Source organism: Spea bombifrons, chromosome 3 (genome assembly GCF_027358695.1).
Source record: "Spea bombifrons isolate aSpeBom1 chromosome 3, aSpeBom1.2.pri, whole genome shotgun sequence".
NCBI lineage: Eukaryota > Metazoa > Chordata > Amphibia > Anura > Pelobatidae > Spea > Spea bombifrons.
Window position 1 is genome coordinate 111,145,065 of NC_071089.1, and position 72,089 is coordinate 111,217,153.

Below are 72,089 nucleotides of genomic sequence, written 5' to 3' on the forward strand. Positions count from 1 at the left end.
TTCTACCCGCTAGGCTCAATACCGGACCTACAGGCAGTCTACTAGCCGGCTGGATCGAGGAATGATGAGAGGTCCAATCGGCCGGTTACAGAGACCGGAGGGAGTTCAAATAAAAACAAAAAAAACAATACAACTTTCCAAATTTGATGATCTGTACCCAGTGGATTGGGTTTAAGGTCAGTTAGATATTAATCATTAATAATAAATGGCACCACTCTGCTTACACCAACTATATGATTAGTTATACTGGCGCTGCAAATAAAAAAAAGAGGTCCGGCCTCCTTGGCAAACACAGGCTATAAATGAATCCGTTTTCGGTAATCTATCTCACGCTCCTTTAAGCTTTTAGACAGCCTCACATTCCTCAAAGAAGACGCTGCCAAGACAGATGTGCTAAAACGGCCCAAACGAAGGCATTCGCAACCAGGTAAACGAGCCTGAGGTCACTGTTTACGTGGAAGTAGTAGTAGAACTGGTGAAAAGAGTAGGTGGGAAAGGTTGAATTGAGTGTGAAAGACACCATAACACAAGTCTTTGCTTGTAACATATTGTACCGCGAGTCCAAATCAAACAGCAGACCCTGCTGATGTCATCTGAATGTTGTTAGTGATATTCGGTACGGCTCTTTCCTCCCTTTAGACATCCAAGGTAAACATTTCAGTTTTTTGGATGCCCTTGCTGTATAAGCAAATCAATGGATTATGCACACTTCAGCGAAGGGCAAGCAAATGTCATCTATTATAGAAAAAGATTGGTTCTCGAATGCAAAGCATGGATATTAACAGACGTCGTCTCCAGGCTCCAAGAAGCAGAGGTTCTGACCTGAAGACGTACCTTGGTCTAAATTTAAGATCGACTTCCTCAAATACGATAGAATTATAGTCATCCCTTCTCTTAACCTTTTCTTTATTACATTTTTCTCTTTCCACTCATTTCTCTTTTCACTCCCTTCTCTGGTCTCGTCCCTCATCTTTGACTTCCTTATTTCTCTCTCACGCTTTCTTCTTTTTTCTCTTTCCCTTTATTCTTTTCTTCAGTTGCATCATCTTTCTTCTCTCGTTTGTTTTTTGACCCCCTTATGCCAACCCACGCAGACGTTATCCTTCATAATTAAGTGCTGTACAAATTTACGAACATCTAGTAAAGTATTACATTTTACTTTTTCATTAAGTTTTTTTTTCAATTAATTGTAGATATTTTTTGTAGCTGATTCTTGTTGCAATTTTTTGCGATATGTAGGGTAACTCTGATTGCTTTTTTGTTAATGTTTCTAATTCACTTTTAATATCACTCAATTGATTACATTTATATTTGACTAAAAAGCTCCATTAATTGCAACGAGTGTCCAATACCATATTCCATCTTTTCTGAAATTCAACATCTTCTATGAACGTAGGGATTTTGTTTGGACGGCCACGTAACGTTCCAAACTCACCAAGTCCCACCAAATTTCTTCGATACTTTTATTTTCCAGTTCTTTGAAAATTATTTGGGGGTCTGCATTATGCTATCCCCTCCCCCCACATTATTATCCAAAAAAAATCGTCCTGCCAATACGTTTTTGTTCAGCTCTACCCATTTTCATTTAGTTTACGGATTTCACCCATAATTGTTTCAGATAATTCCTACCGTAGGCTGAATAAGTTGGGGCGAGAAATGCGTTAAGCTTTTGCATAAATTCTCCCTTTAAGCTCCGGCACGTTAATAAATATACCTGTTAGCATCCAATTCCTGCGTGCTTGATATTACACCTGACCTTATTTTAAGCCAAGGCCAGCAACATGGCTAACAATTCCCACAGTGAAAAGGCAAATATACCGTATATATATATATTATAATAAACAATCCTTAATCTGTGTTATGAAACAGGGAATTATGGTTTAAGAAATAGATGGTTACGACAAAAAAAAAAATCTCCAGTTTTAAAGCATTTGAAAATTCCTTCATCATTAAGGGATTAAACGTATTAAAAAAAAAAAAAAAAAAAAAAAAAAAAACCCCGAGGACGCCCCCTTTGCCCCCATACTGTTTAGTAACGTTGTGTAAGATCGTTTCTGTCCAAATAGTTTATTAAGCACTTTTAGGGACCACTTAATTGGCACACGATGGCTGGCGCTGCTTCGCCCCATATGCTAAATGACATTAATAAAACCTTTTGCGCATATATTTTTGTTGAGAACACTTGCCATGTGGCAAAAGCAGGTATTAATATTTGCCACAGAACCTGATAAAACATCCTAAAGGTTTCTGAACCGTTTTGTTATTAGAAGCACAAAAAGCGAGAAGAATTAAAGAGAAGATCTCCTAAAGTTCACTCGCTTCACATACCAGAATGCAGTTAATATGTTGTCTAAGTGGAACAGCGCCATTAAAACTACCGTATCAAAAAGTCCTACCATACCATTAAAGCTAAAGCGCCGCCATTGGTTCGTATCCATTGTGCGCTGCAGCTTAAACATCCGAGGAATTTTTATTGAACGGCACAAACCACGGAATCCCATAAATCTCGAATGATCCAATTATTTTGCTTTCTTCCACCTTAGCTGTATATTTTGAATAGTCCTCGCAGATTTGCTTAATCAAACCCATTCACGTCAACTATTTTATTAAAGTGCAATAAATATCACGTTTCGTTTTAAGGAATGGCCCGAGTGCACTGCAATGACCTTCCAGAATAAAAACTATACATACTCTCTCATATATATTATATAGAATCTATGGCAAACGCACATTGAATTACAATATATTAGCGAATCACTGCACAGCTATAGAATAAATATGCGCACCATCTCCAGAAGGAACCGGCCTGCTTCTGTTCTTAGATCATACATGTAACATGTGATCATTACATGTTAAAGTGCCACTAGACTATTTTTTTTTTTACAAAAACCAAACATTTCCAAATAGGTCCTTTAACCTACGAGGAAGCAACTTTTTTTGTCGTCTTATCAAGCATTTAATTTTCAGAGCTCCAAGCAGCCAACCGGTGGTGAACATTGTTGGGACCATGTAGGAGGCATGGAGCTGCAGCTTCTACCTAAGGTAAGTACTCTTTGTTTTTAAAACTTCATTCAATAATGTATATACATTATTCTTTGGAATAGCTGCCGGAGACATTAAACTGTCCCTTTAACATCACAAGTGATGGTTACTACAAGGAAAACATCTTATTTTCTACTTTTTTTTTTTTTCTAATTAGGCAGATTAATTGACACGTCCAATTAATTGTATCCTTATTTCTCTATGGCCGGCATATTTTATTTTAAATAATTTCCAAAGTTTATTTAATAAGTCCAACCATAATTTCGCTGATATCCCAGAGTTTTCGAGCCACTAAATCATCCATTGCCTTTGGCAACAGCTCTTCCTCTTTGCAATCACCGAAGTACTTCCCAGATACTCCCTCTACTTCTGGAGATGATGCCAAATACACAGATGTCTGAGCCCCTTCCAAAGGGGATTTAAAGAACGCCCAGGACACCACATTAAACAGGGGCTTTATCACGAACGGAATATTAATGTATCTCCCTAGGTTAGTTCTGACAATTCCAGGATGGAGAACATTGACGGTGACTCCAGTTCCTTCCAAGCGCCGGGAAAGTTCTCTGGTGAACAAGATGTTGGCCAGTTTGCTGCGGCTATAGGCAAAGCTTTTGCTGTAACTCTTCTCGCTGCTTAGGTCGTCGAAGTTGATTTCGCCGTATTTATAAAGTTTGGAGGAGACGACGACAATCCGGCTCGGAGCGGAGTTTTTCAGAAGACCGATGAGAAGGTGGGTGAGGAGAAAATGCCCCAAGTGGTTGACACCGAACTGCATTTCGAATCCATCTTCTGTTTTCGTGTATGGACACTGAAAAACCCCCGCGTTATTGATGAGAACATCCAGTCGAGGCTCTTCCTTAAAAAGGTAAAAAAAAAAAAAACAAAAAAAAATATATAAATAAACCTTTAGACATAAAAACGACATTCCACAAAACAAAGATTCTGTACCATACATCATCCGGGAAAACACATCTTTAAGGCCAACTCTAGACAAGGAATGGGTATCAGTGGCTTTGGGATTTTCAGAGCAAAAAGAATATTTAACATTTTTTGTGTTGCCGCGAATGCATTTTAAAAGCAGTTCTAGGTTGTTTTTTGATGGCCTCAAATTTTTTGTTGATGGTGTCAATGGCCTCCCCCTTATAAACAACATGATTACCCCAGTTCATTATTATACATTTTAGCAATAATATAAGAAAGATGAAGCCTTCATAAAAATACCTGATAGAGGTCTAACCATTCCTCACGGGAATAGGAAATCACACGTTGGAGATTCTTTAGAGCGGAAAATCATCTAAAGATAACATGGCAGCCGCGGGGCAGGGCGCTAAAATACAGCTCTTCGTTTGCTACGGACATACATGCCGGATGGCTGTTTACTGGGAGTAGAGCAGGGTTGCCCTTGCTTCAGTCTATCAGCTCCACTTTGCTACATCTAAACGGTAAGAAGCGCTTGGAGCAGAGGACTTCACATAATGCTGACCATCGTGACTACGACCCTTACAAAGCCCATCTGCAATAAAGAGGGCAGAAGTCAAATATGACCGTTAATGGCGTCTCAGGTGCCGTTTCGAGAGGCAGCGGTATTTATTAAGCCTCATCATAGAGAGCAGTGCTGTTGAGACATGATGAACATCTGCTGTTGTCCGAGGAGATACACTAGAGGGTCACCCTAAAGAAGAAACATTTCAACTAGTTTTGTGATCTCTTAAAACTTAACTTTTAATTACATTTTGTTAAAATGTAAATAAAAATACAAAAATTACCTTCCCCAGATACATATGCCCTAAAACACTAGATACATACCGGCGAAAGGGAGAAACCAGCTGAATGTAGACCGTATTAGTGACTCCCTAGTAGCGATGTTCTAGATGCCCCATCTATCCTAAAAATCTATGTATTATTGCATAATTTTCACATTCATGATGGTCACATGTTCCAAAACACAAGACAACGAAACGTGGCCATTAAGGCCAGATATTGGACAAAAAAACAACCCAAAACCAACTGCTCTAAACCAGTTCTGCCCAGCATAAATCTAGCGCTAGCCGTGGCAGTCACACTACAGAAGGCGTCAACACACAAGGTCGTACCGCCACATTCCTGAACACCCACAGACGACACCGTTCAGTCTGCAAAGGGTTACACCGCCAGTCTACACCCCCGTATCACACCGCCAGTCTACACCCCCGTATCACACCGCCAGTCTACACCCCCGTATCACACCGCCAGTCTACACCCCCGTATCACACCGCCAGTCTACACCCCCGTATCACACCGCCAGTCTACACCCCCGTATCACACCGCCAGTCTACACTCCCGTATCACACCGCCTGTGATGGGGAGGGGCCAGTGCCTGAAGTGAGCAGGCCCAGCCACAGCACTCACCTTCAGAGCATCGCAAGGTGGCCTTGTTGGGAAGAATGCATTCTACGGGCAAGCCCTCACCCAGCGGCCCGAGGCAGGCCCTCACCCAACAGGACCCCAGGGACCCACCCTCACTCAGCAAGACCCCATTGCCTGGCCTTCACCTAACGGGGCCCGGCATTCACCCAACGGCCCCCATCCAGAGGGACCCCACGGACCCACCCTCACACAGCAAGACCCCATGGCCCGGCCTTCACCCAACGGGGCCCGGCCTTCACCCAACGGCCCCCATCCAGAGGGACCCCACAGACCCACACATAAAGACCCCATGGACCGGCCCTCACCCAACGGGGCCCAACCTCCACCCAACAGCCCCCATCCAGAGGGACCCCACAGACCCACCGCCACACATAAAGACCCCATGGACCGGCCCTCACCCAACGGGGCCCGACCTCCACCCAACAGCCCCCATCCAGAGGGACCCCACGGACCCACCCTCACACAGCAAGACCCCATAGGCCGGCCCTCACCCAACGGACCCCCACGGCAGGTCTTCATCCAGCTGGACCCCCACAGCCAGGCCCTAACCCAGCGGCCCCACCGAGGAAGGAATATGCGACGTTGTAGGCCTTACCTTCAGTATTTCCTGACAGAAGCGACTGACAGATCGCAGAGAGTTCAGATCCAGCTGCTTGATGACTATTTCCCCTTTGCCCTCAGTCTCCAGGCGCAGGTCCTGAGCCGCCTCCTCAGCCCGGCCTACGTCCCTGCATGCCAAGATCACCCTAGCCTGTTGCTTCAGCAGTTCCGCCGCAGTTGCTCGGCCTATGCCGCTATTGGCCCCCGTAATGATCACCGTCTTACCCCGCATCAGCCCGGAAGAAACAGCTCGCGCGCTGGAACTCATTAGCCGGCGAGTAACTAGGATCAGTCCGCCGCCTAAAGCGACAGCTGCGGCTACCATCCAGGCGGAGGTGTGAGCCGCCATCTTTGTTGTGGGAAGGGCGATGCTGTTGAATTTAAGACTCAAGAGACGCAAACGCCAGCAAGTGCTCGCGGACACGGGAGAAAACCCCCTCTGCGCATGCGCACGGGACATCGTGATACTTTGGGTGTCATAATATCTGTGAGGCTCTGACCGTTTAGTTAAATATAATGGTGGATTGAGCCCGTCCTGACCGAATCAAAGATGCCGCCTTTTGAAGTCCCACAACAAGGACGCGCGGTAGTTTGTCTAAAGGGATGCTGGGGCATTCGTGTGTATGTCGCGATAAGGGGGATATGTGTTAATGTCACGATAAAGGGGGAATACCTGTGATAACAAACATTTTCTGCATCTGGATAGTAAATTAGCATCTAGAGCAAGCTGTCTGTTATACAACAAAATAAATACAATTTGCATTATTATGTTGCCCCCGTTTATGTAAGTTGCAAATGTGACTGGCTTTACTGAACTAAAAATCTCTGTTACTCTTTTACTTTACTATGTGATTGGTAGATACGTGGAACAGACTCCCAGCGGAAGTGGTAGAGGTTAATACATTGAGGGAATTTAAACATACATGGGATAGGCTTCCCGAATCTAAGACGAGATGGGCGACTAGCCGGCCGGCTGAACGGGTCTGATCTGCCAGCATATTCTATGTTCCAGTGTAAGAGGGAAGGTCCTTTGGAACGCAAACTGTCCCAGGTGGACCGACACCCCAAAGAGACAGAACCCCAAGTATCCCCTGCGACTGGGCTCCTACCCAACCTGCTTACCCGGTTCCTGAGACATTGACGGTGGTACAGCATAACTGCAATCATTATATACTGAGGCAAACATTGACAGTGGCATAGGATAACTGTTATCATTATATATTGAGGCAAACATTGACAGGGGTACAGCATAACACATCACTATATATCACTAACACAGCATAACACATCACTATATATCACTAACACAGCATAACACATCACTATATATCACTAACACAGCATAACACATCACTATATATCACTAACACAGCATAACACATCACTATATATCACTAACACAGCATAACACATCACTATATATGGAGGCAAACATTGACAGTGGTACAGTGTAATCCCTATCACTATACATTGAGCCAGACATTGACAATAATGCAGCATAACCCCTATCACTATATACCAGGGTTGTCCAACCTGCGGGACTACATATCCCATACTCCTCTGCCAGTCCATTAGCTGAAAGAGCATTGTGGGAGATGTAGTCCTGCAGCAGCTGGAGGGACGCAGGTTGGACATCCCTGCTATATACTAAGCCAAACATTGATTTGGTGTAGGCCTACCACTTCAGTGTCTGGCTTAGTATATAGTAGGAATGCACCGAAGTGTTAACAGCAATCTCAATCCTATCATGCCCAAGCATACAAAAAATTCCAGCATGTACTGGCTGACTTAGCATGATAGGAGTCACCACCGCGTCAAAGCACCCCAATATTGGCGAGTCCTGTATCATTTCTCTACATTAGAAAATATTAGAATATCATATACCCCCCCCTAGATTTTTAGCTTGCGAGCCGAGCCTCTCTACCTAATGTATCGTCTTGTCAGACCCCTTTAATATATGTATTGTAATAAGCGCTGCGTAAACTGCTGGCGCTATATAAATAAAAGATTATAATAATGATATTAGAATATAAGGCGATATCACTTACAATGGAGCTGAATCAGTGGGACTGCACCACATTGTAACCCACATTTAAAGCTCTCTCTGATTAGTCAGGCCCTCGTGTGGCCGGTATATTGCGTGGGCGTGTGCTGAGTTTTGTCTATTTATTGGTCATTATTATTCTGGCAGCAACCTGAATATGTATGCCTTTTATGCTTATTAGGTTGTGCGCCTTACTTTCTGTACATTGTTGCTGTTTCTTTCCTGGACGAGCCTGGACTGGCCGGTTGGCCGCTGGCTGACGGAAACACGCGCTCACCCGATCTGCCATTGGCATAGAAAGGTAGCGCATGGCCGGGCATATCACGCCGCCGGCTGCACTTATTCATCCAGCGGCTGCTGCGTTATTGCCGGTCCGGCCCTGGACATCGGCGAGCCTTGTGTGTCATATGTAGAATTTATAGAATATAATGTATAAGATCAGGGGCGGAACTAGAAGCCACAGGGCCCCGGTGCGTAAAAATTGCCCCGGGCTATGAATGTTGTGAGCGTGTAATTAAATATAATGTCATTTGAAGACGTGGTAACATTTTGCAGACCGTAGCTTCATGGTAGCTTCATGGTTGGCCTTTACACGGCTCGTTGTCTATCACCCATTCACTAATTAGGTCCAAAATATACAAACGATATGATATATAGTGCTGGTACAACATACACCCTGGGGGTACTTTCTCGCGAGCATGAACACCATCCCATGAATCAAACCTTAATTCCTCTGCAGGGGTATTTTCCGAATTATTTGCCCTTATATGCCATTTTATTCTGGTTTGATGAATGCGATCATGGTCATTCCTTGTCCTAATAAAGTCTTTTAAAAAGCCCCAAAAGCACCGCTTCGAGGCTCTATCTTTTCTTCCAGAATTCATTGGGTGTTGTCAGTCTACCCCTCGGATAATTGAGGGGTTTTTCTTTTTCCGTCGGAGAAATCTAATCTATTACTCTGATGTAAAGTGTTGTATTTGGCCCTGTAACCATCTCACTACGATTGCTAATGCATTTAGCGATCTCCTCCACCGAGGCAAACCTGGACCAAGCGGTTCATACCTTATTTCGTCTTGGGAACTATGCTCGTAACAACCCAATTTGGATTCAAATTTGGAGATTCCATTAGCCGCTTGGAAGGCGGACAGATTATCTGGATGGGAGAACGGCTAGCTGGCTCTCATTGTATTTTATATTTCAGCGAAAGCGGAGACTAAACAACTTGGCCCATCCTGCATCATTGTATCAACGGCGTAAAAAAAAAAAGAAGAAGAAAATAATGAAATGCAACCTGACATTTCTGGTTCGGTGCCCAAATCAACACCTCTTCTTGACACGTCTTGGCATTGCTTCTGTTGAGAACTTCTTTGACAAATAACCCTGGAATGTGTATTTCTGTTTTCATCCATAGAACACCTGGAAACTCGAACAATTACCCTGCCCCTGTTGAACAGCGATCATGTAAGACCCTATTGATCAGAATCAAATGAAATGCCCAAAACAATAATAATAATAATAATAATTATAATGCTATGACAGTTTATTATTATTATTAATATTATTATTATTAATAATAATAGTGCTATGGCAGTTTATTATTATTATTAATAATAATAATCTGTCATATTATTATTATTAATTATATGACAGTTTGGGGTAAACTGTCAGAGAATTATTATTATTATTAATTATTATTATTATTATTATTAATTATATGACAGTTTGAGGTTTGGGGATATTATTATCAGATTTTATTTATTTAGCACCAACAATTTTCGTAGCCCTTCTTACAGTCCATACATTCAAAGGGTCCGACAAAACTAAAACTGACAGACTAAGACAATACTTAAGAAGACCCCAAGCTTCAAATCTAGAGGGGATGGGGTATAGAGACAAACATTTCTGTATAAGAATTGTATTAGTGGCAAAATAAAATATTAATACATTAATATTAATAAAATAATATATATATATATATATATATAACTATAACAATATGTTTTGAAAGCAGTCAGTATATGGAATAGTATTTTTTTTGACAAGGCAATAAAGACGTTACCCTGTACGTGTTTGGGTGTATTATTGTCTCTATCTCACAGAAGAAAAATTGTTCTTCTTGTTAAAAATCTGAATTCCTTATGTTTGATATGAAAACAAGAAGTCCCATCAGCAGACTGCATGGATTGCCAAGTAGTATAAGAGCATTTAACATGTTTCAGCATTTTTTAATTTTCTTTTTTTTTTAAATAAAACTTCTGACTCTCAAAAATGTTGAGTATGATTTTCTCACAGGTCGTGAATACGTTTAGTCTATTTTAAAGGCTTTTTTCGTAGATTACACACCGTAACTGGCCTGCATGGCGTTTGCTGATTCTTGATATACTCTCAGATGCGGCGCCAAAAAATATTCAGCCTTAACTGACGTCCAGAATATTTTTAATGCGTGTTTATGAGGTGGTTAATATTATTAAACAATATTTCGGATGCCTTACATTCTTTTCACCTTATTTAAAGGGGCAGTAATGACTTCTTATTTTTGAAACCTAGAAACCCAGCTCACTTTTCTCTCTCTGCATTCTCTTTATTTTAAATTTTTTTTTTCCAATTTACTCACAACACCATCATTATATTACATTCTATTTATTGATATTATAGATGGCGTAGCATTGTTACAATAGAAGACATTCAAATATTTAATTTCAAATGCCAACAACATTAACACGCATTAAAACATACTGGCACAGAAGGAGAAGAGCTTACAGTCACAGTCAGAGAAGACTTGTTGGGGTGAGGATGAGGACGATATATAGAGATCTTGGAGGTGGGCACGACAGAAGGCTTCTTTAGGATGCTGGTTGAGGGTATCAGGAGGGATGGTTGGATGCCTCTCGGAATAGGTGGGTTTTCTAGAGGGCTTGAAATTACAGTAAGAGGGAGAAAGTCTGAGATACGGAGAGGGTGGTAAGGACGCGAGAGCAGAGATATCCGTTGGGTGGATTTTGGAGTTGTCATCAGAGATATCAGAAATTGTGGACGGCGGGATAACCAGAAGCTCGGTCTGGGAGATATTGAGCGTCAGGTAATGGGACGCCATCCATGATACAATTCCAGAAACAGTCTGTGAGGCAAGAGGGTGAAAAATCAGGGGAGGAAATCTTGATTAGAGTACCATCCACATCTATGATTAAAAGACAAATATGGGCTGTTATAACCTTACTTACTTCCCAAGTGTCCTTTATTAGGGGATCAGTCCCTCTCTCTTTCCCGGACATCCCTCTTTTCAAGGGTCTCTGCATCTACAAAAGATTTTCTCATCTTGAAAAAGAACCTCCAGCTTCTCACCTCTTTACAGTTAATCTATCCTGCTGAAGGTACAATGACAGATGGATTTCTTTTATCATTCATGTAATTGCTTTTCCCATTTTTAGGTTATTACCAACACTGATTAGGAACTGGAAGACCACCGCCTCATAAATTCAGCAAGCATTTCACTGTACATGCGTCATTTCACTTGCAAGTACCTGCTACTAATCCTGCCAAGCTCTTACACACAATGTTAGCATTAACCGGCCAAATGAAATAAGGTTTTTGGCTTCGAGGTCGGTACCCGTCCGTTTCATTTCTGTTCTCATGGTTCTTGGGCACTGGCACAGTCCCTGTCTGGCTGGCACAGTAAGTAGACAATCAGCCAGCTCTGAAAGTATTTTTTTTATATCAAATGCTCTCTGTTGAGCATATACATTTTAACATTATTCCGACACGTGTCGTTTTTCCCTTTTCTAAATTTGTACCTTAAAGGTTTAACAAGATTAAATATTAAATCAATAAAAGATTAAAAATAAATTGATCTCATCACCATAGCCTTGGGACCAGCAAGATTTTTTTATTATGTTTATTTATCTGTATGTCAACGATTATTTATGTCTGTTTACTATAGAGTTATTCTTCTTTAAAGAAAGTAACATTTCCTGGTATTGATTGCTTAAATACGCATTGTTCTTCCTCTTTTCTTGACATGCACACCTTGAAAAGTCTACTACATGTACGCTACGTGTATAAAGTAGACGGATCTGTAACTGGGAAGTAAACCACAGATCTGGTAAATCTATTTAAGTCAACATGTGATGAATCCCATTATGTTAGGTTTTCCAACAAGATGCACATCTTTCAGATGACCTTTAACCAACTAGAATTCAATATTTAGGTGCTACTTCTACTTCTCCATCCAAGAGTTGCATTTACATCCCCATGTTTACTCTTGTACTCTTCGACATTGTTTTAATGGTTTACCTTTTACAGTAAGATCAAGTGCAGTATGTCAAAGAAAGGAAAATACTTGGTCCATCAGCCTTAAGATCGAGATACTCTGAAGCCCAAGGTGCTTCTGAGCCCCCAGGAAGGTCCATGAGCATGACCCTAGTACGGGTTTGTTGAGAGCAGTGAATATTCCACAGTGGAGCTGGATCCCCAAAGTTCTGTCTTTTAAGGGGGGAAGTGGACATGCCTTTTGGCCGCCATTTTCACTTGAAGGCTTCAGTGGTTCGAGCCTTTGGCCGGGGAATGAAGAAAGTGTATTGGCACCGGGGATTCCACCACATACCTATTGTACAGCGCTGCAGAATATAATGTCGCTATATAAAGCAATAAATAATAATAATGTTCTTCGGATAGAGCGACTGAACTTCAAGCTTCGGTAAAACAAAAATGATAAGACCGGTAAGGCCATTAATGTAGCATTTCATGCATAAGAGCTGTTCAGCCCTTTTGGTTTGCCCATTATGTTTTATTCTTATTTCTCAAGCATATCAGGACCATGGCCTTTCAGTATTTCCAGGGAACCCATATGCCTGGATCCATTTCTGATGGAGTTGTGTCACAGTTCTCCACCATCTTTTCCTTTGAATATAGAGGGACGTATCGCCAAATGCCCCCTCTGGGCAGCCAGTGATGTGAATACACTAGCTCTAATGTTTGAGCGCATTTCCCTTCCTACGTCTGCGGAGAATCATCAGATGAAGGTAACGGTGGCTGGTCCCTTGCTTTTTTTTTTTGGTCTGAAACCACCAGCATCCGCCAGTTTAGAGTAGTCCTTCATACACGGTGTCCCAGCCCAGCCTCGGGTGTAAGTTGCAATTTTCATGCGCCCGGTTAGGTACTCACACGGGAATTGTCTCCATCACAGCTTTTAGAATATGTAATATTTACTGTAACATCCCACAGTTTGTACTTTTTTCCCATTTTTTCTTAGATATTTACCTTCATTGATAACAGTAGCGGCCAGTGTGAAGTTCTTTTTTTTTTTGTAAATCAAAATTTTTATTGGTTTTCAAACATTTTATAACACAAAGTGAGAAGGGGAAACAGAAACCGAATGGGGAAGGGGAGGAAGACAAAAACAAAACCAAAATGGACAGCGCATGACTCAGGAGTACAGCACGAGACCCTGACGCAGCAGGGCGAAGTACAGTGACACAACCCAAACAGTAGAATCACGACAGGAATACGAGACCCCAACACCAGAAGCCCAAGGCCCCAGCTCAATTAAGGCAACAGAGATTGGGTGGAGGGATCCAAAAAGTACTGGGACCAGTAGAACCAGGTCCGCCTATGGCGCTCACCCTGTCTATCAGAGCGGGCCACCAGCTCCTCCAAAGCGCGCACTCTCTCCACCCTTAGGATCCATTCCCTAAACGAGGGCGGGGTGACAGAAGCCCAATGCAAGGGAATCAAGGCTTTAGCCTCATCCAGCAAATGGCGGAGCACAGACCTCTTATACACCTTAACAGGCGTGGTGGTATGATGGAGCAGATAACTGGCAGGCTGAAAAGGAGGTGGAGAGTCAGTGAAACGCGGGAGGACTGCCTGGATAGCTTCCCAGTAAGGAACAATAAGGGGGCATTCCCACCATATATGAAGAATCGACCCCACCGACAGTCCACACCTCCAACACAACTCCGAATGGTCAGGAAACATGCTATGCAGGCGAGAGGGGGTACGGTACCAGCGCGTAAGCAACTTGTAAGAAAGCTCCTGAGACCTGGTGCTAAGAGAGCAACCATGTGTTAAAGAGAAAATCTTCCCCCACTGTGCCGCTGTGAAGGACACCCCAAGATCCGATTCCCACCTCCCCACATAAGCCGGCAAAACCTCATCCCCCACCCTCAAGAGCAACTGATACAGCAGGGAAATCCCATGAGGAGGAAGAGCATCTTTCAAATGTAACGATTCGAAAGGCGTGGGGTCTCTGACAAGGTTGTGTTTCTGAGGAATAGACCCAACATAAGCCCTGAGTTGCAAATATTGCAGAGTCTGCAGCGCAGTCGGGTCAACACCCCCAACAATGGTCGACAGGGAACGGAGTCGCGTCCCTTGCATATAGGACCCCAACGTCGGCGCATCTCCCGGAGCCGATAGCAGAAAGGAACCCCCCGACATACCCGGGGGAAAGTCAGGGTTAAACCGCAGCGGCGTCTGCGGCGAGGGATAGGTGAGTAGCCCGGAACCACGGGACACAGAATGCAGAACCGCCAACGTAGCCAAAAGAAAGGGGTGACCCCCCGCCTGCCTCCGAGCTACAGCCGGCTCAAGCCACAAAAGCACCTGCAGCGGCACAGAGGCGGCATCTGCTTCCAGAGCTACCCACAGCTTATGGGCAGGGCGGTAGGTCCACTCCAGGGTACGCAACAGGTGGCAAGCAAAATAGTAGCTGCGAATGCAGGGAAGGCCCAAGCCCCCCACATCTTTAGGTTTCTGCAACAAGGCCAGAGCCAGCCTCGGAGCCCGTCCCGCCCAGATAAAGGAGAGGAACAGAGCCCTCAAGGAGGAAAAGAAGGCACGCGGCAAAGCTATCGGCAAGGCTTGGAGCAAATACAGCACCCTGGGGAGGATGTTCATTTTAAGAGTATTCACCCTGCCCACCCAGGAGACAAACAGGGAACCCCAGGACCGGAGATCTTTCCGGATCGCCTCAAGAAGAGGGGGAAAATTAAATTCATATAAGAGGGATACATCATCCGCCAACCAGACCCCCAAATGCCGCAGTTTACGCACACACCACCGGAATGGGAAGGAAGAAGCCAGAGCCTCCACTTCAGCTACAGGAAGGGAAATGTTCAAAATTTCAGATTTGGACAGGTTGATTTTCAAGTTAGAAAGACAGCCGTATCTCCTAAACTCATCCATCAGCACAGGTAAGGACACACGCGGGTTCACAAGGGAGAACAACATATCATCCGCAAAAGCCACCGTTTTATGGTGCACGCCCCCACCCACCACACCGGTAACGTCCGGATTAACCCGAACAGCCTCCAGAAGGGGCTCCAGAGAAAGGACAAAAAGCATAGGGGACAACGGGCAACCCTGCCTAGTACCGTTAGAGATAGAGAACCGGTCCGAGAGGGCCCCATTAATACGCAACCTAGCTGACGGGCAAGTATAGAGAGCGGACACCCAGCGCAGCATATGCGGGCCAAGGCCCACCGCCCCTAGCACCTCAAGCATGAAGGTCCAATCAAGCCGATCAAAGGCCTTCTCGGCATCCGTAGATAGCAAGACAGCCTTGGCGCCCGACCGCTTAATTAAATGGATCAAGTTGACCGCCCTCAGGGTCCCGTCCCTACACTCCCTACCAGGCACAAACCCCGACTGGTCCGGATGTATCAAACCAGGGAGAAAGCGCCCAACACGCATAGCGAGAACCTTGGAGAACAGCTTTAGGTCCACATTGAGAAGGGAAATAGGCCTATAATTCCCACAAAGCTCCGGATCCCGACCTTCCTTCGGAATCACAGAGATCGTAGCGGCCAAAGTGTGGGGGTGGAAGCCCGCACCATCCAGAATGGAGTTAAACACAGCTACCAACTGGGGGCCAAGGACAGAAAAGAAAACCTTGTAGTAACTTAAAGACAATCCATCCGGGCCCGGGCATTTCCCCGGCTTAGAGGACTTGAGCGCATAAGCCAATTCCTCACTGGAGATCGGAGCCTCCAGCAGCGCAGAGTCGGCCGGGGACAAACGGCGCGGCAAAAAACGCGACAAATACTGGCGAATAGCCAGTCTGTGGCCCTCAAGCGCCTCAGGGGCATCATGCGTGGGGGAATGATTATACAGGGCGGAATAGAAAGTAACAAATTCCTCGGCTATAGCCGACGGGAGATAACGCATGCGACCACCCGGGGAGCGAATTCTGGGGATGTAGGACAGCTGCCTCTTCCGACGTAAAGCGCGAGCCAAATACTTCCCAGGCTTATCCCCATGCTCATAAAAGATGGCCTTAAGCCTATCATAATGCCTCTGAGATTGACTATGAAGTATATCGGCGAGTTCCGCCCGAAGCACAAGCAAACGGTTAAAGTCACTGTCACGCAAAGTATCCTTATGAATTGCCTCCAAAGCTGCTATCTGCACAGAAAGATCACTAAGCTTCTGAGCAGAGGCCCTCTTCCTCGCAGCCCCCATCTGGATAAACCGGCCACGAGCCACGCACTTATGAGCCTCCCAAACCGTAGGAAGGGGCACATCAGGGGTAACGTTGGTCAGAAAATAGTCGCGAAGGGCCGCGGTCGTCGAGTCCCGCACCTCCACCTCAGACAGCAAGGACTCATTCAACCGCCACGAAGTCTGAGTGGGACGAGTCAACGGGGATGCAAGCGTCAACTTCAGAGGGGCATGGTCCGACCATGTAATGGAACCATAGCTGGCCTCCTTCAAAAGGGACAAATGGTAGTGAGTGAGGAAAAGACAGTCAATGCGGGAGTATCGTTTATGCGGGACAGAGTAAAAGCTAAAGTCTTTGTCAGTCGGGTGGAGGGCCCTCCAACAGTCAACCAACTGGTCAGCAGTAAGTAAAGCATGAATCCTCCGCAAAACCCCAGGCGGGGTCTGGGACGTCCCCGTAGAAGAGTCCAGTTTGGGGTGGAGAGCCACATTGAGGTCGCCCCCAAAAAGCAGTAAACCGTCCTGAAAGGAACGGAGTATCCGCAACGTCTTAGAGAGCCACGCATGTTGTTTCACATTAGGGACGTAAACATTAGCGAAGGTATAGGCCTTCCCGGCCACCCGGCCCTTGACAAAAATAAATCTACCGTCCGGATCAACAAGGTGCACAACATCAGTAAGCGGAAAGTGTCGTGAAAACAAGATCGCCACCCCCTTTGACTTAGACTGGGCGTTATTGCTAAGGAAAGCCACAGGATAATCCCGGGACATCAAACTAGGGTGGGACGTGCCCCGAAAATGAGTCTCCTGCACAAAGGCCACCGAGACACGGTGACGCTTCAGATCACGAAATAGAGCCGACCGTTTCTCCGGCACATTAAGGCCCTTAACATTGATTGACAGGATATTGAGATCAGCAGGCCGATAAGCCATGACGGTGTCCACAAAAGACAAGGGGGGAGGAGAGAAACACTAGGAGAGGGAGACGAGGAAAAGGGAAGGAAGCAGGTACAAACCGACCCACAAACGTACAGACAAACAAACAAGAAAAAGGGAAAAGAGAGGAGAACAAAACCCCCCCTTCCAAAAAAGTACCAAGGGCGTCAGCTGGAAAAGAAAACACAGTAGGACCAAAAATAACAGGACCACAGTGTACTACCAGCACGGCACGACGCCTACGGTCAGAGGCGGAGTAACGGCCGAAAAAGAAGCCGGACAAAACCAAACAAAACAAAACAACCGCAAAAGGAACAACAAACATGAGACCACCCATCGGTCCCCGGCCTGAAAGGTAGCGTGTCACAGCAACAGCCCCCCAAGGGGAAACGAGCGAGAGCAAGTGGAACCCCTAGGCAGAGAGAGGTAGATAGCGCGGCACGCCACCCCCCACAGAGACACCAAAGCAGAGGGCAAATGGCCTCGCCGACAGCACAGCGCAAAGAAAATAAAAACGAAAACTATAAACCCCCCGACCCCTCCCAAAAGTGCCGAACCCCCCACCAACAGAGGACCACCCCCCCGTTGAAAAAGAAGTGTTGCTCGTAAGGAGAAAAAAGCGAGCAATCACCGCTCGCAGCACTCCCCCATAGACAGCAGATCAGAGGGCAAGCGGCAGCATCGATACAGTAGCGCAACAAAAAAGAAAAAAGAAAACATAAACCCCTCCCCGACCCCACCCCCACCCAAAAGAGCCGAACCCCCCAACCAGGACGAGAGCACGCCGAGATGCACACAGAAGTGTCGCCCAAAGATAAAAAAGGAAGTGAGCAAGCGCAGAGCGCTGCACTCCCACAGAGATGGCATAACAGAGGTCAGAGGCAGAACCAAACTATCAGCGCAAAGAAAAATAATAAAAAGAAAAAAATAAATAAATAAATAAAAACATAACCCCCCCAACCCAAACCCCCACCCAAAAGAGCCGATTCCCTCCCCCTACCCCTACGAACCACGACTAGAGCCAGCAGATGGACACTCGAGGCAGAAGCCCCGGGCCCAGATCAGCAACAGATATAGGAGCATGCCGGCAGCGAATGTAACGTACACAATAAAAATACACACTCACAACCCCCCCCCCCCCAACGCACAGAAAAAAGTAAAAGAAAACAAACATAGTCCCCAAAAAGTAAATAAACGTGCGCGGCGATACGGCAAGAGGCTCCACACAAGGACAGAAGTGCCCAGGATCGGGATCAGGAGAGCGTCCACAAGTGCGGCATGAGGGCCCAAGAAGACCCAGCCAGAGTCACCAAACAGGTCCCGAGAAGGTAAGTCAGGAGCCCAAGACCAACATGGACGCCCGACCGCGGGCAAAACAGCAGGGACGCAGCTCCTGAAGTTATTCCTCCGGGTCCGTCGCCTCCGGAAGCTGCATAGACAGCCTGCCGCGACGGGTTACACGGCCCGGTGACCGCTCCCGCCGACGTGAAGTCCCTCCAAAATTAGCGGCACGATCTGCCGGAATGGCGGGCAAGTCCCAATCCGGAATCCGAAGAGCAGGCAGGCGGAGATCCCGGAGGAAAGCAGGCAACTCCCGGTGAAAGCGGAGCGAGAAAGTAGAACCTCCCGAGCGCACGTTAAGGCTAAAGGGGTAGCCCCAATAATACTGAACGCCACGGCTCCGGAGTTCGGCTGTAAGGGGTCGCAGCACTCTGCGATTCTGCAGGGTGATGTCGGACAGGTCCTGGAAGAGGGTGACCCTGGCGCCTTCGAAAGCCCAGGATCCCACCTCTCTCGCACGCCTCATAAGCTGCTCCTTCAACCGGTAGTCAGTCACGCAGCAGATAACATCCCTCGGGGGCGCCGACGGGGGACCCCTAGGCCTCAAAGCCCTGTGAGCCCGATCCAGAGAGAGCACAGTCTCAGGAGGCCTCCCCAAGAGGCCGTTGAACAAGCGGACCACAATACCCCTAACATCTTCAGGGGTGTCAGAAGTGACCTCCGGAAGGCCTCGGATCCTTATGTTGTGCCGTCGGCCCCTGTTATCGAGGTCCTCCAAACGCCTCCTGTAATCGGCCAGACAATAAGCATGATGGGCGGAGGATAGCTCCAGGGCAGATGTCCTCTGGGCCTGCTGAGCCGCTTCAGTCTCCCGGAGCGTGAGGCGACGGTCCACACCATCCAGATCTGCCCGAAGGCCCGCCACCGCGTCGGTCACGGTCTGCTTAAGCTCCGAAAGCAGCGTGCTAAAGTCCTCCCTCCACGGAGCAGAGGAGAAAAGCTGGCGAACATCCGCGGAACAGGTAGGTACACCGGCCTCTCCGGACACTGCATCTTCGCGCCTGTCCCCGGAATCGCGGGAACTCGAGGGCGACGCTGCCTCGTGGTCTTCAGGCGCCTGCGAGGCCAGCGCCGCTGGGGTACGAAAGTACTCCCTAAGGGTTGCCACCGACGACCCGGCACCCTCCCCAGGCACCGACGGGGCGGAGGACTGCCGTCTATTACGCACCATGAGTGCGATTGATAGCTAATAAAAGCTAATATTACCGGGGGACCGACGGAGCTCAGGTCTCAAGCAGCCATCTTCTCCAACGGTCGGCCACGCCCCCCGGCCAGTGTGAAGTTCTCTCCATCCTCCGCAACACACCTTTCTCTATCTAATTGTTCCCCCATCTATGCCTGGATTGCTATTACTTGTGATGAATTAATGTATGGCATTCGTTCCAGCACCGCATGAGTTTTAGACCTCTGTCTTTCCTTAGGATCTTTTCTCTATTTCCGGGTTTTGGATATCCGGCTTAGCTCTCAATCCCCAGTCTTCATTCCATTTGAAGAAAACCCCTGAGATTCCAAGCGCCTATGTAACTCTATAACTTTCTCTATGTTGGTCCAAAAACAGTCTAGCTATGTTTCCACATATTCACTAAGAGTCTTTGCCATTTACATGAAATCAGGAAAAAAAACCAATATTTATATAATAATTTTATTAAAGTAAGAAAACAGGATATGAAAATAAAAAACAGCTTTAAAATTGTGCTTGGACATTATGAGCAGATAATAATATTCAGCAGAAACCCAGATAGATCACAGATACTTTCTTTTTTTTCTGTAAACGCTTGTGATCTGTGATTTCGAAGTTGTAGTTCAGTGCAGCATTAAAATCTCAGCCTGTCTGGGCATCTTGTTACACCAGACGAAACCTTCCGTAGTATAACGCTTGATAGACTAGTCCAAGGGTGTCCAACCTGCGGCCCTCCAGCTGCTGCAGGACTACATCTCCCATAATGCTCTTTCAGCTAGGTGGCTGGCAGAGGAGTATGGGAGATGTAGTCCTGCAGCAGCTGGAGGGCCGCGGGTTGGACACCCTTGTCCCTTAGTAGTATATTTTCCAGGTATACGAGACAACATTTATTACGTATACTTAGCTAATGTTTTCTTGGAACCGCTATAATGACAAATAACAATCCTCCCCTAGAAAATATAGAATTATATATTTATAGAACAATAAAAAAACCAAAAACGGCCCCCAATATTCACTGACCCTCCTACTTCCAGAGCAGAAGGGAAAACCCCTCACAATGAACAGAAATATCACATATAAAAACTAAAGCTAATGAAATCAGGTATACTTATTCCAAAATGTCAGAGAATAATACATGATAAATCTCCAATTTATTACGGAATGTGGATCATTTATGTTAATTGTATTAATCTGTCTGCAAGATATCTTCTGGGCTGTTCTTCCAATATGATAAGGAATATACTGGTGAGTGTTTAATCAGGGGTTAAGCTTTTGTCTTGTAAAAAAAAAACCTAAGGCACTAACATCTAAGTAAAAATATGAAGTAAAATAATTAACCCTGGGAATTTAAAAAAAATTGTGTTCTTTTGAACCAAAATACCCGCATCCATAAAAATACAGATCTCCTAAATACAGCATCTATTTCCGCTTTGGTTTTAGAACACTTCGTGATAAGTAGGCAGCCCCTTTTATTTTTTCTCAGCCTCCTTTAAAGTTGATTTATGGTACTTCTGACCGACCCCGTAAGGCACGTGCGCTGCGATGGTGCCCAGTTCTTGAGCCCCCTCGATGTGGAACATCTGGTCGTCAAAGAAAAGGTGAGGCTTGATCTTCTCCAAGATGGGACCCTTTGGAGCACCTGCTAGAAACAGGGCTTCATCGACCTCCAAACCCCAGCTGCGCAAGGTCTTCAGGGCCCTGGCTCCTGAGCTAGCTGCACTCCGGGCTGTCACGAGGTAGGTCCTGATTGGGCAATTTAGACGTGCGCCCTTGGCATGGAATTTCCTCTGAAGTTTACCCAAGGATTCCAGAAAGCATTTCAACGGTCCCTGTAGACAATAAATATAATAGATGGTATTAGTTGCTAATATTAGATACATGTTTGATATATTTTCCATCCAACACCAAATGTAGCATTTATTTTGAGAATAATTCAATTAAAATCTAACTCTTTAGGACAAAGGAGGTAGTAGTACCTCCATGAAGACCATCCCTTAAGGATGATGGACGTACTATTACATCTTCAGCTTTTTCTCTTTGTTGTGTTGGGTTTTCACAAACATATAGTAACACGGGATGGATTTGACTTTATTGAGGCTATAGCCCTTAAATATCAAATTTACCAAAACATAAGAAAAAATCTCACAATTCAACTTGTAATATTTGCCTTTAAATGACAATCCTCGATGAAAAGTCTAGGCAAATAAGGCGTCTCTAAACCCAGACATGCAAAAGCTACAAATAATTTGCATTAACTGTCCATAATTTCTAAATCTGAAAATGTTTTTGTTTTCCATTTTTCATCCAGTTTAGTAGATTTTGCCTTACAAACAAAATATTTGCTATTCAAAAGTATGGGGTCACTTTCATGTAACGAGTTGCATAGGGTTTTCTAATGATCGAATTGCAAACACAACGTGCCATTGGAACACAGGAGTGATGGGAGTGATAAAGGAGTGATGGGAGTGATAAAGGAGTGATGGGAGTGATAGAAGGCCTCTGTACGCCTATGATGAGATTCCATTAAAAATCAGCCATTTCCAGCTACAATAGTCATTTACAACATTAACCCCGTCTGCGCTGGATTTCGGATCCATTTCATGTTACTGTAATGGACACTAATTTGCTTTTCTTTCAAAAACAAGCAACTTTCTAAATTACTCCAAACTACCCATCCCGACCTGTCCTAAAAAAAATAAACTATTTATGTGAGGACAATAAGCGAGAATCAGGGAAATTATAGTAGGAAAGCTCTTTACCATGTCATCAAGGATAAAATGCTTTATACGTATAGTGTTTATATTCACCGACGTAACCTCTTCGTATGTCGGCATTGTGCCTATAGCTCCAAATCATTTTAAACAATCTTTCTACCTTGTTTTGAAAGCACTTCTTAAGCTCTATGACGCCAGCGACATACGGCGTGAACGTGCTAAATAAAACCAGGCGGCTGCCAAAACCTACGTGGATTAATAATTCTGACACTAAATATCACTTTTCCATTTGTGCGCATGTGCCAAAAGCTTGTGTTCCCGTGTCGTTCATTTGCAGACATAATAAAACATATATTTTTTTGCCTGTGCAAATTGATGAACGCAGGATATTATTATTTAATGTATTCATATTTATTTATATTAATATAATTATTTTTTAATCCCATTATATGTGATCTATATATTTGCTGGCTGCTTGGCTAGCACAGTGTATAGAATAAGAAAACTGCTCATGACGTGTCGTCGTGCCATTTACAATTAGTAGCGGCTCCTTAAAGACAACAAAAACTGACTTGCATCGTTAACCCCTTCATGACAAAGGGGCTCACAATGCATTGTTTTTAATGGGCTTAAGGACAACCCATTGTCCTTAAAGGGTTAAAGAATAAAATTTGACCTATTCATTGATGGAGCTGATTTCAAAGTAGAGCCACTTCTTCATACTGAGGTGGTCCTAACGGCCCCCGGATATCTATGTGATTTCACATGTCAAGAGGATTTGGTATTTTGAAGATGCTAAGGTTTTTAGGGGAATCTTTAAGGGAACAACCACCTAAATGCAGCAACCAATCGCAATGCATTTAGACAACACTGGCCTAGAATACCGTACCTGTGCCAGAGGCTTGTTCTCAAATTTCTTCTCGTGTTCAAAAAACGAGTCTAGTCCCTTTTCTTTTACAATCTGCTCCGATTCATCGGAAAACAAAACAGCATCCCCGTCGAACGCTACTCTCAGCTGCTTCTCCGACAGGACCAGATCCTTCTTGGCAATAAACATGGTGGCGGCTGCAATACCTGCAAAAAGATAATCCATTCTGCAAAGTTAAGAGAGCCGCGTAATTAGAAAACGCTTACAGAGATTTATAAGGGGGCGATCGCGAGAACGGAACGATGGAAAGTATTAACGGCAGAAAGGCTCACAACCGAAGGACGACGATGTATGATGGAATAAAAGGATAGAAAAGATGCAAAGATAAAAAGAAAAGAAAATGGTGGTTTCAGAGGAAGGGAAATAAGTATGGAAGCACAAAATAAGTGCAATGGAAATATAAAGGAGGTAAGAGACATCCAAGACACTTTTAACCTCCCAGCAGAAAGAAAACAATTGGACACAACAGGTCTACAGTTCCCATGATGCCACATTTGGTAAGTTAATAAAGTACGCCAATGCGGGCGTCTACTTTGGTAACCTAGAAGAACGCATAAAATCTTCTCTCTGATGGATTATTTCAATAATTTACTTAAAATTAAATTCTGTCTCCATATTCTACTGCAGACTTCACATTATTATTATATTTTATTTATATAGCGCCAACCATTTACGCAGCGCTTAATACATATTTTCTAGGGGGTACGACAAGACTAAGACGGACTAAGACGATAAATACACAAATGGATGGATATGGGCGTAAATGTTCTACAGGAAGAAATGGCAGCGCATGGAATTAAAAATGTGTGTATTTAAAATAATAATGAGGCAAGACGCAAAGCACCGCTAAAGCCTTTGGTTAACGGAGCATCAAAGACGTGTCTTACCTTCTGCAATGGCTTCCTGGACCTTCTCCGAGTCTGCCGACAGGTACAGATTGGTCAAGTAGGCCTTGAGGTATCCAATTGGACTTTTACCGCCCGTCATGCAGAAACGCTCGATATTCAGATCTAAGCATGAAATGGTGGTTTGATTAAACGTATTTTGACACATTTCAGTTTAAGCCGAGTCATTCAGCGCGGTAACATTTTGGCAGTGATTTAACCATTTAGGTTGGTGCTTCGTGAATACATCGGGAATAACTGGGGACCATCCTGAAATGTAAGCGCGTTGGTACTTCTTGTGCAATACAGAGGGACTCATTGATTCAGTTAAGGTAAGAAGTAACAAATCTCCTTGGCTTAACCATGGATTATGCGCGATCATCCCTGGTCAGATACTTTTAACCAGAAGGGCTGAGTTGGCCCTCAACGTTGAGGTGAAATTCTCTTTGGTTACTTTAATTCATCCTTCGCATAACCCACGTGTTATTCGAACAGAACCGATCCTGCACCAAATTTGTAACACATGCAGCTCTTCGTGGCTTACTTTAAGAATGGATCCCCTGCCGCCATTAAAACAAAGAACAAGGATCAGATGTGCAGTAAAACTTTACTATATGTTGTTTTAAAGCACTATGCGCTGGGCGTTCTCATGGAAAAAGACCTGTTTTTTCTACCTTTAAATAGAACCAGAAACGTTTGGAATCGGAATGCCGAACGGCTTGACATACTGTAGGTGTCATGATGAAAGTCTTCTGCAAGACCACCCTGGGTCAGACGAGTTTCCTGATCCCCTCCTCCCCCAGCTCTATCTGCTGACCTTAAATTTGGGAGCGATCTCTTCACAGCTGGCCCTACCATGATATGATTTTTTTTTTTTTTGTTCTCCTTTTATCTTCTAACGTATCCCACCGGCAAAAGGAAAGAGGGGGCGACAGCGGCCATTACTCATAGGCTGAGAAGTCTACGCCTAATCCCCCTGTTAGACAACTTTATCATAAAAAAAAAAGACTTCAAATGGGGGCTTATGAAACGAGTGGGAAGCGTGTAAGAAAGAGGCTTGTCTTTCAGCTGTGATTTGTAACTTGACATGTTAAGCCCGCCGCCATGGGCTCATGCCTTTGTTGAAAGCTTGCGTTGTCACCCATGGCCTGACATAAGCAAACAAACAGATCTACATTCAAAGGAGCTGCCTGAGAGCCAGCGCAGAACGCCCTTCACCATAGCAGCACCAAAAAAAAGCATAAAGCGTGCTGTTTATTTGACTTACCATAGTGATTGATGCTGTTTATAAGCCTGACCCCAACCTGGGCATGGTTGTTGGTCATCAGGACGATATCAAAGAGCTCCTCGCTATCGGGATAGAGAGCCCGTAGCTGCTTATTAACCTCTTCTACAGCCTGCGGGGGGAAATGAAAAGACAAAAAAATACGATGAACGCTGCTTCCTTACAACGTAGCAAAAGCAAAGGACGTCCATGTGGTTCTTTCAGTTTCTCGGTTGAAGATTTAACGGTTATTTTTTTATGTTTTAAGATATTTTAGATGTTGAGATCCTCACCGAGATTCCGACCGACTGTTTAAACCGCTTTCTAATCGGATGGAGTCTTTTTTTTCCGTGCAAACAGCTAATTTTTTTGATATACGGCTACGCTACGAATGTCATTTTACGGCATACAGTCTTAAATGGAGAGCGCTGGCTTATTTGGGTCTTAATTGGTGCAGCTTTCAACCTCTACGGATTATTTTTGGATATTTTTTGAATTTTCTAAATTTTGTTTAATTTGTTCAAACGTTGTGCTTCCGTTACATGAATATATAAAGCTTTCGGTAAAGTTTAATATAATTTAGATTTCAGAAATAAAGCACACTCTTCTATAGCGTCCCGCTACACCACCAAATAACACAATGTTTAATTTATAGTCTAGATTTTTGGTAACACTTAACCCTTTACGCTTACGAAGCTGTCAGTAGAATTCTATATGGAAGAGAAAATATAGGCTTTCTGAAGCTACTTTGGACATAGTTTAAAGGTCGATAGCACTATGCGTTTTATATTGTCCATTTTTTTCCCCAAGGACTTGGCGGTCAGCAACACATACAAATTTGATCTGCCCTTGAAATTTTGCTGATATGGCAACCATACATAGTAGGTGAAGCTGAGAGTCCCTGTGACTCATCCCTCCCTGACCTTTACCTCCCATACCCCCGGGCACTTGCTAAATGCTATAGCTAACTTTGCCCGTACCTGTCCTGAAAGGCGTGGAACGCGTAGTCCACATTTTAAAAACAAACAGTACATATGATCAGAATTATTAGTTTACGTAAAAAAAAATCGAAACATACCTGCTGACGGTGCTGGAGACCTACCCTTGGGAATTACACGTACTTTGCATTTTTAAAGGGGGTGTATTATGGTTTATGGTTATTCTGGGGTGTATTCTGGCTTTTTTTCCTAAATTAATATTCAAATTTTGGGGGGCACAAATACGGTAATTTAAATGACTAACTTTTAGTCAACACAAAAGTACAGTTTTCTGCGCACCAACGCCAGCTAACACAAAAGTGATACATTTAGAAAAAGAAAGGAAAATAAAAAATGCAGTTATTTTGAGGCTACCATTTAATTTAAAATTATTTATAGAAACTGAATTTTTTTATTAGAATTATTACTTATCTGTGATATTGTTAAAAAAAATATATGATTATCTCTACTGTGTAGCAGTATCACATCTTTTTTGGCGCTTCCAAAATTCAGACATAAAACTGCACATTATAAAGTTACTGCCCATTAGATTGTAAGCTCACATGTACCATTATGTCTTAACACGCGTGTAATATTACTGTCAATTTGAAATTGCCTTTGCGAAATATTTTCACTGTTCTCTATTGTAACAATGCTACATAAATAAATGTAATGTTACGCATTTTTGTAAATAGCAGGTTTTAGACGCATTTGTTCACAAGCATCATGCGCTCCTAGGAACGCTGGCAATGTCCGTGATCGGGTTTAGCTCCGGCATGTCAGCCGGTCCAGCCGGTACGGAAGCCAACGTTAACAAAAAGAGCTGAGCCAAAGAACACACTGCGTTTGGACGCGAACACTACAAATAATAGATAATGGGAAAACATGCTTCGACTGCTCCTTTAAAACACAAGCAGGCCAGATTCAGTGACCTGCGTAAACACGCGCTGGCGTGAACGGTGCTGAACAAAAAGCATTGTTTGCGATTCAACTACCGTTCCAAATGAGGCGTGAAATTTTTATACTGCAACTTAAAGTAGGTCTAGAAAATTATAGAAAGTTCTTAACTGATTTATTTACAGTAAAAAGGTGACAGAAACACACAGTACACGCGTGGAGGAGTTGGAAACGGAAAAGCTCAGCTGTTTGTAGACAGATGAATTTAGTACAGCATTGCAAGGGTTAATAAAAAAAAAAAAAAACTATCTTTACCGATTAATTGACACTTTTTTTGTCTGCAAATATCAACTGACAAATGTCCCAGAAATCAATTAAGACACTGTGTTAACCATATGAATTGAGAAAATATAAAAAAATATATATATATTTATATATAAAAATTATATACTTAATTAAATGAACCCCAGGCTGACCCAAACCTACACAAATAATAGTAAATAGGAAACCAAACTTCTTAATATTTGCTTTCCAATCTGCATTTCCAGCACTGGACACCACAATTTTAACTGTGGATTATGATATTATGTGTTATATATATATATATATATATATATATATATATATATATATATATATATATATATATATATATATATATATATATTAACGTGTTTTCTCTTCATGCCCCCTTTCTTTTTACACTAGCACGAGTATCAAGGGGATCTGGACACATTTTTATGACTGGTTTACGTTTAATTGAACCTAATTGTTTAATTACTTTGAAATCAATTGGCTGCCCAGAGGTTTACTTTGATCTGCTCGTGTAGGAGGCATTTGTTTGCCGTCGCCAGGCCCGGACTGGCCATCGGGCACACCGGGCATTTGCCCGGTGGGCCGGGCCACGGCAGGGCCGCATTGATTTAGGGGCTGATGGAGCTGCAGCTCCTGGCCCCTACCCTCCCTACCGGGTCCGCCACTCTAAGGGGCCGGGAAGTCCCCACCAAGGCCGGCCTTACGGGTCTGCGGCCGCACAGGGTATAAATTAAAACATCGGGTTTTTTTTTACTTTATTTAACATCCTCCATGTTAAATAAAGTTTTTTTAACTTTATTTAACATGGAGGATGTTAAATAAAGTTGGAAAAAAACCCCGATGTTTTAATTTAAACCCTGTGCGGCCGCAGACCCCTAAGGCCGGCCCTGGTGGGGGCTTCCCGGCCCCTTAGAGCAGGACCGGCCTTTGGGGTGTGCGACCGCACAGGGCGTCACACTCTAGGGGGCGGTCCGCACCGGGTGCCGCTCATCAGGGGGTGCCAACTTGCGGCACCCGGCACCCCTCCAGAGACGGACAGTAACGTCCGCCGCTGGAGGAGCAGGTTCGCAAGGGAGCGGTATCGGAGGTCTTTAACAGACCTCCGGTTCCCTTGAGTGATTTTAAGCCGGGTTCAACCCGGCTTAAAATCACTCAAGGGAGCCGGAGGTCTGTTAAAGACCTCCGATACCGCTCCCTTGCGATCTGCACGGCAACAGCTGCTGTGCGCCGGGATCTGACAACAAACCCCGGCGCACAGCAGCTGTTGCCCTCTGAACCGGAAGAAGACAGAGAAGACAGAAGAACTGAAGAAGAGGAGGAAAAGGAGCTGTAAGGAGAAAAGAGGAAAGGTAGGAAAATATTCAGTGAGAGTGGATTGGTGTATATGTGTGGATTGGTATATATGTGTGGATTGGTATATATGTGTGGATTGGTATATATGTGTGGATTGGTATATATGCGTGGATTGGTATATATGCGTGGATTGGTATATATGCGTGGATTGGTATATGTGTGGATTGGTATATATGTGTGGATTGGTATATATGTGTGGATTGGTATATATGTGTGGATTGGTGTATGTGTGGATTGGTATATATGTGTGGATTGGTATACGTGTGGATTGGCATACGTGTGGATTGGCATACGTGTGGATTGGCATACGTGTGGATTGGTATACGTGTGGATTGGTATGTGTGTGGATTGGTATATGTGTGTGGATTGGTATATGTGTGTGGATTGGTATATGTGTGTGGATTGGTATATATGTGTGGATTGGTATATATGTGTGGATTGGTATATATGTGTGGATTGGTATACGTGTGGATTGGTATACGTGTGGATTGGCATACGTGTGGATTGGCATACGTGTGGATTGGCATACGTGTGGATTGGCATACGTGTGGATTGGCATACGTGTGGATTGGTATACGTGTGGATTGGTATGTGTGTGGATTGGTATATGTGTGTGGATTGGTATACGTGTGGATTGGTATACGTGTGGATTGGTATATATGTGTGGATTGGTATACGTGTGGATTGGTATATACGTGTGGATTGGTATATATGTGTGGATTGGTATATATGTGTGGATTGGTAAATGTGTGAGAGTGATGGGTGTTATGCTGTACCATTTCCAATGTCTTTTTCATGATCTAATTATGCTCTAAAAGTACATCATAACTCCCATCACTCTATACTGTTCCATACAGTGGCAGAGCTGGGAGGCAGAGGCCTTGCACCCCCACCGCAGGACTCCTGAAAGGTAAGTGAACTTCAAAGAGGGAGAGGGTAGATAGTTAGGAGGGGGTAGATAGGGAAAAGGGCGTGAGACGGGGGAAAGAGGGTAGATAGGGAGAAGGGAGTGAGAAGGGGTAGATAGGGGAGAAGGGAGTGAGAAGGGGTAGATGGGGCAGAAGGGAGTGAGAAGGGGTAGATAGGGCAATCATACTCCTATCATGCCAAGTCTGCGAGTACATCCTGGAATCTGGGTATGCCTGGGCATGATAGGAATGTGATTGCTGTTAACAATCATATATATACATATAATATTGTTTTTTAATTGTTTTGTCCTATTTTGGTGTGTTACTTACTTTAAATAAAAGTGTTAGATTTTTTTATGGTGTGGGGAGGTCATATTCGGTTTCGGACAGGTAAATGCTGCATTTTCGGTTTCAGTCCAGAATTCGTTTCGGTGCATCCCTACTACTAAGCCAGACAATGAAGTGGTAGGCCTACACCACATCAATGTTTGGCGTAGTATATAGTGATTGGTGTTATGCTGCACTATTGTCAATGTCTGGCTCAATGTATAGTGATAGGGATTACGCTGTACCACTGTCAATGTGTGCCTCAGTATATAGTGATAGGTGTTATGCTGTACCACCGTCATTGTCTGCCTCAGTATATAGTGGTAGGTGTTATGCTGTACCACCGTCAATTTCAGCCTCAGTATATAGTGATAAGTATTATGCTGTACCACCGTCAATGTCTGCCTCAGTATATAATGATAACAGTGAGAAGAGGCAGAGGTGGTAGATAGTGATACAGGGGGATAGATAGTGAGAAAGGGGAGTTTTGTTACAAGTTTTTATTCCTTTCTTTTTTTGGGATGGGGGGGCACCAGAGGAGTAGTCCGCACAGGGCGCCAGAACACCTAAGGCCGGCTCTGCCTTAGAGTGGCGGACCCGGTTGCAGTTGCGGCGGGCTTAAGGGGCTCTGCCTTAATGCGGCCATATTTTAAGGTACTAGCCTGGAGCTGCAGCTCCATCAGCCCCTAAGTCAATCCTGCCCTGCCACAGGCGCGGTCGCAGTTGCTGCTTGCTCTGGCAACAAGGTAAGTAGGGTGAGGGAGGGGGCTGCAGTGAGAAGGGGCAGAGGGGGGTTAGGTAGTGAGAAAGGGGGAGAGGGGATAGATAGAGGCGGTACATATTGATAAGTGGGGAAGGGGGTTACATAGTGAAAAGGGGGAACATAGTGAGAAGGGGCAGATAAGATGATGAGAGGGGGTAGTGTGAATGCGTATGAGAATGAATGAATTCATGTGTGGATGAATTGCTTGAATGATTTGTGAGACTGCATTAATGAATGTGTTAATGATTTGTGTGAATGATTAAATGCAAAGATGGTACATGAAGGGTGGGCTTTAACAATAAATAAATAAATAAATAAATATGGGCTGCTCAGGCTTAAATGCCCGGGCCTATTTTTTGTCCCAGTCCGGGCCTGGCCGTCGCAGTTACTAAACATGTCCGTTTGAGCCGTTATAGCTTATCACCGTGTGCCCTGGGTCGGGAGTTTCTACACCCAACGTATTTCCTGTTGGCTTCTTGATTACGAAAGATCCTGCAACAGTTAAGGAGTGTGAATCAATCTATCTAGGTGCTTAACAGATAGAAAAAAATGATTTCTTGGACTCTGCACCAGTTCTAACAAATAGGAATGGATTTCAGGACATGCAAAGGAAGTGAAATGCATGATGGGAAATTCCCAAATCACCAAACGCGACCGCATCTCGACAATCATTGCGATATTTTATTCTTCTACAAACGACAGATACTTTTTAACAACATTGTATCACCTGGTTGTACATCGGCCGGGTCTGAGTCTTTACATCGGGACAAAAATGGGCAGACTAGATGGCTGAATGGGTCGGATTTGCCATCAAATTCTATGTTTTGAAGTAAAAATAAAACAATAAAATTGAGTTAACTATTGTTATCACTAAGCGGACACAATGAGTAGTTGTCCTACATTTTTTAATTTGATCCCAACCCGAGTTAGTTTAGATGGTTTAGTTAGTTTACACGGGAAGGCCTTTGTACAAAGATATTTGTACAAATATTATTATTTTTATTATTATTAATAATAACCTAATGCTATAATACATGGGAAAGCCTAGGCTTGAGATAGCTGTACAAATATTATTATTATTATTAATTGTACAAATATCTCAGGCTTTCCCATGTATTATAGCATATAATAATAATAATAATGATAATAATAATAATAATAATGATAATAATAATAATAATGATAATAATAATAATAATTGACTGCACTAATACATGGGAAAGCCTGAGATATTTGTACAATTAATAATAATAATAATAATATTGCAAGTCTAGGCCTTCCTATGTATTATAGCATTATATAATATTAATATATATATATATATAATAATACAATTATAATGCTATAATACATGGGAAAGCCTGAGATATGTGTACAGTTATTATTATTATTATTATTATTAATAATAATGTTTACAATCTGCTATAAAACACGGGAAGGCCCGGACCTGACATATTTGTACAAAGCCAGTAAAAGGCACAATTGGACTCGGGATTTTAAAGGTAGCCAAATATTGGCGCCGGAGTTTCATTGTCGTAAAGAAGACCCTTCCCCTTTGCGGCTTTTCTTTTCATCGGCCCCCTGAATAAACAATTACTATGGGTTCGGGTATCAACATTTTTTTTTTTACCATTTTCCCAGGATCTGCATTATTAAAATTTGTTTTAATAATTGATTTGAGTTATTCTTAAAGCTGTGACACGTCCCCTTTAACCCCTTAAGGACAATGCCTTGTGAGCTTGTACATGTACAGGTTTGGTTGTAAAGGTCGCTATGGTTGGGGTGGATTCTATTGAAATTAACAATATAATAGAATAATTACGAAATTAATAATGTAATACAATTATACATATAATTAATAAAAATGTATAAAATGTAATAGGGTTTTAGGTTTTTTTTAAAGAATTTTAAGAGCAGCTGTGATTTACGTTATAGATGAAAGACGTAAAAATAATAAAAATTAAGTAATAAATAAAAAATGTGACCGGTGTTTGGAAATGATTATTTTGACTGAAATTAACATATAAATCGGAATAGCATTCGGTTTTTTTTTTGCTGGTTCTCCCGTAATTTTTTTGTTGTTGTAAATATTAGTAGTTTTTATTTATTATACCTGTCCACACAACTTGTCTGGAAGGCGTTCCTATGTATCTACTCCTCCTTTGCATATTAATAATGATAGCTTATATATTTTACTGCTACATAGCGATGCTTTATGTCTTTACAGAGGGCTGTTACTGTAAGTGGGAAAGCGCCTTGACCGGTTTAACAGGGTTCACACCCAAGTGGAGTAACGAGCACTTCCCGCACTCCCATCCCTTTCTAGAAGCTGACAGATAATACCCTGTATCCATAGATAAAAAACAGACAAACACAGAAAGTGACGGCCCGTCTAGTCGAAGTCCTTGGTCTTGTCTTAAGTCAGAACCCATATCCCTATCCCGCGCATGTTTATATTCCCTTACGGCGTTCACTTCTACCCCTTCTGCCGGGAGGCTGTTGCACTTATTAACCACTTTCTCAGCAAAGAGCCAGGACTCAAACCCAATCTTTGGCGTAGCAGCCTCTGCGGACTACATCTCCCATGATGCACGGCGGGCTGGCTATGCTCTATGGGAGTCGTCACACTCAGCAGCTGCTTACAAAGAGCTGCCGATCCCTGGAATGGAATTTTGCTATGCCAGGCGTCCATGCGCAGCGTGTCCTGGTAACACTGCACCATGCCGCAGGGGCTTTCTGCACTGTTTAAAGGGGCTGCTTTGTGGCCCTTACATTTGGGGAGGAATAATGCCGTAGGGTACACGCTAGCTTCCCTTTTCGCAGTATAGGAAGTGGCTTTTCTACAGCACACACCCTTTAAATATCCGACACGCCGGCTGTCACTGAACCGGTCTCTGGTGACGTCACAGGATGGCCACTGTGATCAGCCGGTCAGCAGCACCCACGGCATGCGCCGTCACAAGTTTTTCCTCCCCGAAGGGCTCTCGCCAGCGCCAAGGATGTTGGGTCACCTTATGCTCCATTTACAATCAGAACCGGTGTTTTTCTAGTGAGTTTTGGGGTTTTGTTTCCATTTTTGTTTCACTTTTATTTTCATATTGTTAACCGTTACAGTTTAGGTGGCTACATTTTGCAGACTATGTTATTTTTACCCCCCCCCGACACACTTTTTGCCCCCCTTATACCTTCACGAAGGGGAACGCGGGCCCCGTTTTCAGGGGCTCCTCTTCGTGTGTTTGTTGGTGCTGCACGTATTTTTCCACCCCTTCCTCCTCGTACATTTTCCGGTCCTCCGACATGTTAAACAGAACCCTGGAGGAGACGGCGATGGTCACTGCGTTCTGCGGCTTCGGCTGCGGGACAGACATGTTACCGTTAACCCTACGAAGGCCACAACACAAATTACCATTTAAAACAACCAGGGGCACCGCTGAGGGGGCATTTAACCATTTGAAACACCCAGGGGCACCGCTGAGGGGGCATTTAACCATTTAAAACAACCAGGGGCACCGCTGAGGGGGCATTTAACCATTTAAAACAACCAGGGGCACCGCTGAGGGGGCATTTAACCATTTAAAACAACCAGGGGCATATCTGAGGGGGCATTTAACCATTTAAAACAACCAGGGGCACAAGTGAGGGGGTATTTAACCATTTAAAACACCCAGGGACACATCTGAGGGGGTATTTAACCATTTGAAACAACCAGGGGCACAGCTGAGGGGGTATTTGACCATTTGGTGCCAAAGGAGCAGAAAGGGTTACACAGATCTATACTTGGAATTTGGACTATGCAGGGGTGTTAACCCTTTGGGGCCCACTGGAAATGAAGAAGCATTCAAATACTTGTAGTACTATTTAAATACCATTTAAGCTGTAACCCCCCACCCGTACTCATGGGGTTAAATGATGCAGACTACCCCCCCTCCTCACACCCCCTCCCGTTACCAGTTTCGGCCTCTTCTTGGATGCCAGGCTGTCATAAAAGGCCTTGGCTGAGGTGACGCCCTCGTCGTGTTTGGGGGTCTCTGCCGCGGGGGTCGGTTGGGTGCCGGTGGCCGTGCTCATGGTGGCGAGGGCGCGGGTGGCAGGAGGTTTGCGGCGGGTGTCTCTGAGCTCGGCTTCCCGGCGGCGGAGATCGGGGCGTGTGGCGGTGGGTGTGGGGAAGGAGGTGGGTGACTGCGGGGCGGGTCCCTCCGGTGCGGGAGATACTCGGCACCCTGGGCTCTGCGGCGGGGGCTCTTTTAGGGGGGTAGAAAGATGTCAGAGATCCGGCTGGCAGGTCCTGCGAGAATCGGCTCTGTCTTCAAAGGGAAGCGGGAGGCGGACACCGGGGAGCAGAGAATGCCGCACACCCCTCAGCACGTTACATAAGAATACGATCTATTTGGGTGTGGATAGAACATGTCGGGGTGTCGGCAGGTAGATCCGGGTGTCGGCAGGTAGATCTGGGTGTCGGCAGGTGAGGGTGTCCGCGGGCAGGTAAGGGGTGTCCGGTATCCATGGTTGATCTGGGTGTCTGCGGGCAGGTGGGGGTGTCCGGTATCCGCGGGCAGGTGGGGGTGTCCGGTATCCGCGGGCAGGTGGGGGTGTCCGGTATCCGCGGGCAGGTGGGGGTGTATTTAGTAATACAGCGACGTTAATAATCTGACACCTCGTTCCTCTGGTATTTTCCCCAAATTTCTAAACGATTTATTAAAGAATTTCAAGTTTTAATTTTTATTTTATTTTGAAAAAGGTGCAGCCCAACAGCAATCAGATTTCAAAGTCTCGGACTGACCAGCGTGGTTAATAAAACTCCTTAAACAGAAGATTCATTTATTATTTGGAGATTTAATAACCCTTTTTATTAGCAACATTATTTTAAATCGTTTAAAACATATACAATGTTTTATGGGAACGATAAATTGGGATTACGGGCTCCGAGCTCCTATACAAGAAGTGGGTCAGTAGAAGAAAGAAGGGGCAAGAGGATTAGGGACTGTCCATCCTAAAATGGGACACTTGGGAGCAGGACCCCCATTGGTCACGCCAGGCAATAGCAAGCTCCTGGGCCGAGATCCAAGGTCAGTCTGCTCCACCTTGGGTTGTACCCTTCACATCGTTATCTGGAACTCAACTTGTCTCCTTAAATGGTCTTTTCTGACAGGTGGACTTCCAGGCCTCCAGACACTAAAATAGTACTGGGTGGGAGAACGGTGGACCAAAGGCATCCGTCACATATAACAGTCACATGTAACATACGTGATACAATGTGTTGGAAATTCCAGACTGATTTCCTGTGAACCCTTCCGAAGCAAGAGGAGCTCCACCAAATATTTTACTACTATTATCAGATTAAAATTACTTTTCACATATATTTAGTCGTCCCCCCCCCGATACATCTATTTTTTGCATCGTTAAATGTTTTCAGGCAGCTGCATGTTAGCCATTTGTGTTTTGGCTTTGTTATGTTAGCCCCAATCTACTGGAGAAACACCCCGACTGCCTGTTATAAAAAAATAGGCGCTGAAGGTAGGAAGAGTAAATGAGAGATTGAGAGAACGTGAATGAGCGTGTGAGTGAGCGTGAGAGAGTGAATGAGGGTGAGTGTCAACAAATTTCCATTCCAAATGGAAAAAGTCGTACGAATCAAAAGGTCCAAAGCGTTTTTGGTCTGCTCAAACCACAAAAAAAAGATGACCCCGTAAGGGTAACGCGGACCACAGCAGAGAATAGAGCAAGCGGTGAACGTGTTCTGCCACTGCTTGCTTTCTCATAAGTTCTCCACCGTAGCTTAGTGGGCTACATCAGTGATCAATGGGGGAAATCCGAAGGAAGTGGACGATTATTTCTATGGTGATTGTAAGCCATGTAGCACCTTGACCAGCCTTTGTACATATGCATCGTAGACAAGTGCCCTGGCTGCCACGGTTTGTGGGGACACTAATCCGTTAATTTAGCTTGCCATAGAAGACTTCACAAGTCCCAAGACCTATTGGTGCACAACGTCATCCTTTAATTGTGGCGCAAGCAGAGCTAAAACCGCCAAGGGCTTCTGAAAATAATTAATAGGCCTAATGTGTCTTATGTCTATACCTGTATTTGTGCACATTTGACACCCGGCAGTTATTTGATCCCTAAGATAAGATTCTTCTCCAGTGTTCCACCTGACTGGCCACCTGACACACTGGCCAAATGCCCGTGGGCCGCTGGCAGGCAGAGCCACACATTCACACAATCTGGCGCTCATGCATGAGGTCAGTGGCTGCATATGCCGCGACGTACGTGAGCATTAAAAGTGGAGGCTGCGCCTATCCAGACGTGGTCCGCGCTTATGTCATCAGACAGCCGCTGGCCTTAAAGTGCCGACCCATAAGCAAACCTAGGGAAAATGTGCCCAAGCCCTGGCACTCAAAAGTTTACACCATCAGAGGACCCTGTAAGGTTTATTTGTACATTAATGTTTTGTCTACGGGGGGCAACTCTTATAGGTAGCCAGGACTGTAGTAAGTCTGTAGCAGTGAGTAAGGTCTTCTCCACCTGCTGAAGGCCGTCTGTCTTCTACTGGGTTCTCGTAGCCAAACTGCTTGTTCACTTAGCTTTGACCTAGGTTGCTATCTATTGGAAAGCAGTGTGAAGTAAACAATAATATTGACTTTTTTTATAAAGCTATTAAAAAAGTTACATAGGGCTTTTTTTTTTTTTCAACCAACGAACCTTGTGGCAATGGCTGCTTATATGTGGTGTGCGTACCATCTGCTGCTGATATGTAATTTTATTATTATTATTATTAATTCACTACTATATATATTCAATACTAAATATATATATAATATATTATGCTAACCAATTATCTAGCAAATGTCGGGATGAAAACGAGCAAGTTTAATTGACATCACTATGATTTTGGATATTAAGCCGATTGTGTGACCCTGTCAAAAGAAGTTAGCGGACACCTGGCCGAGTAACCACTGAACTCTGTCATCATCTATTTATCTTCAGAAACAACTATTCCTGATCCCTCACACTAAATCGCTAAGGATGTGTCCATCCGTCACATTCCCCTAGGCACAAAGATTACTAAAAAAATGTATGTGCCACGAGAAGGCCACCTGGGAACTGGGGCAGAATTGCCTGAATAGGGGGATTGACCCCCCAAAAATGCAATGGTTAGGATTTACATCCATACATTCGGATAGATATATATATTTACGGTGTGTGTATATATATATATATATATATATATATATATATATATATATATATAGTGACTAAGGGCCCCTAAACATATTTCTTATTTAGAAAAAGATAATCTCTATAATAAAAAAGATTGGGCAACTAACTGAGTAAATGCCCATTTACCTTCAAGCAATGAATATAAGCAAAGGTCAAGGTGGTGCCAGTTATCTGTACCTCGGACTTTCTTGACTGTAAATCCAGTGCTTTTGATGCATTATGTTATATATTATATGGCCAAAGTATGTGGACACCTGGCCATCACACCTGTATTTGCTTGTTGGGCATCCAATTCTAAAACCCTTTCGTTTGTTGCACGGCTACGCTCCTGATACCCGCTAAATTGTTGCTGATCCCAGCCTGCTGTCCTGTACCCCGGTGGTGATCCTTGCTCTGCTCCCTGGGATTCTTTCTAGTCTGGCGACTACTCTGCCAAGAGGTTCCAGTTCATCTACTCCAGATAGGCCCTAGTATTCTTTTTTTGGGCAGGCCTACAACCATGGGCATTAATATGAATTTGCCTCCTCCCTTTGTCGCTACAACAGCCTCAACCCCCCTAGTAAGGCTTTCCACAAGGTTTTGGAGTATGTGTATGTGTGTGTGTATGTGTGTATGTGTGTGTGCATGTGTGTGTGTATGTGTGTGTGTGTGTGTGTGTGTATGTGTGTGTTTCAAGAAGAGACAGCACCACACTTAAAGTCATGGAGCTCTTTAGTACGACCCATTCTACCGCCAATGTCTGTCTATGGAGATGGCTGCCTATGGGCTTCATTTTATACACCTGAAACACCTAAACTTAATAATTATGAGTTGCGTCCACAGACTTTTGGTCATCTTGTGTATGTTAAAGAGGACGTCACCATTGCATGCTTAAAACAAAATGCAGCAGAAGGCTTCCAGATGACAGCTGATGTACATGCGCGATGCATATTAAAAAAATGTCGAATCCCTTTGGTTTATTTGTGTTTTCGGCATAATGACATGAGACGATATTTTATATATATCTTTCCAAACGGATCAGACCTATGATTGTTTTGTTTCAACTCCATTTCATTAAACAAGCCTTCATGTTTGGAAAGCCAAATTGTTTCAAAAATAAATCACATTTATGTTCGGCTGTTGCCAAGTTAAATATCGTCAGTTTTGGGCAATTATGTAACTTCCAGATTTCTTACCAAAGCAATAGCTGATAAGTCAATCGTCGCATAAAGAAACGTTCCAGACCAGATTTTATTAGTTTGTCCTTCACGGATGTATGTAAAATAATCTTTTTTTTTTCATTATTATTGCTTTTCCCTTTTTAAGGAAGCTTTCATCCTAACGGTGTAAATCTGGAGAATGTCCGAGCCAAAGTAAAAAAAAAAAAGTTTAAATACAATAAATTGGGTACTTCTGTTTCTCCCAAAGAATGTAAAATTAACATTAGCTTAACGGCTACTAAAAATGATGGGTTATCCTATACTTTCTTTTTACATTGGTGTTTATACATTATTATTATTATCAGGGGAGGGCTGGCAGCCTAAGGCCTGGGGGGCAAGTCAAGTGAAGTGGCTCCGCCCCCTCGCACTCACCTTTCACCCCTCACGCTGCTCCCATCACTATGCGGCCATCAGACTGCTGGAAAACTGATCTAAACGGCCGCTGGGTGCTGATGCCACCGGCCGGAGCTACTTTAATCCTTTTTTTTATTTATTTAATATGCCGGATCGGCTTGCCATATTAAAAAGAAATAAATAAAGTATTAAAGTAGCGCCGGCCGGCAGCATCAGCACCCAGCGGCCGTTTAGATTCGATTTCCAACAATCTGATGGCCGCATAGTGATGGGAGCAGCGTGAGGGGTGAAAGGTGAGTGCGAGGGGGCGGAGCTTTCACCCCTCACGCTGCTCCCATCACTTGGCGGCCATCGCATATGGCCGCTGGGTGCTGATGCCGCCGGCCGGCGCTGCTATAATACTATTTTTTTTTTCATTTCATAGCCGATCCGGCTTGCCATATTAAATAAAAAAAAAAAGTATTAAAGTAGCGCCGGGCCGGCGGCATCAGCACCCAGCCGTTTAGATTAGATTTCTGATTATTATCATTATTATTATCTGACACATACTGATTTTTATCAATCATCTATCAAGTGTGTGCAATAATTTGATTTTCAGCAATAGTTCATCATTTACTTTTTTAAGGGAAATTTATATCAAAAATGTGTATAAAAGCAACAAAAAAAAAAGTCAGCCAGCAGAATTTTTCTGTGTGAAATATTCCATGGAGAAACTTGGCTCTGTCCTCTCTGGCTTCATGGCTCATTAACCTGTCCATTACACTGAGCAATAGGTTTCTGTCTTGAATCCCAGCTAGAATGGAAAGCATGTACAGTATTGCTGGTGGCATTGATCTATAAAAACTGTGAACACTTCTTGGTGCTTGACGTCTAATAAAAAGTGCAACTTATTGCATGGCGCATGAATTGATGCCATGAGAAACAAGAAGTAAGCTGTTGAGCCAAAGTATAAAGCAAAGTAGACCAATATCCAGATCACTTAAACTTATATTATGTTTATTTTTGTTGTTTTGGTAAAAATGTCATCATTTTTTTTTTATTTAAAGTGTTTCTACAGGGATTCTGTATGAAACCTCCAAAGCAAAGATTTACGTCTCAAGTTGCCCCTATTCTTGTAGGCTGTTAGACACCCGTATATATATATATATATACATAACCAGCCACTCAGACCCTATCACTTCTCCCAGTACTGCACCCCCCAGGACAATTTCATGCATTCCACAGGGCTGAGCCAGGTCTCTTCCTTCTCATTATCACAGCGCCCAACCCACCGAGAACACTGATAATGTGTCTCGAGAATCTCATTCGTTACGACTGCTGCTTCGGAGCTAATGTTTGTTGCATAACAAGTGGCCATTCCGGCTTAATGCAAGCGATGAGATGCCTGACATCATTCTCCTTGCAATGGCCAACCTTTTGCTTGATACGCTCTAAGCAAGGTATTCAGAAGACATCTCCCCCCGGCGATAGATCTTTGCTTGTTTGTGGGAACCCAGCGCATTCTTTTAAGAGAGTAGCAAACTGGCTTAACTAGTCTGGAAATAAGTGTAATTTCCAGAAAACTTGTTAACCTCCACATATCTGCTTTTTTGGGGGCTTTCATACAATTTGAGGGGAGAACATAACCCTATGTACTTTTTCCTACACACGTGTCTGCTCGTTATGTTACCGTTTTGAATGAAGAATGAGAATAACGATCACCTGTGATGTCTTCTTTGAGTCCTGAAATCCTTCATGGAACAAAAATATACGAACGCCGTCTATTGCTGGGCTATTAAGCTATCAAACATTGTACTGGCGTAATATTTTCTTTTTTTTGTTCCATATATTTCATTGTGACATTTGTTGGCTTGGATGTACTCTGCCTAATGTACATGTAGTGTGGAAATCTAGGGTAGGTGTTATCACAGTCGAACCGTTGGCACGTGAACCTCTGGCAAAGAGCTGCTGGTAGATTTTGCCAATTAGACAATGGAGACACAATGAGTCATGTCTCCTTCAATGACACTGCTCAGCCGTAGACAATAACACAGAGCAGCATTCAGCGGCTGAGATCCAGAGAATATTGTAGCCAAAATACATCAGAGTAGAGCCTGAGACTCTTCCTCCAACAGCTTTCCTACATGCATATGGTGGGCCATATTTACACAAGACAAGGGGAAATGCTAAATGTTGAGCGGGCACCATGAACAATCCCTTGGTGAGGACCTGGGCGTGGGTCTGGTTGCTGGGTCTGGATGCTGGTAGTGTCCATGCTGTCGAAGAGAGAAAACAGGAGATTAGCTGTATGTTAAGTAATGTTTTTTTATTACCCCAGTGGTGAACAGTTGTGTAATCCTTACTTTTAAAGGAATAGTGTGATGGCCTTTGTGGTAACTTGTCTTGTCTTCGTGATCTCCATAAACAAAGCAAATAGGTTTAGGTGGACGTTCCTAGAATCCTTCCCTTCCACAGTTCGAGACTTAAGTGCTTAAAGGAAGTGATGCGTGAATACACTGCAAACAGGATGTGATGTCAAATGGAGTGTATATAATATAACGACGCACAGGAAATTCTTCTGTTCTTTCTTTTTGCTCCATGGTGGATGTGGTGAGACTCAGCTGCCAGCAGTGAGCTATTATCACATGTGGAGGTTTAACAGTGGGTGAGATCAAGGGAATTGTTATAAATATATGTATATAGAGAGAGATAAAAGGGGGTCATTGACCTCTGGGTGTTGGCTATGCGTGTGTATTTGAGATAAATGTGTTTGCTGTGTTATTACCTGATAATAAATACCTTTGAATGTAGACAAACCTTTTGTGAGATATTTTTATTTGGTTTAACACCACATCCTTGACACTCCCAATATAGAAGAGTGCATAGTGCGCATATACTTTAATATGTATTCTTCAAAAATGGAAAAAAATAATAAAACAGCAAAAAAATACCAGCCACCTCCTTACTCCCAGTTTGGCTCAGGTAACATGTACATTACCTCTAATGAGTGCCCACTTTTATGCTCGCCAGTGTCATATCAGAAGCATCTTATAGTTATATAACATTTACATGCATTTTTGACTTCACTGTATAGGTCTTTCTCTGTCATTATCTTAGGCCAAAGGGGTCCATAAACTGTTACTATACATAATCTGCTTATACTCATACCTGGGAACTCTCCTTGGTTAGCCCAGAGACTCCGGGAGTAGTGCAGATTCTCCGGGGCTCCGAGTCGCCACAAGAAAACTCCTGACAATAAACCCAACCCCCACCCATTTCGCCCTTAAACAGTTTGTGTGTCCTGCAACGTCAGCGGAAATGCCCACCAACGTCAGCGGTACCACCAACCGATGTCAGAGGACTTTCTGCCGGCATCTCCCAAAGGGAAGGCCATAAAGTTTCCAGGTCTGCTTATACGGTGGCACCTCCTATGATTGCACGCGAATTAGCAGAAGCAGAATAAAGCAGAATGACTCTTTATATATCATGCCTTACATGTTGTTCTGTTGAATTTGAAACTAATCATCTAGTTAAAACCAAATGTAGCCCATGGGTGATTAATTTTCATTGGCCATTATTAAGCATAAAGTGTGGAACCCTATAAAGAGAATGTGTGAATGTCACCCGCCGCCTTCAAGTAATATACGCTTTCTAATCAGTAATCCTTTTGTCGCCTTGATCCTTTTTGACTTTGTGGTGTGTACTATAGATCGTTCATCCATCAGAGCTGCCCAACAGGCCTCCGGGGCCGGTGACTTGTGAAGCGTGGTAGTATTACCAGTAATTTCAGCCTAATTGACCAATTAACATTGTTGTGTATATATCATTAAGCATTTAGCATATCCCTGAACGTCAGGCTTGCCATAGACAGCCTTGAAATAGTTGAATACTGCAGACTGTTGGTAGTGGAGAAACAACATTAATGAAATAGCCAACAAAATAAACACACGTCCGTATTCATCCGTAATGACTTCCATTGATGATAAAGATTTTTCCAATTAAAATAACAGGTGATGGAATCCAAGGTTTTTTTTTATTATTTCATGTATCTTTAATAACTGTGCATTTTAATACCAGATAGTAGAATAAAATCTCACCTACAAAATATCATAGGATCAGATGAAGCATTCCGACACCTCGGCACTGTTTATGTTATGGGTTTATATGTTTTAGGGCTTTTGTAGATCCCAAATATCAGAGGTTCCTCAGCCCTTGCTTGCCGGCACACTTTCTAAAACCTTTTCGACTGTGTGTTTTTTTTTTTTTTACTGTATGAAACCAAAGGAGTCCATGATCCAAATTGAGTTAAAGGTTTATCCTGCAAGAGGGACCAAGCTGGCCCTGCATTTTTCATCAGCTTCTTCTTAGAAAAGGGTTTGACCCTTTGTAACGATGTACAGTTTTTTCTCCGGCAGATACTTCCCTAGGGATATACTATAATTAGCAAAGGTTTTTATTTTTTAGAGAAAACAAACTTGCATCCGTCTTATTGTCACCATGGGCGGTAATGCAGATCTAACGAAAGACCTCATAATGTATATTGAGGGGAACATGATGAAAATACCTTTAAGTGGTCACTAGTTGGGTTCTTCAGAAATAAGTAATCTTCATGTTGGGGTTTTGATTTCTCTATTTTATGAATTAGAAGCTAAATGATATAAAGATTTTATTTTCAAACTCTGTATCTGTCGTATATATAGTTTGTCTACTAAAGAATTCAATGGCAGCTGTCTTCACAATGTTATCCATGACCTAGGGGACCTGGATCAGTCCTTCAAAATCCAGTGGCACCTACAGTCAGCGCTGTGTATAACCAGTAAGGACTCTGGCCTTATGGTTTCTAGGCCAAGAAGAACTATGGTTCCATGCTTTTTGGTCCATGGTTTTACCTGCTATTCAACTGCTTGTTCCACTATCAGGGCCGAACTGGGGATGACTACGGGGCCCTGGTCCTTTAAAGCCAGTAGTCGTTAAATGATCTACATATGGCCGCCAGCTAGGTACCTGTTATGTTTTCAGCGTACAGCCATGGCCATCCAGCCAGTGGCCATACACTGCAGGAGCTACCAGCCACCGGCCCCGGGGCAATTGTCCAGTTTGCCATATGGCAAGTCTGGGCCTGTCCACTATTCATTACAAATAGTTCTACAAATATTTTTAAAGAATTAGGTCATGCAGGAGTTATTCTTCCTCTGTCACTAAAACTAATAATCCTAATGTAACTTTTCTTTATTATTAACACTATCTTTCCTAATGAATATAGCTATAAAATAGTTCCAATAATCAGCTAATACACTTTTATTAATGAATAATGCCCCATTCATGTTGTACGCTCGGCTTTTGCATAATACTGTCAAACAGTCAGTGTTCCACGTCACCAGATACAGAACAAAGGAAAGATAAAGTAGCTGGACAGTTTAAGAATTGGCCTGAAAGTAACGTTTGAAGGCCTGTATTTTCCTATGTACCTAAAATCACTTCCTCGGGGAGGCAGTTTTGGAGGACACACACATTTTTACAATTATTCATATCCCTGGTGTAGTCTTACAGTTCACACAGAAAAAAAATATATCATTTGTGGTCACATCAAAATGAATATCAAATTTCAAACAAAATGCAGAGTACATCACACATTGGATAAATAACGGGATGGTTGGAGGGAAAAGAAAGAAATGTCAAGGAACGAATAAAGGAAAAAATGCAGAAAAATTCCACCTGCTTAATATATAAATTGTAGACGCATATTATGAAGGCAATGGCTACCTGTCAGTTTCTCCCTCTAAAAAGACTTTTTCTGGTTTGCCTCACAATTAGGTAGAATTTTGTTATGTGGGGGGATGTTAAGCATACCTTGGAACTCTCTGGGGTTTACCCGGAGTCTCCAGGTGCAGTCTTACATCTCCCTACAGACTAAAAAGCATACTCATTCAGATTCCGGGGTACTGCTGAAATGACCAACATGTACAACACAAGAGATCAACGCACACCCAGCAAATACTATTTAAAAGCTCCTGTCTGAGGCATAAATACTGTGGATTCCGTCACAGTATATGGCCATATGTTGCTTAGCCCACCACCATGTCAAAGTACCCCAAGTTTGGCGAGTCCTATCTAATTTGTCATGGCGATATTGCTTACCAAGGAGCTGAATCTGTGGGACTGCACCGCATTTTAATATTCTTTGAAAATTCTTTGGTTTTCTATGATAACAAGAATGAGGAAAGTCTTTCTTTGCTTCTTTGGTGAATTTGTTGGATAGAGCTGGGGAGTGCAAACTGATCATGTTATTTGGGAAACATGTTCTTGGTGGTCCCTTTCTGGGTTTCCCCAGAATAAGTCCTCTCCTGAATAAGCCTGTATGTTATTTTATTAAATGCATCTTACTCGATGTGATCTAAGGAGAAATTATTTTATAGACAGATAGAGTTAATTGAGTCAAATGAATTTAAGCAGAGATATCATGACATACTTGTAGCGAATCAAAATAGAAAAAGGCTCCAGGCACTCATGGGTTCCATCAGGCAGATTTATTGGAAGAGATGAACAACAACGTTTCGACCTCACGACGATACTTGTAGCGAAAGCACAAATTTAGGAGTAGTGTAGAACAGGATGGTGTCAGCTACAGACTCTGTGATAGTGAGACTTTGCTCCTTTCCCCTGAGACTCCGGGTCAAACACCCAGAGACTCCGGGTCAAAAACCTTGAGAATCCAGGTCAAAAACCCAGAAACTCCAGGTCAAAAACCATGAGACTCCAGGTCAAAAACCATGAGACTCTGCGTCAAAAAAACCCTGAGACTCCGGCTCAAAAAGCCCTGAGACTCCACGTCAAAAACTCTGAGACTCTGCGTCAGATTCGGAGAGTTCCCAGATATGCACATTTCTATAGAACAGGCATACAGAAGAATACATTTTAAACAGGTCATATTTTTGCTAAAATACAGCTGCTTTAATAGTTTTTTAAAGCCAACTATTTGATGGTGTTTTGAAGCCAAATCTTCATCTGTCGGTTCTAGCAAAGGAATTAGATTTTTTTTTACTTTTTAAGTCGAAGTCTTTTTGCAATAGTTGGGGTTTGCTAAATCCAGTTTTTATTAAAAGGATTTAAGTTAATTAATGCTGAATGCATCTGCTCAAAGCTGATTACTGTCCCAAATGTTCTATTTAATTCCTCTCTAGAACATATACAAAGATTTGGAGTTTTGCATCATCATTTTACATAATATATTTTGTTTATAGCTTAATCTATTTATCTGTCTATCTAGATGGGCCAGATAATTACTTGTTTAAATATTTATGCCCCTGGCCATCCAATTTATGACCGTTAAAGAAGAAAGCCCTTTACCTTATATCATCCCTTATAGTTGTTGCACGCTATATGCACTAACCTCACAAAATACGAATGTTATTCATTCTGTGAAATCAGAAGGATAATTATATGATTGATGAAAGGTTAGTAAGGATCACTTATTATCAATAGCGGAAAAGAGTTATCTAAATCATTCAGAAAGATTAATGAGATTCATTAACTTTCAACAATTTACTAATCTAATGACAAAAATATAAATGAGTGAGGTTTTTGCTCTAACGTGTGTTCAGTGTGCACAACTGACAGAAAGTTTAAAAAATATACCATTCTAGCTTAAAACAAAATTACTGCTGCATGGGTGACACTATATATATATATATAACTGCAGCTCTTGTGGGAAGTTCCCGGTCTGCAGTGGTCAGTATCTATCAAAAGTGGTCCACGGAAGGAAAATCGGTGAACCGGCGACAGGGTCATGGGTGGCCAAGGCTCATTGATGAACATGGGGGCGAAGGCTGGCCCGTGTGGTCAAATCTGACGAGCTACTGAAGCTCAAATTGCTGAAAAAGTTGATGCCGGCTGTGATAGAAAGGTGTCAGAACACACAGAGCATCGCAGTTTGTTGTGTACGGGGCTGCGTAGCTGCAGACCAGTCAGGGTGCCCATGCTGTAGGGTCCACTGCCAAGAATGCCTACCATGGGCAAACAGACAAATGTGCCAGAGCTCTAACTGAGCGCTGTTACGGTCAAAGTGGATTTAAATGCCCAAACTGAAGTTCAGGCGTTTCCTGCCTGTGACGTCATCGATGACAGCAGGGACTTGTAGGGTCTGTAGATTGGGTTTCCTGCTATAATACCACACGGGCTGACTGCACAATATCCGACCAGGCAGTGTGTGTGTGCTGCAGCCCCAATGACAGAACAGCATTCCCCTGATTGCAGAAGAAATTGAGAGAAAGAGAGAAAAAGAGAGAAAGAAAGAGTGGGAAGTGGATTAATGGCTAAATTAATAAAGAAAGAGCGAAGAGTGAGAAGGGAGGGAGAAACAAGAAAGAATGAGTCCAAAAATAAGGGAGAGAGAAAAAGGCAAGAGAAAGAAAGAGGAAGTGGAAATAGAGGGAGGACAGGAAAAAAAAGGAAGAGAGCAAAGAGAGGAATAGAGAGAAAAAAGAGGGTAAATGTGAAGAAAGAGGTATAGAGAGAAGAAAGAAAACAAAAGAGAGCGAGAAAGAGGGATATTAAGAGAGGGAAAAAGAGGGTTTAGAGAAAAAAGAGAGGGAAGAAAGGAAGGTAAAGGCATGGAAAGCATATCATTCAGGATTGATTTTCACTTTTATTATAGGGGTCTCTTTTAGGATTGCCAAGTGTGTGCCTGGCTTGACCATTTTTTTCAGGCTGCTTGCCAGTTGTTACCCTGAAGGGCTCTGTCGAAAGTTTTTGCAGGAGGAAGGCTCTCCACTGAGCCATGTTAGATTTAAAGGGGATGCAGGGAGCAGTCAGCCTCCCCTGTGTCAGCAAACTGAAAACAATGCGGCCAATACAACTGAGGTGTCAGGAACCACTTTTTCGCTGCCTGAACCATGGCTTTTTTATACCTGTGGCATTTTATTCTGCTACCACTAGTGGCCACCCTCCGCCCCCCTGGAGCACTCAGAACTCATTACTAGGATCAGGTGTGCCTTATTACCTGAGTTGAGCCCTAATCAATACATCCAGCTGGGCCTTGTTACCCGGATTACCCTGACTTTATGAACCTGCCCTGCCCTTCAGTCAGGGCCTTTGTATTGAAGTCTGTGGACCTTCCTGCGCCTGCGTCGTTCCTGGTTCCCTGCTTTGTGTCCTTCCAAGTGGATTCCCTGCCAAAAGACTTATTATCGGTATTTATTTTGCTATATGTCCGGTTTCTTGCTTAGACTGTATAACCCTTATTTGCTTGTCCTGTCATATACATACAATACATTGCCTTACCTAGATTTCTGCTTGTGGTGTTTGTATAATCATGCATCATGGGTTACAGACCGGACCCCAAGTATCTCCTGCACATGGGCTCCTACCTGACCTGATTACCCGAGTCCTGACATGAGGCTTGTGAAACTGGTGAGTACTAGCCTCTGCCTTTTCACTTTGTTCCTGTGTAGTTATCTAAACATCTATGTGTTCTAAAAACCTAGCCCTACCCCTGTCTAGAACCCTTCCCATGTCCAACACTTGTTTAAACATTAAAAAAAAAAAAAAAAAAAAAGAATATTATAAATAGAAATAAATCTATAATACAACCAACAATTTAATCACTTGAATATTTTATAAACGCTTAAGACAAATCTAAATGGAAACCATCATCAATTCTGCTTAACAGTGTTTGAGATTTCGTAATGGAATTCCACTTTGTCATGTATGATTAAAATGACTAAGATTAATATATTTTTAAGGCTGTTTGAATCATTAATATTTATATCCATAATTTTCTGAATGCATAAGCAGTGATATTGGCTGAGATTATGTCCTTGGCTAAAGAAATGCCCAACAGCTACATGATAAAGTGACAAGTTAACTGGGAGGTCGGTGACATGGTCCGATTAGAATTTAAGAACAGATTTGGTTAAGTTTAATATCCAAGGAAAGAAGAAAGCAGGTGTACATTTTAAGATTACCGGGAGAGTGGTAGATACATGGAACAGCCTCCCACCAGAAGTGATATAGGGTAATATAGTAAAGGAATTTAAATTGGGCAGACTAGATGGGCTGAATGGTTCCAAATCTATGTTATGTATTTAATTTACTGTTGTTAGGATGAGCTAAAGTTTATAAAGCTATATAACCTGAATATTCATTTATTTAAGTAAAGCCAGTGACTTCTACTTCTGGATATCAGACTTTATAGATTTACTCACTTTGAGAATCTACTTTCTTCTTTACAACCTTATAATCTTGTATTTAGTAAATTGTACTTGTTGCTTCCACCTTCGGTCTGCGTGACGTCATCTGTTTCTATTACTTGCTTTACATGAGGTGGACCTCAGGGAACAAAATTATCCCAAAAGAGGAATGGAAATAAAGTCTTCCAAATACGCAAATACACTGATTAAAAAAAAATGAAAGGTTGTTGATCTTATATGTCAGATAGTTACATGTTTGGATATGTTTCTTTTATATCTAAACATGATAAACCAAATATCCACAGAGGGGTCCATTCACTAAGGAAGAACATGACTTGAAAGTCTCTTGTATCCCTGAAGATAAAAAATTTTCAAAACCCTAAATACATAATAAAAAAAAAAAGGAAAGGAGGTCCCATTGACCTTGGTAGTTAGTAATATTAAAAAGCACTATGGGGGTATAGGGCCCAGATTGGTGTGTGTGTGTGTGTGTGGGGGGGGGCAATTTATTTTATTTATTTTAATTTGATTTATGGGACCATATTCAGTCTATCCATCCCTTGTTCCTGGTGGGATGGAGGGATTAAAAGAAATATTAAAACCCTTGCCTGCATGAGAAGCCATGGACCTTGGTCAAAGATTAACCTGAATCAAGAATGTACACATTGTAAAAAGTAAAAGCTGTTGTATCTCTTACACGTTTGACATGTTTTAGAAATATTGTTATAACCTCCGAGGCGTTTACAGCCGTGATTGCCGTTCTTTAGGGGACTGTGCTATTAATATTACATCATGAGAAACAAAGACCCCAGATCCTTAAAAAACACTTTTCAGGTCGCTGTTATGATTTTTAATGTCACTTCCAGTAATTACGTATACGGAAATCCTAATTGCACCTTTTGCAGAAACATCTGCTGAGGTCATATTTAGCTTACCATCCAAGTAAAACAAGAAACGTCTGCAGCTGTTCAGCTGTGCCACAGGTATAAGGTCATTGCAGTCAATGTAAATTACCAGTAGGATGCAGGGACATCATTTAGGCAGCCAGTGGGAAAGCAACATTTGTATTCATTCATAGAAAAATGTGAAAAATGTATGGGCGTGCGTAATGGGGCTTTCTAAAGAAAACACTGCTTAGAGGATTCTCTCCAGACAAGATTACGCAGTCTATCATTCAAACTCCCCAAGTCTATGGAATATTTCATTTTGTAGAAATCTACTTATGGTTCAAAAGATGACATACTTTACTTTCTTCTTAATCGACTTTTCGTACAAACATAGACAAGGAACCATCATACCGTTGATGTTGAAACGACATTTGGTTCTGGCAGCCTACGTCTATATGGGATTCACTGCTTACCCTTAACGTATTGTATAGCGCTGTGAAATATGAAGGCACTATAGAAATCTGTAAATAATAATAAGATAACGCCTCTTTTTCCTAGATTAAGATATTATTGTTTGTAAATGTGGACTATTCTACAGCGCTATATAAAATAATAAATAATAAAAATCAGGACATTAAAATTGATAATACTGGCTCTGCCACCAGTCTCATTCTCCAAAACAAGAAGAAAAACTCATGCTATAGAACTTAATAACAACAATAATATTATTATTATATTTTATTTATATAGCACCAACAATTTACGCAGCGCTTCTTACAGTCTTTACATTCAAAGGATCTGATAAGGCTAGAACTGCCAGACCAAGATCAACCAACACATTAGGTAAAGAGGACCTTGCTCTCTAACTTGCTATTTAGACACATTTAGTTATGGTAAGAGGTTAAACAATCAGTTGTTTTTTTGGGTGATCCAATCTGGTCTGTTTATGATGTCTAGCAACATATCTATTTTTTTCTTTAAAATAGTAATGTTGCCATAAATCATGCATGTACAAAAAAAAAAAAAAAAAAGAAACAAATAACACGGCCTTGATAGCCATTACAATTTACAATTATACTAATAGAAAAATTTGAAATATAACAGGAATTGAATCAGAAGTTATTAAAGAAATATGATTAAAGCCTTTTAATTAATAAAATTAAAATTAAAGCCTTCACCGTCTTGATGATTTTTAATTAAATCACAAATCAAATCACAATAAAGAATATCAATACTGAATGTGGAATATTACATAAAATTCTCTTTTCACCAATAAAATACACAATGATTTATTACAGAGAGACGCTCCAAATGGGCTGAAGATTAACGTTATTAACTACAGATACACTATTTAATTGCAGTAATAAGGTTAGTTTGTAAGAGGACAAAGACTCAAGTATCACCCCATGTGGAAAAACTAATAAAGTAATATAAAACAATCATGAGTTATGTTATATTCTAGATTTAATTTAATCAAATGATTCGAAATTATAATATCAATTAAATTATACCATATTTTTAAGTATAAAAAGGCACTGTTATGTTTCTTACAATTACCTGGCCCTTATACTATGAATGCGGCCAGCCCCAGGCAAGTGCCACCGGTGCATTGTTCCCAACCTCCCAAAGGAGTCATTCCTGGGATGCTGTTACATTAATGACCATTGGGGGGGGGTGCTGCGAGAACTTGGTTTTCCCTCTGTCGGCAGTAGACAACGTTACAGTGCATCGTATTACATGGAAAGTGATGTAAATTCCTAACTTCCATTACGGCAGTAATGGTTAGGGTCAATAGCCCAGGACTACCCGGTGGTTACACTCTTTCTATGAGTACACTCACTCGATCTGCCAATCCAGGAGAAAAAGGTAGCGTGCAGCTGAACATATCCAGACGACAGCCGGGTTTAAAGTACCAGGGCCGCCCCATCCTAGCCGGTCAGTCTTTGAGTGTCAATGCTGAGAGAGATGTACCATCCTACTTCTCAATCACTGTGTGATTGCCATACCTGGGAACAGTGACGTATCATGGCCTAACATGACTAGGCCCAGGCTTAGGATGGCAGGTCCAGGGGGTCAGCAGTCCCCCTGCTGCAAACTGGGGGCAAATCTTTGTTCTCCCTAACTGGCACATTTACACTTTACTTCATAGACTGCCTTAGAATGTGCACCTTTAAGACAAGGAGCACACGGATATGACGTTATATACCAGCGCTCCATGTCTTAAAGGCATGGCACGTCTTTTAATGCAGGGAGGGCACCGACTGTGGGGGCAGCTGGAGGAGCTGCCCCGGGTTGGGCACCCCTATGAGCTTCTAGCTCTGCCACACACTTAAATGATAAAATAAAGCTAATAAATAAAAAACAAAAACAATTCTAAAAGTAGCACCCCAGGGATGTCATTATGACATCATCACAGGCGCTCTCTATGAATCTATGCAGAGTGCGGTTGGGCGCGCCTTATCAGTATCTGTGTGTGGGATGACAGTAGAGTGCAACAGGCAACCTATAGTTTTGGAGATCGCATTGCTGCAGTTGGGTGCGTACGTTTTCAATTGTTTGTGCCGCAACACTCATTCACAAAGTTTAGTGGGAATAATCGGGTGTATTGTAGATTCTGAAACATATAGTATAACCAGGTTCTTATTCTCATATCTGCTTGTTTCTTTTTGACCGGACATTGACCTGAAGTTTCTAGCTTTGCCCATAAAACCGGGTATATAATTACAATGAACCTTTATTAATTTACGAGTTATGCATTAAAAAGCTTGTAAGAAAAATGTTGACATAGCAGAATACAGGCAGGCAATACAAGAACATTCTTGTCATGGTTACAAAGCCGCTGGAATATAAACGTTTCAGTAAATGCACATCTTAGGTCGCACAATGACTCACAGACGGGGTTGCAATTAGTTTACAATCTCATTTTAGACAGCGGGGAGATTGCTCCCAACATCTCCCATAACTTCCATCTCCCATAATATTTTGAGGACTGGCGTTTTAAGATTGTACATTTCTACCATTATTTGCTCTTTGTACAAAAAATTGGGTCCCCTAAGAGCGCTTCCTAAAACTAAGATTAAATTGAAAGCCAACCAGTTAATGGTCTAAATATTTGAATTGTGTTATTTTACTTATGTCCAGACGAAAAAGTTGACGTTTGCGTATTTCAGCAGCCCGTGAACAGGCAAAGGGCTTAATGTTTTTAAAAGTTACCAATCACCGATAAAAGCGCCATTCGGCAATCTGATGTGGTTCGTTTTATAATCTTGCAGAGCCTCAAACTATCAGAACGTGTCAAGTCAGCTCGTTGTAGGAAGGGAAATTGTGGATTTGCTGACTTGTTCATGGCAAAGCAATATCCCAGCTGGTTTATTGGGATTGTATTAAAACTAGACAAAATGGATTTTTGCGTCTTCACTAAAAGTCAGTAAGGCATTAAATTTAATACCTGAACTTTTTATTTATTTATTTTTTACAAATCATTATGCGTAGCCTTTTGTTGTAGGTAGGTTTGGGGTAAAATTCATTATTTAAAGCAGATGTTATATATCAAAGGCTGTGTTTTGGCATTATACCGCCATAAGAGGTAATACAGCTGGACACTAAATACAAACTATAAATAAGGAACACAAAGGAACACTTGTAAGCATATTAAGCTAGTGTGATTATGACTTCTGTCGATATCCTAATAAAAGTAGATGCCTTGTTTCTTTTAAACTTAATAAATTCTAAAACATAGCAGGTAGAAGAGTATGAATGGATTCCATTGTTTAGAAAGAAATTATAAACCAAAACTGTGATGTTAGTTACAAGGATAATGCTTTATGTATAATGCTTGAATTGCAAACCTAATTTCTGTATAATCAGGCAAATTACACATTATGCCCTCAGTGGTGTCTTAAAAAAAAGATCTCGTCTTTCTTCCAGTGTTTGGAAAAGGAAAATATGAAGCAACAATGGAAATGTCATCTGAAGTATGACATACTAATTAACTGGTCTTTGGCATTTTTTTTATGATCAACCCTTTAAAACGTTTTATGGAGGCTAGAAGAAGCCTCCATAAAACGTAGTCTTCTGCCCCTTCTGTCCCTCTCTCTAGAGTGTGGGTTCAACTGGCCTATTAACTATTGTTCGTGGATATCACTTGCCAACAGGGATTAATGGCATTTTCATTTACGGTTGAAATATTATATGTATAGGGGACTTTTTGGGCTTCATGATATGTATAAACTAGCGAACATAAACAATATCTGGATTGTATGGTCGTTAGAGCAGGGCCCTCCTCACCTGTTTCTGTAAGTCAAATGGTTATGTTCTATACTACATGTTATGTCCTGTCTACCTATTGTACAGCGCTACAGAATATGATGGCACTATATAAAACAATAAATAATACTATTTTGGAGTACACTGAATGGTGTGTCGGGAATCAGAACATGCAACATCTTATTCTTCTTTCCATGCCTCTACCTAGATACCTTCAAGTGCATTGGGAGCTTCTGCGGACAGAGGGGGTCAAAGGCCAGTTGGGGAGACTCTTTGATCTCCCCTCAAGGAGCCTTCAAATCAAATGTGTGTGAGCATGGATGCGTAATTGTGTGTGTGTGTGAGAATGGATGTGTAATTGTGTGTACATGTATGTGGGCATGAATGCGTAATTGTGTGTGTGTGTGTGTGTGTGTGAGCATGGATGTGTAATTGTGTGTGAGCATAGATGTGTAATTGCGTGTATGTCGATGAGCATGAATGTGTGAGATGGAGTGTATGTAACAATGAATGTGTACATGTGTGTTAGTGAGTATGAATGTGTCATTTGTGTAAGTGTGTTATCATATGTGTGCCAGATTGTGTTGGAAGGGGTGACAAGGGACAAAGAAGACACAGACAGGTTGTTTGGGGGCAATGATGGCACAGACAAGCTATTTGAGGGCAATGATGGCACAGACTAGCTGTTTGGGGCAAAGATGGAACAGATAAGATGTTTTGGGGGCACTGACAAGCTGGGGACAAAGATGGCAGAGACAGGCTATTTGGGGGGTTAGGATGCCACTGATAAGCTGCTTGGTGGTAAATGAATGATGCAGTGCTGTACAATTTAAATGGGGCAGTTGTCACATATATAACAAATATACATTAATAGATACAGACACATCAGGAGCTGAAAAACCTGTCTGAGTGGCCATCTAAGGCATTTAGCCTTATAATACTTTGACACAAAAATCCAGACAGGAATGGTGGGCTTTTGGGGGCCCCACCTGTGAGCTTACACTGCTTCAAAGAAACCTTCACCCTGAATTAACTTTTCTATAAATCATAACTGTTCACATGCAGATGATTGTTTATTTACCTTTAATGCACCTGCATTTATTCTACTCCTCAATGACAAATATGTGAAAAATTGCTTTTGCTCGGCCACGACACGATAATACAAATGAAATCCCATGGTCTTTACACATTGTTCCAATCTGTTCCCAATTTTTTCCCCCCATACATCTCGGTATTCTAAGCATAAGGTGAGCTCAAGGGTACTGATGGAGATCCTGAACAAATTAAAAGCAAGCAGGAACAGCTGCTGGGAAAATACCACTGAGCACCATTCTTTCAATCAGGACTGACAGCATTCTTGGGTTTCCAACTTCCCCATGCACCAGCACCTTGGCAGAAGTTTCAGAAATGTGTATGGGAAAAGAGAACTTTTGTTCAAGAAAAACAATACTATGTCCAAGTTCTTATTAAAAGAAATATAGCAAGAGCTGTAAGTATTCCAAGTTCATTTATCCTTTGATTTTAAGCAAACCTATAACAAGCATGTTATGAAAAGTTTGTAACATGATTTAAATAATATGCCGTGCTTCCTGAACAGCTGAATGTTTGAGTAAAAAAAAAAATGAAAATAAATTATTTTATGAGAGCAGAATAAATATTTGTTAGTATACACACGAGCCTTCTTTTGGTGTCTGGTGTGTTGTGTTTGTCGATTGAAAAAGTTGATTTATAGGGGTACTGGATTGCAAGAAATATTGAGAAGCACTATGGGCTTGAATTTATTGCCTGTCTAGTGACCCTGAAAATTAAAAACCTTTTTTATAGTGTATATATAGCTTCAGAATTTAGTCTAAGTAACAATTTAAAAAAAGGGGAAAAAAAATTAGAACCAAGTTTATAGACCAGCAAGATGGTTGGAAGGTCTACTACGCTTGACTCAAAGTGGTCCAGACTCCAGGCATACATTTATCCAGGCACGTTTAAGTAGCCAATGGAGTCTTAATTTAAGAAAAATCTCAAATTGGAGTTCTCAGTGGCTGTTACTGATGTAAAACTATAGAAGTTGTATCTGTATGATAGCGTTCGGAATTATACCAGGCAACAGACAGAAGACCAGCTGGACAAATGTCCTATTGTCGGCTGAAGACCTCTTGTGTAACACTGTCCTAACTTAACTGTAGTTCAGTTTTTCATATATTGTCACATTTTTTTTACATTAGGTTTATGACTATATATGGAGGTATATGAGATTTAATGTATTGCCTAGTTAAGTGAAGTTCCAGTAGGTCAAATATGCTATTTAATGACACAAGAGACCAACTACAAGTGATGGATACAACTGATTGTGCACGTGTTCCATTGAAAACATCTTGTGAACATGAAAAACTGCAGAACAAAGTGGAATAGTTATAGCCACTGGATGCACAGATGTGTCTGTAACAAATTCCCACTACTTCTTTGCATCACTCATCAGCTGCCCGTGAATTTGTGTCAGACTCGCGTTGATGGATTGGTGGTGGATATGTACTCATAGAAATAATTTACCATGTATAATATAATACATTTGACCTGCATCTCCTGGCTTTCTTCGTGTAACACACAATTTAGACACATAGGCTGTAGGAGCAGACGCTATTTGAAGAGCTGTAGTAATTTTTTATAGTTTTTTTTCAGCCTAGGGGCTGTATAATATTTTTGGGTCCATATTCTGCCTGCTTTAGGGCAACGTGTTAGCTGCTCAGGGGCCATACAAACCGCAATAAGGCATTTATAGTGATAAAACTAATAAAGCAAAGCAGGTCAGCGTGACAGTTTAGAAGCATGTGTCATCAGTGTCTCCTTTTTACACTTTTACAGCAATGTATTTCCCAACAGCAGCTGCACATTAAGTATAGGATCTGTCGCATGAGAGGCAATAAAGGTGCATGGGGAATGCCAGTCAGGGCCTGATAGAACATTTGTTTCAATCTAGTGTATGTTTTTTCAATGTTGGTGTTTAAGGACCAAATAGAACAGGGCTTCTTAAGTTAAAGCCTGTAGTCATCTGCTCTTAAAACTGCATTTTGTTTAGAGGCCCAGAAAATCGAGATATTATCATACATCATATATCTTACAGCCAGTGATATATTTACGTTTGGGGCCACCCCAAGCCTCGACCAAGAACAGTGCCCACTCCAGTACAGTAAAAGGCGCTGCACGTCTTTAAGAAATGGAACACTGGGATATGTGATCAAGTTCTTCCACACCAAACTCATCCAACCATGCCTTTATGGACCTTGCTTTGTGCGCTGGAATAGAAAATGGTCTTACTCAAACTTTTCCCACAAAATTGGAATCATAGCATTGTCCAAAATGTCTTGGTATGTCCCCTTTGTTTTATTCAACTTGAGGTATTTTGATACTTTTCATGCAGCCATTTTACCACCAATCATTGCCATAGTTTGCAGAGGTTCATTTTTTTCACACGGTACTGTGATATCGCCCATGCATGGATTTGTCTGGTTGTTTGGGGGCTAAAAGGCCACATTTTGGAAATGCACAATTCAGTTTTTCCACGTTGAATTTTGGCATCGCGTCATCCTGTGTCCATGTCCTATTTGGGACATCTTTGAAGCCGGCCAATTAAATTTACCCTCATATCAATATTTTTGAGGTGTAGACATACCAGGGTATTTCAAATTATACAGGGTACTTTGTATAACCATGCCAAGACATGACAAAAAAACGCTGAGACAGCAAAAAAGTGCTGCTGTGCAAGATCACTGCCTCTGCATTGCCAGCAGGACAGGCCATTTCAATATGGAAAATATGATTACTCCAGATAGCAATTTTTTTTGTGTTGCTGTAGCAAGAACAAAGTAGGAAATAATTTTGTTTGTAGTGGGGGAGTCGCTATTACAGGCTTTCAGGCTTATGGCCAGTACAGCCCATTCCATACGTGAACGGCTACAAGGGGAAATGCTACGTTCAGAAATCTGGCATTCATGGTACAGTGGCAGAGCTCTCGCCCGCTACATGGGAAGCTGTTTTTTATTCATGGCCAACGTGTAGGGTCCATTTTAACCCCTTCACGACAAAGCCAGGCTCACAATGCATTGTCTTTTATGGGTTTGAGGATAACCTGTTCTCCTTAAGGGGTTAATACAGTGAGGGATTTTAAACGCCTATGGCCATCCTGAATCTAAGATAAGACCACAGAATGATTAAGGTCTGAGTCTTTACGTCAGGAAAACCATCTGACGTCAAATTCTATGTTCAAGCACCGATTCCGTGACTGGTTTGGAGAAAAGTATCACCCATTGTCTCCCCCAGCCAGGCTGTCCCTCGTTATCACTGCTACCCTTTCGTGGTAAGCAGCTATACGCTGGCAGAAGGTTAACTCGGGACAGTTGAAAATAATTATGCAGAATTTGAAATACAAGCTACATCTCACCAACTTATAACTGTAATATGTCTAATACAATCACGAAATTAAATGAAAACTTAAATGACTTCAGAAGGTATATAGGGAAAGACAAATGTCTCAAAGGTGACATATATTTAATCAGGTTCTGTGAACCTATTAAAAGCTGCCTGGAGCAATCTAAAATTACCCATCTCTCCAAAGCACAGCGGAATGCATCTGAACATCAAGTTAATTCAATATAAAAGAACATTGTTTAATGTCCAGAAATACATGAGCAAAAAATATTCCCTTGACAGAAATTAAGACGTTTGGAATGGTATTTCCATTTAAGACACGCTGGAGCAGGCAAATGTCCTTTTCACATCGAATATTTTAACTAATAAAATCCTTTTTTTTTTTTTTTTTTAAATAATATTGAAAATAATATTTTTATGTAGTTGACTGAAGTTCACTGAAAGTCAAGTTTTCCAACTAGGTAACCAGGTTCTAGCATCAATTGCAAAACTCAATACACCTTTTGTATCCTTCCATGATATAACTCATGCAACATAGCTATTCATTAACACTTTAAATTTTGTCAGTTAAGTCCTGCCCCCATGTGGAGTCATAATTTACATCAAAAGGATGCAATTAAAGATTCATTAAAGAAAACTGAAATCTGTTTTTGTCTTTTTGTTAAGCTGCATCCATTGGCTGCCAAGGGTACCGCCTAAAGGGTGCCATTGATGGGCCCCATACCCTGGGGTACTGTCAGGGAACTGGGTCCATACGGACGACTGTAATGACCCAGCGCGCCCAAAGATGGAGTTCAGGAGTTCGGTATGCAGTAGCGGAGTCTCAGGACAGGGCCTGGTGTGGAACAAACGGCACTCACCCAGGTGTTGAGCATCTAGGCTTGTGCAGCCAGATACCAGCGCCCTAATATAGCAGCCAGAATGAAGGTAAATCCTGCAGGCACCCTGGAACAGGCATGAGACATAGCACAAGACTCATGAGCGGGATGCTGCAGGCTGGGAGTGTGGAAGCTAAGCAGAGAATATAGCTGAGCTATAACAAGCCAGGGATAGGGAGACCAGGCAAGAAACATAAGAGACAGACAAACATGAATACAGGAACTAGCCTAGAACTATATGATAACTATTGGAGATTCCGTCACATGATATGGCCATAGTATGCTTAGCCCACCACTACGCCAAAGTACTCCAATGACGGTGGGTCCTAACGCTAATCCCTGCTGACAGTGGTACGAAACAAACCAAACATGTAATCCAAACACACAGCACTGAGACATACCTTAGACTGCAGACAAACAGAACACACGGGAGGGGCACAACTCATAAAGGAAACAGAGCTGAAGCAAAGAGCTGAAGCAGAAGCAAGGAAGATCAGAACAGAGCAAAAGGAAATCCAGGAATGGATCGAAGCAAAACAGGGAAGCTGAAGCAAGACAGATATGCAGCTCCGCAGCCTGGGTAGGATCATGACAGGTACTTAGAGTTGGTGATACATAGGGTGTATTTTATTTTTTTATATCTACATTTAACCCTCCATCGCACAGCATAGGGTATTTAGTTAGGGAGACATGGGTGGGTACCATGCCCCCGAAGGGTGACAATACTTGTTTAAACCCAATCTCACAGCATATAGGATCGGGTTTTTCTTTTTCAATTTTGTGTTTTCCCATCCCCCCCTCAAACATGGTGCTGAAGTAGAGTTGACCTGCTGTTAAGTGTGCAGTGGAGTTGGCAGGCGTAAATATACCATCGATAAACAAAATATTTTTCACTGAATGATCTCAAGCTACGTCAAGTTATAAGGTTTCTTCTGAATCGCGGATGTCGACCCCCAAGTAATTTCTTCATGTTGGCAATATCCCACACTTCTTCCTCAGCATGTTTGGGCTTGGAGGTTATTCTCCTAGATTCTGGCACTGCTCGTGTTGGATACAGAGCACAAACATATTATTATCTTGCTTGAATATCTATCTACACATAGAGCTGCCTTTCCTAGTGAACATAACAAAGGGCAAAGAGAACACACACAGTTCTTATAAAAGCAGTTATTTTATTCCAAACCTGTTGATCTTGGGGCACTTCCACTAGACGTGCATAAACAATCCACCTGCCCACAACCCCTCTAGCAAAGCTTGGAACTTCGTGGAAATGCTGTGCTTCTGTCAGCTTCGGTGACATATACAACAGGGCGGATTGTGTGCTAATTTGCGTGCAGTATTTGTACTTACCTATGACAATTCTTGATCTTTGGAAGACTCTATCAATTAATAGCATTATTTATGCCTTTATAATTTCCAATAATTAAACTATAGTGATACCAAACAGAAGCGTTCTTGGCCTGGCTTGGTGATAGCCATGAGTGCGTGGAGATTGGGGGTGCTTCATTTGATTTTGTCAAAATTGCTTGTAAAATTAAAGGTAGCGGAATTGTGGAACTCTTGACAAGCAAGCTGGGAAAGGAAAAGCAGGGTTTTAAGAGATGGTGGAAGCATGGAGCGGGGGCAGTTTCTTTACCTGGAACAAATAACTTATATACAGTTTTTGTAACAAGCCACTTCAGTAGCAGGACCAGTGTTAATAATAAGCTTGGTGAGTGGGAAGTCCAAGGTCAATACAATAGGAAAGCGTAGTGAAATGCAGGTCCAGATCCACATCAAGACACCCAAATCGTGCTTCTGCGAGAGGTTACTTCAAGGAATCACCTGTAATGTTCTTGCACTGAAGTAAATGATAAGTTATTTGTAAAGAGTGTTCCTTAGGCAGAATGAGGTTGGATTTAAACATATGTAAGTGACTAAACTTCTACAAAGGATAATGTTTAACAAACTAAAGTAAACTCTGATAACCTAGGAGCTTTATGGTTCTTTGTTCAGTTCCAGGTTGGAATCCTGACACACTGAAAGTTCAAGGGGAAAGTCAACAACAAGTTAGGAGACCTTTCATACAAGAGATTCAAGTAGTGGTCTATCATTATCAGTGAGCTATGTGTAATCGTGGGCCATCTGATTCTTCTGATAATGTGTTGTGACCTTGCTGTCCTCCTCTTCTAGTTTGGAACATCTAATCCTGTAAATCCATTTATTCCTAAAGTCAGCTAGGAGCTGAAGGACAATACAACTCTTCAGTGATGATGAGGCAAGCAAGGCAGTGCTAAACTGACATCTCATCTCTGTCTTGTTGGTTGAATGATACGTGTGTGTCCTTATCCATGGTTTTTAATACATTTTCACTATTTAGCAGGATAAAAAGTTTATCTACTCATAATGTCCCCTCCCCATTTTGACCATCAAGAGCCTTCCAAGTTTAATGGGCTCCCGTGCCGACTTGGAACTCATGACTCTCTGTCTAAACAGTACTACAGCTGTCTGGCTCTATAATAAATTGATTTGAACGGCTAAGTATATTTTAATTAATAAATTCTACTACGATAAGACATACACCAAATAAACAGCGGCTGCTTAATCAAGTAATTTAAAAGTAATTGCTTTGATAGTGTGTAATCATAGTCAGGATGCCAAAATGTTATGTATCTGATTAAAATGTAATAATCTACATAGTTGTCCCTACTTTATTATCCCCATTTTCTGGAACATGATTCCTAATACATTATGTTGATATCTTAGATTGTCCATCATTCCCATGCTGATAAAGACAAACAACCAGATGTAGCATTTGATCCAGATTTTTTTTTTTCACCAACAAACGTAATTTCTAGCTTGTCTCCTTTTGTGATAACCCATAGAAAAATATCAGTGAGAATGTGCCACGCATCTATAATGTGGATTTCTAGTCGGACCACACTAGGTGGAAGACCTGGTCCCTCTTAGGGAGATGAAAGCATCCTAAACATGTACTGAATACCTCCTTTCTCCAAATCTATATTAAATCATAAATACATTATATACTTTTGGGAAAGAAATACAAATAAAGCTAATAAAAACCAATGTGGCTTATCGGTAACATAAGACAAGAAATAAAAAAGCGAGAAAATGACACTTAAAAGCGAGGTATCAGCAGCATCATTTATAGAGTACAAAGATGCCAACAAAGCCAGCAAAATGACGATTAAAATGGCTAATCCCAAAATGTTTTTTAAGTTTGTAAATGAGGGAAAATAGCTAAAGGCAGAAAGAGTTGGTCCTTTATTATCATGGGAAATTTGGTTAGTGAGGGCAGAGGGAAAGCAGATATTTTAAATATTTTTTTTCTTCTCTTTATACCAAGGAAGAACTGGTGGCTGATTTTACAAAACAGTTGCAACAAACGTGGGCTTGGCTGACACGGGAAAAAGCGATTAAACGGTTGTTAAAATAGACAAGATATCAAGGCCGAATGGTATACAACCAAGAGTACCTAATTCTGGCCACACCATTATTTTTTTTTATCCTTAGGGATTCTAATTCATGTATAGTGCCGATAGACTGGTGGTGGCCATATTTAAAAAGGTTTTCACAATCTCAGCCTGGTAACTGCATACATCTATACACTCAAGAATGCACCAAGGCGGCCCTTGCAAGAATCAAAAACGTATTCAACCACATTTGGACTTTGCCAGATCTGCAAGCAAGTTTACTAATTCAGATGCTGTATTTGTATGTATGTTTTCCAGTATATGTACCAAATATGTATTTTGGGGACATTGTTTCTTTTTTGTCCAAATGTTGTTTACCTTGGGAAAGTACATGTCATATTTTTGTGTTTTTTTTTGCAAGTGGCAAATGAGATTCAATATAGACAAATGTTATCCATCATCTGAAAAATAATAAAAATGAAACATATACTTTAAATGGTATCTCTAGGAATAACTACTAATGAGAACAATTCAGGATAATGGTGGACAACAAACACAGTAAAAGTGCGCAATGCCAGTCAGCAGCTACAAAGGCCAATACAATATTGGCATGTATAAAACGGGGTATTGATTCAAGGGAGGAGGATATAATCTTCACTCTTCAGAAGTCAATGGTAAGACCTCGCCTTGAATATGAGGTGCAATTCTGGCCACTGATCTTTAAGAAGGGCATTATCAAATTAGAAAAAGTGCAAAGGAGGATTACGTTTTTAAGGGGATTGGAAGATCTTAATTGTGAATAAAGACTGAAAAAGTAGTAGTGTCTTATATAAACATGTGCAGGGCCAATATAAATACCTCTCCAGTGACCTCTCCCTTAACAGAAATGTACAAAGAACAAGAGGTCATCCTCTGAGACTGGAAGAGCAAAGATTTCATACGCAGCAAAGGTAAGGATTCTTTACAGTAAGGACAATAAAGGTATGGAATTCACTGCCAAGAGAAGTGGTGCAATCAAACACAATAGGTAACATTAAAATGGCCCTATTATGAGGCAGCCATAGGTCTGATTTAGTCTGACACTATTTTCTTAAAACTACCACAAACAGCAAAATTAGTTGATGAAGTGCTTGACTGTCACAATTAAGAATGTAACAATCCCTGCCCAGTGGGGCCTTCAATGCCAGCCCACAACGCAAGGCATACCACTAGGCCAGGGGCCGATGCCTCACTGAGTCTTAGTGCTCATGAGGACTGAAGAAGACCATCGGGAGTGAGCTGTCACCCGCTGCTGGACTCCCCTTCCTGAGCCAACAAAGGTAAGTGTGTATATGTGTGGGAGTATGTTAGTGTCTGTGTGTATGTTAAGTATGTTATTGTGATAAAAGAACATAAAAAAAAAAGCTTAGGCTGAGAAGGGTAGCAGCTGAAGGATATTATTATTTTTTTAGTGAACACTGAGACTGACCTGATCATCAAGGATATGCTTCATCTACACACTTTATCGCTTAATATAGCACACGGAAATAAAGCCTGCGCGATGAGGATGCTTGAGGTTACCTGGTATCCTTCTTTTTAGAAAATGACCTGTGCATATCATTGATCAAGTAATGTGTAGTGTTAAAAGAAAACCAATAATAATTGTTATGTTTAAAGTGGATCTGACACCAAAGTCAACGCAACAATAACACCTTATGGGTCTTTTACGGTAATTACGTTTAAATGCAATTGGTTTAATACATATAATAATGATATTTTAACTATTTATGATTAGGTTTTTAATCATTGCATATAAATGCACATTTAAACAGTAAATGGCACAGTAGGTATTATTTTGCAAACACTATAATGATTGTTCTTTTAAACTGCATCATTGCAGCACTGGGCACCCTTTTAATATCCTGTGTACCACCCATAATGGAAAATGTAAGGAATACTTCATTGTGTGTCTATTGTCTTTTAATTAAAAACATTTTGCTCTCATGGGTTGGCGCTGCTTTCAACTTAACCACAGATATCTTCTCTGTCAGCCAGAACATTTTCAGAACTGTGTTAGCTTCTTCTTAGATGAAAAAAATGGCAAAAAGACAATATTTGGGTCTCTGCCTGCCCACAAATGTTGTATTCCCTAAGTAACATATTTGAGAACATCGAGGATGAACTGAGCAATGAGTTTCATAATTATTGTAAATTGAATGACCATTTTTGGCAGGGTCTCATGCCACATTCTGAGCTCAAATAGTCTTTAAAAAGATTCTTCAACACTCATATTACTTCCTAATAGTGATGAAAATACTCATGGCAAGGAATAAAAGCGCATGGTTTCTAACAATGAAAAATAGAACAAAACTATGGAATCTTGTTAGGAATTGATATAGAACAGAACCAGATGATGTTGGTCTTCAGTTGCCCAGTTGGGCTTAGTGTTTTCCAGGTATGTGCTAATTAAGGCAATGATTTAAAGGAATCTGAGTCGCGGAACTCTACAGGACTCTACAGAAGAAAAAGATGACCTCCAGTCGATTCCTTTGCAAACCATATAACCAAATTCTCCTGCGAAAATATGTATGCAAATTTAATATGGCTGATTTGATTTAGAAATAATCTGGAAACATTTTTACCAGTTATCTCTAAAGGCTTGTGTGAACTCAACACTTCCTTCCTAAGGTGATCTCTGTATTATAAATATTCCTAATAGCAAACCACCTCTCTGTTACTATCCTTATGAATATATAGTCCTATGGGAGTATTGTGCCTTGTGTAACCATATGGCATGGAATTCATTTGGATCCAGGTGACTCCTATTGCACTCCTACTGAGAAATGACCTCATATTAATTACCAAAATATTCTCATATACCTCAACAAAATGGAACAGCCCAGTTTCTTAAGTCTAATATCATGTAGTATGTGGAGATATTTTTTTTCCAAGCATATCAAGCTTAATCAATGTTCAAGGGATATTCATACAGGAGAGCTAGTGAGACAATTTCAATAACCGAAACGTTATTCATATTCCACCTGTAGCAAGAATATCTTCATGCATGTTCTGCTGACACCCAACGAGACCTAGATGATGTTGGACAAAGCCATGGGACATACAATGGTCCATATGTCACCTTTTTCAGATCCTCAACAAGCATAGCTCTTATCTACACACTGGTCCAGGCAGGGACAGCAATTAATTTAGTTACTTCACTCCGACAGTCACTGATAATGCGAGAATAATACAAACTCCAGCTGTACAGGGAAACCAGGACCCTTATTGATTTTGGGCAAACGACCTGGCATTTCTTACTGTAGTTATTCACCGATACAGAGTGTTGGGTTATTCAACATATACACATTTTCAGAGATGGGGGGGGTCTCCTTTATTGTACACATTTCTATATGCTTTCTATATGCTCGCTAGATCAGGACATTCTTGTTTATTGATTATATATAATATATATTTTTAATGTTTTTTTTACCACCTCTTGACATTGTAGGAAACTTTTAGGACCAAGTTTTAATCTTCCATTTTCTTACGATTTACGACCGCAGAGCATGTCCAATCAACAGTTATGGGATCTCATAGTGCTGAGCTGCACCATTCTGTGATTGCAAAATAGAACTGCAAACATGAGGGACTGCCAAACCTTCATCACATCGTAATATTTACTTTGTGTGGTTATTAAGTCATCGGCTTTAACTTTTTTGTTTTTCAGTTGTTCTGCCGAGACAATATGTTTAGATTGCAGAGGCAAAACAAGCACCAAACAGAACACGGAGAACAAAACAAAGACAAATTGCGGTCCTTAGCACCACCGAGAACTCAAAGTCAAACAAAGCAGGGGTCGTGTTTCCATTAACTTCAACAGGACTCAAGTAGGATAAGGTTTTCTACTCACTAAAAATTAACTCTATCCATATACACAGAGCATACAACCTATTGTTTTCATATATGACTATTTTTCTTTCTTTCTTTTTTTTTTTTTTTTGTTAGATTAAATGATCTAGCAAAAGTCCCAAAACTTGTAGAGGTGTTGAGAATCTTGTCATTTGAGACAAAATGATAGTTTATTAATGAGAATAATAATAATAATAATAATGTAAGTAACAATCCCAATCTGGGGTGTCTGTCAAGAAGGGTAACTTTTGAATGAACCCTTTCATGCCAGGCTATAAATTATACAGTTGGTTGACCTTTTTACGTCATCATGTATGGCCCTAAATATAAATAATTAGGAAACAAAACATGATTAAGGTATATTATAATATGTATTATTTTTCAAATGTATGAAAATAGATAAAATAACATAAAATAACGTTTTAGCATAAAAGAAAAGGGAAAAATAATGTTTTTTTTGTAGCTTCTTGGACCTCTCGCAACAGATAGTACACATGGTAAATCTATATTAACAGTGACGTTTAAAATATAAGGACAAAATATAGCATAGAACAATATGTCACATGCTTTCCACCGGTTGGGCCAAATAGTTATTTGTAAGTGGGCATATGTAACAGATATATTTATCCAAAACTGTGGCGACCAGAGTATTTCAATACAAATATAAGTTTAAATAGAAAGTCTGAATGGGTTTTCTGTTGTGCTTCAGTCAACATATCTGTGCGTGCCAACATTTGCAAATGATTTAGAAGGGCATGTTTGGAAGAAAGCACGGGTAGGTCCTAACTTAACATGCATTGAAAAAAATCAACCTTTGGAAAGAGAAAGTGGAAAAACATGACAGATTAAAAAGGAGTGCTATTTGAATGTGTTTGCTTATTCTATAAGGCATTGTATTGTTTGTTTTTTTCCAAAATCTGTTTAGAAAAATAATCTTCTCAATACTTCTACATGGTGAACTTTGACTCGATTGTTATTGTCACAATATTATAAAGTATAATGCATGCCTTATATACATACCTCGACATTCTCTGGGTCACAGAAGTGACGTTGCGCCACTCCCTGGTCCCCTCCAACTTCCCCTCCAATCCCAGCCAGTTATTCTGTGCGTAAGGCTAGCCCCGCATGCCATGCTAGCGGGACGCCAGCCGACATCAGCAGAACTGCCCACCGACAACAGCGGAACAGCCTGACAACAACAGCGGAACAGCCGGCCGACATCAGCCGAACAGCCGGCCGACATCAGCGGAACACAGCCTGACGACATCAGCGGAACACAGCCCGACGACATCAGCGGAACACAGCCCGACGACATCAGCGGAACACAGCCCGACGACATCAGCGGAACACAGCCCGACGACATCAGCGGAACACAGCCCGACGACATCAGCGGAACACAGCCCGACGACATCAGCGGAACACAGCCCGCCGACATCAGCGGAACACAGCCCGCCGACATCAGCGGAACACAGCCCGCCGACATCAGCGGAACACAGCCCGCCGACATCAGCGGAACACAGCCCGCCGACATCAGCGGAACACAGCCCGCCGACATCAGCGGAACTGCCCGCCGACATCAGCGGAACTGCCCGCCGACATCAGCGGAACTGCCCGCCGACATCAGCGGAACTGCCCGCCGATATCAGTGTGACCCCCTACTCACATCCCAAAAAGGGTGCTCATTTGGTAGCTGGAGCTTAGATGTTCCCATGCCTATATATATATATATATAAGAATAATCTACTTCTCCAGCCTTGCAGAAGTTAGTGATACAGTAAGAAATACCAAATTGGGATAAAACTCAATTTTCCCCCCAGAAACGTACATTTTTGGTATTTGAAACATAAAAAGCATTACACCTGCATTCTTATATTTTATGCAGACAGTCAGGCCCGGACTGGCCATCGGGCACACCGGGCATTTGCCCGGTGGGCCGGTCCACGGCAGGGCCGCATTGACATAGGGGCTGATGGAGCTGCAGCTCCAGGCCCCTACCCTACCAACTGCGACCGGGTCCGCCACTCTAAGGGGCCGGGAAGTCCCCACCAAGGCCGGCCTTACGGGTCTGCGGCCGCACAGAGCTTAAATTAAAACATCGGGGTTTTTTTTTTTACTTTATTTAACATGGAGGATTTTAAATAAAGTTGGAAAAAAAAAACCCCGATGTTTTAATTTAAACCCTGCACACCCGTAAGGACAGCCCTGGTGGGGGCTTCCCGGCCCCTTAGGGCAGGGCCGACCTTTGGGGTGTGCGACCGCACAGGGCGCCACACTCCAGGGGGCGGCCGCTCATCAGGGGGTACCAACTTGCGGCACCCCTCCAGAGACGGACAGTAATGTCCGCCGCTGGAGGAGCAGGCTCGCAAGGGAACGGTATCGGAGGTCTTTAACAGACCTCCGGTTCCCTTGAGTGATTTTAAGCCGGGTTCAACCCGGCTTAAAATCACTCAAGGGAGCCGGAGGTCTGTTAAAGACCTCCGATACCGCTCCCTTGTGATCCGCGCGGCAACAGCTGTTGTGCGCCGGGGTTTGTTTTCAGGTCCCGGCGCACAACACTGAAGCCGCGCCCACCGCTGTCCGTGCCCTCTGACCCGGAAGAAGACAGAGAAGACAGAAGAACTGAAGAAGAGGAAAAGAAGCTGAAAGAAGAAAGGAAAGGTAGGAAAGCATTAAGTGAGAGTGGATTGGTGTATACGTGTGGATTGGTGTATACGTGTGGATTGGTGTATACGTGTGGATTGGTGTATACGTGTGGATTGGTGTATACGTGTGGATTGGTGTATACGTGTGGATTGGTGTATACGTGTGGATTGGTGCATGTGTGTGGATTGGTGTATACGTGTGGATTGGTGTATACGTGTGGATTGGTATGTGTGTGGATTGGTGTATATGTGTGGATTGGTGTATGTGTGTGGATTGGTGCATGTGTGTGGATTGGTGCATGTGTGTGGATTGGTGCATGTGTGTGGATTGGTGTATACGTGTGGATTGGTGTATACGTGTGGATTGGTATGTTTGTGGATTGGTATATATGTGTGGATTGGTGTGTGTGTGTGGATTGGTGTATGTGTGTGGATTGGTGTATGTGTGTGGATTGGTGTATGTGTGTGGATTGGTATATACGTGTGGATTGGTATATACGTGTGGATTGGTGTATACGTGTGGATTGGTGTATACGTGTGGATTGGTGTATATGTGTGTGGATTGGTATATGTGTTTTGATTGGTAAGTGTGTGAGAGTGATGGGTGTTATGCTGTACCATTTCCAATGTATTTTTCATTATATAATTATGCTCTAAAAGTACATCATAACTCCCATCACTCTATACTGTTCCATACAGTGGCAGAGCTGGGAGGCAGAGGCCTTGCACCCCCACCACAGGACTCCTGAAAGGTAAGTGAACTTCAAAGAGGGAGAGGGTAGATAGTTAGGAGGGGGTAGTTGCGGCGGGCTTAAGGGGCTCTGCGTTAATGCGGCCATATAGGACCAGTCAGTCCGGTCCTGACTGGGCCTATTTTAAGGTGGGGGCCTGGAGCTGCAGCTCCATCAGCCCCTAAGTCAATCCTGCCCTGCCGCGGGCCCGGTCGCAGTTGCTGCTTGCTCCGGCAACAAGGTAAGTAGGGTGAGGGAGGGGGGTGCAGTGAGAAGGGGCAGAGGGGGGGTTAGATAGTGAGAAAGGGGGAGAGGGGATAGATAGAGGCGGTACATATTGAGCTGTGGGGAAGGGGGTTACATAGTGAAAAGGGGGAACATAGTGAGAAGGGGCAGATAAGATGAAGAGAGGGGGTAGTGTGAATGCGTATGAGAATGAATGAATAAATGTGTGGAGGAGTTGTGTGAATGCGTATGACAATTAATGAATTCATGTGAGGATGAATCGCTTGATTTGTGAGACTGCATTAATGAATGTGTTAATGATTTGTCTGAATGATTAAATGCAAAGATGGTACATGAAGGGTGGGCTTTAACAATAAATAAATAAATAAATAAATAAATAAATAAATATGGGCTGCTCAGGCTTAAATGCCCGGGCCTATTTTTTGTCCCAGTCCGGGCCTGCAGACAGTAATGATCAATTTAAATAT

General features: G+C 42.2%; 2 protein-coding genes and 1 long non-coding RNA gene across 3 annotated transcripts; all 3 read right to left on the reverse strand.

Moving 5' to 3' along the window:
• Window positions 1–3,165: 3,165 nt before the first annotated feature.
• RDH14 (retinol dehydrogenase 14) lies at window positions 3,166–6,397 on the reverse strand. The gene is made up of 2 exons (XM_053458786.1): window positions 6,044–6,397; window positions 3,166–3,898 (listed from the first exon to the last, which is right to left on the reverse strand). Exons 1-2 carry the CDS (start codon window positions 6,395–6,397, stop codon window positions 3,281–3,283), a joined length of 972 nt encoding a protein of 323 aa, XP_053314761.1. The 3' UTR covers window positions 3,166–3,280.
• Window positions 6,398–6,716: 319 nt separating this feature from the next.
• Window positions 6,717–8,540, reverse strand: LOC128482837 (uncharacterized). Its single transcript, XR_008351022.1, has 2 exons — window positions 8,331–8,540; window positions 6,717–7,036 (listed from the first exon to the last, which is right to left on the reverse strand). It is a non-coding gene; the product is annotated as an uncharacterized LOC128482837 (long non-coding RNA).
• A 12,874-nt stretch (window positions 8,541–21,414) lies between these two features.
• Window positions 21,415–35,586, reverse strand: NT5C1B (5'-nucleotidase, cytosolic IB). Its single transcript, XM_053458785.1, has 6 exons — window positions 35,264–35,586; window positions 34,501–34,668; window positions 25,779–25,908; window positions 24,515–24,637; window positions 23,589–23,773; window positions 21,415–21,814 (listed from the first exon to the last, which is right to left on the reverse strand). Exons 1-6 carry the CDS (start codon window positions 35,381–35,383, stop codon window positions 21,455–21,457), a joined length of 1,086 nt encoding a protein of 361 aa, XP_053314760.1. The 5' UTR covers window positions 35,384–35,586; the 3' UTR covers window positions 21,415–21,454.
• Window positions 35,587–72,089: the final 36,503 nt, after the last annotated feature.

Excerpts from the sequence above, each read along its gene's own strand:
- RDH14 (XM_053458786.1), bottom strand. The coding sequence starts at position 6,397 with ATGGCGGCTCACACCTCCGCCTGGATGGTAGCCGCAGCTGTCGCTTTA. Across the intron at positions 3,899-6,043 it reads TCTGTCAGGAAATACTGAAG|GAAGAGCCTCGACTGGATGT; the intron begins GTAAGGCCTACA and ends TACCTTTTTAAG.
- NT5C1B (XM_053458785.1), bottom strand. The coding sequence starts at position 35,383 with ATGAGCACGGCCACCGGCACCCAACCGACCCCCGCGGCAGAGACCCCC. Across the intron at positions 24,638-25,778 it reads AAACAGCATCAATCACTATG|ATCTGAATATCGAGCGTTTC; the intron begins GTAAGTCAAATA and ends TTTCATGCTTAG. Across the intron at positions 21,815-23,588 it reads AGAACAAGCCTCTGGCACAG|GGACCGTTGAAATGCTTTCT; the intron begins GTACGGTATTCT and ends TATTGTCTACAG.